The 72,089-nt window shown below is 37.3% G+C and overlaps 2 protein-coding genes across 3 annotated transcripts; one reads left to right on the top strand and one right to left on the bottom strand.

Moving 5' to 3' along the window:
• Nucleotides 1-36,887: 36,887 nt before the first annotated feature.
• On the top strand, nucleotides 36,888-57,881 carry LOC131032900 (GEM-like protein 1). 2 transcript variants are annotated; one of them, XM_059219590.1, is made up of 5 exons: nucleotides 36,888-37,010; nucleotides 37,118-37,542; nucleotides 39,367-39,468; nucleotides 43,014-43,288; nucleotides 57,365-57,881. In XM_059219590.1, exons 2-5 carry the CDS (start codon nucleotides 37,224-37,226, stop codon nucleotides 57,542-57,544), a joined length of 876 nt encoding a protein of 291 aa, XP_059075573.1. In that variant the 5' UTR covers nucleotides 36,888-37,010; nucleotides 37,118-37,223; the 3' UTR covers nucleotides 57,545-57,881. The 2 variants fall into 2 exon arrangements, with proteins under 2 accessions (XP_059075573.1, XP_057819983.1); XM_057964000.2 differs by having other exon boundaries at nucleotides 36,985-37,542.
• On the bottom strand, nucleotides 45,768-46,878 carry LOC131875407 (uncharacterized). The gene is made up of 2 exons (XM_059219589.1): nucleotides 46,402-46,878; nucleotides 45,768-46,315 (listed from the first exon to the last, which is right to left on the bottom strand). Exons 1-2 carry the CDS (start codon nucleotides 46,864-46,866, stop codon nucleotides 45,773-45,775), a joined length of 1,008 nt encoding a protein of 335 aa, XP_059075572.1. The 5' UTR covers nucleotides 46,867-46,878; the 3' UTR covers nucleotides 45,768-45,772.
• Nucleotides 57,882-72,089: the final 14,208 nt, after the last annotated feature.

Raw genomic sequence — 72,089 nt, 5'->3', positions numbered from 1 at the left:
AATGCAACACTAGGAAGGGTCCTGACCCAAAATAGGGCAGGGACAGGGGTGCCACGCCCCTATCCTGAGAGGACAAGGATGTCACGCCCCTGTCCAAGGGGGGATAGTGGTGCCACGCCCTTGTCCTACCCCTTTCTCTAGGGCAGAGTGCAGACGGGGTGATGCAAAGGCCAAGGAAGAAGTTGTTTCTGAAAGTTGAGCAATCTTTGGCCTCTGATCAGGCTAGAGGATTCGAACTCAAGTGCGTGAGGACCCCAATGCAGTAAAAAATTACTAGGGTCACAATTTTATGACATTACATTTAGCCCCCACTTTAGCGAGAGTATAAATGTACGCTAATACTGCCGGTAAAGTTCAAGGAAACAAGACTAAAAGACTTTTACCGTGTCAAGGAGGTAAGATGCGCCAAGACCCTAGTGGACTTAGGATCTTACGACTTTGATTGACAAAGTAAAAGGGAAGATCGAGAAGGGGAGAACCATGACTGCAAGTAGCAAAGTTCCCTTCACTATGAGTCATGAAAGCAAGGATACCAAAGATTACAAAGCAAAACAAAGTTCACTAAGTAATTCTAAGTATCACAAGAAGGAAAGTATGGGCAGAGTCTATGCCCCCATGTTAAAGAGATTGCACATGCCTTATCAAGTGCGATTTCTTTAAGGTACGATACACCCAAGAGAGAGAAGAAAGGGAGCACATTATCGCAAGGATTTATTCCCCAATCGAGGAATAAATCCAAGGATAATGAACACAAAACATGAGGTAGTGTCACTTTCCTTGGGGTCAGTATGTTGTATGATAACTCATGTATATCATGTATGTATATGCGCATATAATAATCATCATTCCCCAAAGAAGGACACTACCTTGGAGGAAAAAGGAAGAGAGAATGTCTTTTGAGTCAACATGAAAGAGACCAAGAAAAGATCTTAATGCTTTGCATCGTCCCCAAGTAGACATTAAGGGAACAATAAATGAACAGGGATACACATAGAATAATGGTCACAAAAGAGAAATAAATGAGAGAGAGAAAGATCTGCAGTGCTAATATTGCTAATCTAGCACGACATTCACCTCCTGATCTTGCTGATCACTATTTCGGGAAGGCGAGCAACACGCCAGAGGAGCAACATAGAGCACATTAGATGGAGCTATCACAAGGTTCAAACAAGGACTATGCTCATGTTGTAAGTCACTTTGTTCGATTCTAGGAGCTAGGATTAGGGTTGTGAAAACTCATCCAATAAATGCTTGTCCACATCAACATACTCATACTCACTGTCAGAAGCATTAGGAGTTGTATTACCATTATGAATAACATTTTCACCCATTTCTTCATCAAAGTTTAGAGAAAGAGGAGCAAGAACACGAATAGGAGTAAAACCATCACATATTTTATACAACTTATGATTTGGAGATGTAGGTTGAACATCTTGCTTAGGATAAAAGGGAATCATGTAAAATGTAGGAGTCTGAGGAGATTGAATATTTTGAGGGATAGCTTCATGAGATTGAACACGATGTCTTCATCGGTGTTCTCTCGGACAACAATTCTGTCGAGTCTTAGTGGAAGGCTGAGAAGGAGGAGGAACATTTGAAAAAGTAGGAACTTTTCTCTCCTTGATAGTGGAAGGTTTAGGTTTAGGTCTTTTTGGTTGAACAATAGAAGCATGCCTCTTCTCTCGATAAGAGAAAGGAGGTGGAATTGCACCATAGAAAGGAGGAATATTAGGTGTAGGTAGGAGACCAGGTCCATCATGAGGAGGAGGTATAGGTCTAACCTTAGGAAGAATATTGGTTCTCTTCTTAAGAGAAGGTAAAGTCATATCCATAGGGGTAGGTGGACGATCTTCCTTAGGAGGGAGATTAGTTCTATCTGTGAGGGGAAGAACCTCATCTTGAAGAATAATAGGGATCTCAAGTGTTGGGGATCTAGGTTGACTTAAGGATAATATCATATCATTCTTCCATTTTTGATAAGATTGAAAAAGAGCATCGCTCCTTGATGGAAGAGATTGAAATTGTTTAGGCCAAAAGAGATCAATAGGAACACCAGGGCTTCTTTCGGATGGACGAAATAAACTATGGTTCATGGTTATGATTTCTCCATTGTGAGGAAATTTAAGACACTTGTGGATTGGAGAAGTAATAGCCTTCATGGAAGATAGCCAAGGATAGCCCAACTTCACATGGAATTGCTCAGAAGAAGGTATGATAACAAACTCAACATCCATGGATTTAGCATGAACTTCAACAGGAAGGGTGATAGAGCCAATGGTAGGACAAGAGAAGCCATCAAATAACTTCACAACTACATTAGAAGCATCATATATTGGTTTATGCATCATAAAAAGAAAAGATACTCTTCAGTTATGACATTAACCATGCAAAAAGGATCAATCAGGGCACCACAGCAAGGGATATCCTTAACCTTTGCAACTATGTATAAAGGGCCACCGGGTGCTCTAATGGTCTCGCTAGGGTCAAATGTAATACAAGAATCCTTAGGAATATCTTGTGTCTCTACCATATTAACCAAGTTTGGAGCCATAGAGGTGAATTCTTCAAAAGAGAGAGAATTAGGCACAATCTCAATAACGTTAGAGGTATGAGATGGCAAGGGATTAGTGAAAATCTTAATATTTTGATTAGGAGGAGCTACTGATTTATTCCCTTTATCACTCACACCTACCACATATATAGTATTATTATCAATCAAGTCTTGAATCTTATTTTTCAATGCAAAACATTTCTCAGTATCATGACTAGGTTGACGATGAAATTGACAAAAAGAATTGTTATCAAAATAAGGAGATGCAAGTTTGGAAGGATCAATTTTTTTTATAGGAGGAAGTTTGATAACATTTATGTGCAACAACTGAGACATAATACTAAGTAAATATTCATTCAAAGGAGTAAATTGTCTCTCTTTGGAAAAATTTAGAAATAGAAGGCACACCTGTTGTAGTATTCAGATGGTTGTTGTTGATTGGACCATTGAACTTGATGAAGCTTTTTGTTGGTTTTAACTTCACAAATGGTTGTTGAACACTCTCCCCCTTATCACTTGGACCCATAGAAGTGGATTTCTCCATTTGACTCACAACCAGTTGATAATTGTGGAGTGTTGTGCACAACTGTGGAAAGGAAGTAAACTTAGACAAAAGAAGTTTTTCCCTGATATTTTTGCAAATTAGAAATGAAAATTCTTTGAATATCATTATCAGGTACATGAAAAGAAATTTGAGCACACATGCTTATATCTACCAATGAAATCATTCACTTTTTCTTTAACACGTTGTTTACAATGCATTAAATCATTTAGAGTGATTATAGGACCAATGTTGTTTTGAAATTGTTGGATGAAAGCATTTGCTAGTTGTTGAAAAGAAGTGATAGAATAAGAAGGAAGAGAGAAATACCATTGTAAAGCCTTATCTCTTAGTGTTCTTGTAAACAGTTTTGCAAGCAATCGTTGATCATAAGCAAAATTAGTACACAAGGTTTGAAATGTTTTGACATGCGTAAGAGGATCACCTTTTCCATTATAGAGTTCCAATTGAGGGATCTCCACATGTTCAGGTGGCACGACTTTAACAACATCGAGAGAAAGTGGGCTCGCAACATCAAAGGTGGGCACACTAAACTTGGATTGACTCATGGAAGCAATTTGTTGTTGTAAGGAAGACATTGTTTGAGAAACATTGTTAATTGTCATTTCAGTAGAAGAATTGATGTTAGACATAGGTGATTGAGAAGGTGGTGTGATGTTATTGAAAGAAGGCATGGACTGAGAATAAGGTGGTGGGACATTATGATAAGTAGGCATTGGTGATGAATGAGTAGGAAAAGAGACACTTAAAGGAGGAATAAAGTTGTTGAAGGAATTGCCCCCTTGTGTCAAACTGATTGGTTGAGGAATAATAGGAACACTTATGGAAGACATAGGTAAAGATGGAGGATTTAATGAAGAAGAGGGATTTCCCCCATGATGAATTGATGTAGGGATGACATTTTGAGTTGAAGTGGCCATGATGTTAGATGTGAAAGTAAGAATACTAGTCATAGGAGTAGTCAAAGGAATTGAAGGATTGACTTGTGTTGAAGGTTGTGAGTAACCTAGGGTTTCAACACAACTCTTGATAGGCATGGCATTAGAATAAAAAATATGTGCAATGCCACACAATATATCAATTTCATTTTTATCACTTTGAATCATGCGTTTAAGACCTTCGATTAATGGAAGAGCTTCACTATTAGGGTATTCTTGGGACATCCATTGTTGAAAGCTATCAAATTGATTGTCCAATGTGTAGCGTCCTAAAATTGTGACACTTGCAATTTTGACTGCATTTCGGTCTTCACGATGGCGATGCAACATGGAACTTGAATGGAGACCTCGAAACTTGTCCACGACATCAAAAACTGCATTTTTCCAGCACCCTGCCTAATCCCTCCTTGCACCCTGCTGTCCTGAGAGGTGGGACCAGAGCGCCCAGCACCCTGGTCCCCTAGGACCATGGCGCCCAGCGCCCTAGTCCCCTAGGACCATGGCGCCCAGCGCCCTGGTCCCTGGCCCTATTTTGGGCCCGGTCTCTTTTGGGGCTTTAGGTCTTTAAGTTTGCAAATTGGAAAATAACATTTCCTGGTCGGCCTAAGGTCGGGAAAAATTAGTCTATCAACCCTAATTGACAAGTATATAAACTACATTTTCCTCTCCCATTTGGAAAAAGATGGAAAAAGGCGGAAACGATACTCAAACATTCAAGCATTCAAGCATTCAAACATTCCTTCAAGCAATTGATCATTCTAAGTCTCCATTCAAGGCTAAGTGTTGCATTCAAGACAAGGATTCAACCATTGAAGAGGAGATCACATACAACATACAACATACAACATACAAAAACATCTACACCTTCGCATGTAAGAATACAAACATTCTTACAACAAAGTACTAGTACTTGTTTTACATTATAAACATTTACATTTCTTGGTTAATTCCAAAACCGGGGTTTGACCTAAGGGAAAACCCCTAATCCCTAACCCCCCAATCATCTTCACTTTTCTGTGTGTAGGTTGCAGGTACGCGGCTGAAATTGAAGATCTGGAATCCTTGTGCAGAGACGAACAGATCCCCCTTCGTTTCACGGATTTTTCGGAGGACCGTGTGCACGCCGGGCGCCATCGTCCTGTCAACTTTTGCTCAAATTTGCAAGACAGCGTCATCTCGACATTTTACTACTAATTCCAGGTCTGCAAATTCATCCTATATCCCTATCTCAGTTTATAAGTGAATCTTTCTCACTTTTTATGCATTCCTAGCTTAATCATTCTATCCACATTCTTTACAAAAGAGGGTAGCCTTGCTGTCTTAACCCTTGAAACTCATTTAGAATCTAATCTTGCATTGTGTGGGATTGGATCTTGTGGGTTTCAACCCCTCTTTTGAATGTAAAGTCTCCCCTAAGTGAAAACCGTCAATCCTAGTAACCTCTCTTCTCTCTCCTTGGAGTTGGAAGAGGGGAGAGCAACTAGGGTTCAATTTTCTGCTTTACACAATGTAGAAAGTTGATCTGAAGAAACCCTAGTTAAAGCTTCTTCATCATCATGGGATTCATTAATGGGGTGAATAGGCACATGATTAGGATGGGAAGCATTAACATGATTCTCATTAAAGATGTCACCCAAATTAGGCTCCATCTCCTCAATAATTAAACCTTGGGAAGCCTTAATTCTAATGCTTCGTCTAACCGAGATAGGATAGGTAGGACTAATAGTGGTAAAACTCATGCACTAGAGGGAAAACTTGAGTTTTGAATTGTGAAACAAAGCTTAGAAAATTGGTTAATGCAAAATTTAAGAAAATAATGATTACATAATTTGAACTTTGTTGGAAGAAGGGAATGACATTCGACGGTGATCTGTTGAGTTCGGGACTTAATTTTAAAATCAAGCAGACTATAATTAACCTCTTAATTTTAAAGAATTTCTTGAAATTTGAAATGTTGAATTTTGAAGGTATTTCTGATTCTAGAGGGATCAAAAAACAATAAAATCAGCCAATCTTCTGGATTTAGGCTATTAAATACAGTCATAACAGTCTCCCAAAATTTCAGGAAAAAAGAACGCACATGGTCCAACCAACTTTTTTTGAAATTTTTAGGGATGGATATTATGATGATTTTAAAGCTAACCCTGAAAAATTGGTGAATTTTACGATCTCTAGATGGGCGAAATGAAGGTGCAAATGTGAAAATAGGACCCTATTAGGGTTTTGAAAAAAAAGAGGAATTGAATTGGAATATTGAAAAGGGTCAAACCTAATGGATAGGGACACCTTGGAAAATTTTTAGAAATTTGAATGTAAATGAAATTGATTTGAAATTCACACAAAATCCAATTCATTTTAAAAATTAGGGTTTGATGACCTAACCACTTAATTTTGAAATTTGAATTTTGGGAAAAATGGAGGAAGTTGAAAATTTGAATTGTAGGATTATAGACAAATTTGAGAACAATCAAAAATTTGAAAATTAAATGGAAATCCAATTTTTGCACAAGTTCAAGATGATTTTTGAAAATTAGGGTTTTGACAAGTAACCTCTTAATTTTGGAAATTTTAATTGCAAATTGAACAAGACAATGAGGAAATTGAATTTGACAATAAAAACAATTTTCAGATCTAAGATAACCACAAGCATTTTTTACAAATCACAAGTTCAATTTTAATTAAAAACTAGGGTTTTTAATAATTTAACTGCTAAGTTTGCAGAAATTTGAAACTTGTAAATGAAAAATATGCAATTTCGTTCCAAGGAAAGCATGCAAGACATTGGGTTCACCAAAATGTAATGGTGGAAAAATGGTGAATGATAGATCAAGAAGGAAACTACCCTTTCCCTCATACAGAGATGAGAGTTTCGCTATTGATTACCCTTCAAACAATTTTCACCATGTTACATTAGGAAGAGGAGAGGATAATTCACTAGATTCAATCTCTCCACATGAAGATGGTAGATTGAATTCTGAATGAATTGGGAATGTTAAGTTGATCCCCTCTTCCTTGTTTGAAATGGAAAGGAAATTGATTGAATTATGTAGTGCAAAAGTGACAAAGAACTAATTATAACTTGAGATCACAATATGGGATGAAGTTGTGCACCTAAATCTGGCAATAATATGTTGAGACGAAGTCGCCCTGCGAATTTGAAGAAAAGTTGCCTGGACTGTGGCGGGATTGTACACGGTCCTTCGAAAAAATCCATGAAACAAAAAGGGTTTTTCCGCCTCTGCAAATGGAGCTCGAATCCAAAAGTACAGCTGTGCACCTGCAACCTACACATATAAAAGAGAGGAAAATGGGTTAGGATTGGGGGTTTGCCTTTAGGTCAAACCCCAATTTTGGAATTAACCAAGTAATGAAAGAAAGTACTTGCAAGTAGATGTAAATAAAAGACTGAATTGTAAATCACCTCAAGGGAGGTTGTAGTAGCAATGTTGATAGAAGTTTTTGTGTGGAATTATATGTTGAAATCAATCTCCTCTTCAATGGTTGAATCCTTGACTTGAATGCAACACCTAGCCTTGAAGGAAGACTTGAGAATGCTCAATGCTGGAAAAGAATGCTTGAATGCTTGATCGCTTATTCTACTTGATTCTATCCAACTTAGACCTATTCAACTTATGCAAATGAGAGGATGAATGACCCCTTAAATACATGTCAGTGGATCTGAATTTTGTCATGGGCCAACATCGGGGGAGTTTCTTGCCTAATGCACAACCAACAATGCAACACTAGGAAGGGTTCTACCCCAAAATAGGGCAGGAACAGGGGCGCCACGCCCCTATCCTAGGAGGACAAGGGAACCACGCACCTGTCCTGGGAGGACAAGGGCACCATGCCCCTGTCCAAGGGGGGATAGTAGTGCCACACCCCTATCCTACCCCTTTCTCTAGGGCAGAGTGTCGACAGGGTGATGCAGAGGCCAAGGAAGAAGTTTCTAAAAGTTGAGCAATCTCTGGTCTCCGATCAGGCTAGAGGATTCGAAATCGCATGTGTGAGGACCCTAATTGATAGTTCTGATACTTAATATAAGTATAGATCCAACAACCAACAAGATGAGAGTGGGGGGGTGAATCATACAAACTTATTCATCCATAAAAACATCAGATTCAACCTCGGTAACATATATCAGTCATATAATCAAAAACTGTCAAACATGCAAACTCAAAAGCATATGAACAATATAAACCTCATAACACTAGATTTAACATGGAAACCCAAATAGGGAAAAACCACTATGGGATTTCAGACCCACTAAGAAATATACTCTTCTAGAGTATGCTCGGTTAAAAGTCAATCCTGTTAAAGATTACAAAACACATTGCTAGATGTGAACCGGTTAAGGGATTTCCCTCGGATCTGTTAGGATCTTCACTTTGTTAGAAGTGACCTTGTCAAAGGATTTCAAACACTCAATCAGAATGTCACCTTGTTAGAGGATTTACATATAAGACTGTTAAGTCCACGCGGTTAAGAGATTTCCTGTCACTTTCACAAAATAACAGTAATACAATTTATCTGCAACTTCACATCTAAAATGCTAAAGCAGATTCCTATTTGTTCAATACAATCTAGACATAGAACTAATCTTGTCTATCTGTTGGGCATCAATACTTTGTTATTCTAACAGGTCTTCAAACTTCTGTGCTCGGTAATAACTATGTAGCATCCCTGTGCATACACTTGTCCGCATACATTGTTTATCAACAATTCCTTGTTTATAAACAATCTTCTAACTGCTTAATCTCCTTGATCACATTTCCCATGATCAATCATAGCCATCAGATCTTCAATCTTGTCCAGGTTCATTGTATCTTTCGATCTGAAAATGTTTTACCCAGCCTCAGAACTTGCACATTAATCTTGGAACTTGTGTTAGGGTAATGCGGTTCAATCTGAGTTGTAGATCTTCATGCTGACTTTCCATTGCCTTAGATTTGTTAACAAAATTTTTCTACGGCTTGCCAATCATTGATCCGCTCTAGCTCATTAGCATCTTTCATTAAATATCACATGTAAACATTTGATGCATTTTGTTATAGCTCGGTTACAACTCGGTGAATACTAAACTTTCCTCGGTAGACATTCTGTCTTCATTAACCGACTGCGATAACCTTAGGGTTTACCGACTAGGTTCCTTAGGGTTTACCGACTAGGTTCTTTGCTTGATAACATAGTATAGTATTAACCTTTACATTTTACAACATATGTATGATGTTAGAACAATCTAAAACATCAAGATCTCATCATTGTCTGACTTGGTAGAGTTGCCCATTGAATAACTTATCCCTTTATTCATCATATTCTTTCTTGTGTCTTTATCGACTTCTTTATAATCTTCATATCATATTTCTTAAGATATGGCAACATCATACTGAATTAGAAAATCAATTTCTTGACATCAATGACAAAATTAAAATATCAAGATAGTAAAACATCATTAATCAGTTATGTCCATAATCATCAACAACCTTCTCAATATCCTTGTAATATTGCCAACAATCTCCCCCTTTGGCATTGATGGCAAAACCAATTGATTTGACCTTTAAAAATTCAGATTGTTGTGATTCTGAAATGCTGAAATGCTCTCCCCCATACATCAGACTTCTCTTCTGTTTTCAATCTTTATTTCAATCTGTAGTCTTTTCTCAGTTTTCTCCCCCTAGGTAGGTCTTCTCCTTGGTCTTCTCCTTGGTCTTCTCTCCCTTTGACAAAAATGCCAAGAAGAATAGAACTAAAACATAATTTCTTGCTGTAAGAAGTTATTTCCTGCTATTGTGTATCAAGTGAGTCTCGGTCAGAGCATTTGTTTACAATTCCTATTCCCTGTATCATTTTTTGTATTATCCTAGTATTATTTCCAGTACACTTTCAGAAAAACATTCTAAAGTGTATCACTCTAGCATCGACTTATTAAAAGATATTCAATAAATTCATCGAAGTGATTCTTTCACCGATCTCGGTCAGTATGTAAAAGATAGGGGTAGAACCCCTAACTTACTTCTGAGATATTCAAAAGTGTCCTTTGCTAGTGGCTTGGTGAAGATATCAGCTATTTGTTCCTTTGTGTTAACATATTCCAACACCACTTTCTTCTCTTGAGCTTCTTCTCTATGATAATGATATTTGATAGATATGTGCTTTGTCTTAGAGTGCATAACAAGGTTCTTTGAAATATTAATGGCACTAGTATTGTCATAGAATATAGTTACTGGCTCGGTAACTTTCTCATTTATTCCTTCCAACAATTGTTTGATCCATGCAATGTTGGTACAATTAAGTGTTGTAGCAACATATTCAGCTTCGGCTATTGACTGAGAAACACATCCTTGTTTCTTGCTAAGCCAACTCACTAGTATTTCTCCTAACAAGAAAGCTCCTCCACTTGTGCTTTTTCTGTCATCAATGTTGCCTGCCTAATCAGCAACAGTATAAACTTTTAAATCAAAATCATTTCCTTTCTAATATACTAAGCCATAATCTTCAGTGCCTTTCAAGTATCTGAAAATTCTTTTGATTGTTGTCATGTGTATTTCTTTAGGATCTGCAGAGAATCTTGCAACAATACCTACTGCATGTGCTATATCTGGCCTATTGTGAACAACATATTGTAGTTTTCCAATCATGGATCGGTAGAGTGTCTCATCAACAGATGCAGATTTATCATTCTTTGATAGTTTGCAGTTTGTAGTCATAGGAGTACTTACTAGCTTTGAATCCTCCATTCCAAATTTCTTCAAGATTTCCTTTATGTATTTGGATTGAGTAATGAAAATTTCATTTTTCATTTGCAGTATCTGTAAGCCTATAAAATACTTTATCTCACCGATTAATGACATCTCAAATTCTTTGCTCATTTCATTTCTAAAGTTCTTGCATAGAGAGTCATTTCCACAAAATATAATATCATCAACAAATATGGCTGAGATTAGTATTCCATTTTCATCATTCTTCATGTACATGTTGTTGTCCTCACTTGTCCTTATAAAACCAATCTTAATCAAATAAGAGTGCAATCTTTCATACCATGCTCTAGGTGCTTGTTTCAAACCATATAAAGCTTTGTTCAATTTACATACCTGATCTTTATTATTGTCTTCAACAAATCCTTCAGGTTGTTTAATGAAAACTTCTTCTTCTAATATTCCATTCAAAAATGCAGATTTGACATCTATTTGATATACCTTGAAGTTTTTGAAAGTAGCATATGCCAACAATGTTCTAACTCCTTCAAGTGTAGCAACAGATGCAAAAGTCTCACCATAATCAATTCCTTCTTCTTGGGCATAACCTTTGCAAACCAATCTTGCTTTTTTCCGAATGACCTCACCTTTCTCATTTAGCTTGTTTTTGAAGATCCATTTTGTACCGATTACATTTTTGTCCTTCGGTCTTGGGACCAGTGTCCATGTGTCATTCTTCTTGATTTGATCAATCTCTTTAGTCATAGCATTTATCCAATCTTCACTGTTGAATGCTTCTTTCACTATTCTCGGTTCAAATTCAGATATCAAACATGTGTTCTGTCTCAGTTTGTTCCTTGTCATCACTGGATCATCCTTATCTCCTATAATCTGACTTGGTGCATGGTGTCTTTTGACATATTTGGCTAATACAGACTCGGTAGGCTCTGTATGATACTCTTCATCACTCGATAACTGGATATCTTCCTCATTTCCTTCAACATTTATCTCGGTAGGACTTCTCGGTTGCACATAGAAAAATTCATCATAGTCTTCTGGTTCTTTGGAATTCCTATCATCAGTTCTTTCTGCAAATTCATCAATTTTCACATTTGCACTTTCTATTATTTTGTTAGATGATTTGATCAGATATTTAAATGCTTTGCTTCTAGAAGAATATCCTAGAAATGTTCCTTCTTCACTTTTTTGATCAAACTTGCCATTTCTATCATCTTTATACATAGCATTTGCTTCCAAAGATCTTAAAATAACTTACATTAGGTTTCTTGCCATACCAGATTTCATAAGGTGTCTTCAAAGTACCTTTCTTCAATTGAACTCGGTTCAAGGTGTAAACAGTTGTGCTTATTGCTTCTCTCCAAAATGTTTGTGGAACCTTCTTCTCAATCATCAGTGTTCTAGCACAATCCACAATAGATCTATTTCTTCTTTTAGCTATTCCATTCTACAATGGATTTCTTGGTGCAGAGACTTGTCTTTTAATACCATGATCATTACAAAATAGGTTGAAATCATCAGATGTGAACTCTCCTCCTCTATCTGATCTAAGACATTTCAGTTGTCTTCCCATTTCATTTTCAACTCTAGCCTTGTACCACTTAAACATTTGAAAAGCTTCTAACTTTTCTTTTAAAAACATTACTGACATCATCCTTGAATAATCATCCACAAATAATATGAAATACTTATCACCATAATAACTTTGAACTTTCATAGGACCACAAAGATCAGTGTGCACAAGATCTAAAATTCCCTTAGAAGTGTATGACTTACTTGTAAAGTTGGATCTTGTCAACTTACCCATCTGGCATCCTCGACACATAGCATTCTTAGGTTTTTCAAGACTCGGTAGACCTCTTACTCTGTGCTTCTTACTTATCTTGATCAAATTATCAAAATTAACATGACAAAACCTTTTATGCCATAACCAGGTATTATCAATCTTTGCATGCAAACACTTGTTGTGAGTAGAGTCAAGGTGAAATGTATTACCTTTTGTTTGTGTCCCGGTAGCAGCTAACTTTCCATTCTTGTCATGAACTTTGAAAATTCCTTTTTGAAATTCTATTCGGTAACCTGTGTTGTTTAGCTGTGCTACACTTAACAAATTATATTTCAAACCTTCAACCCAATAAACATCATTGCATCTTGCTTTATCAAGAAGTGTTATGGATCCTTTACCTCTTACCGGACATGGTGCATCATTACCAAATCTAACATAGCCTCCATCATAATCTTCTAACATAACAAACTTGTGTTTATCTCCTGTCATATGATGTGAGCATCCACTATCTATAATCCAAGAATCATTAGTGTTTATGTGAGATATTAGGGCTTTTTCTTCATACCTTTCTTCATTTGATCCATCCTTAATAGCCACATAAACAACTTGCTCCGTATCAGTCTCATTTGATTTATCATCTTCAGATTCCTCACCAGCAATTAAGCATGTCTTTCTATCTCTTCTTCTGAAGTCTCAATGTCCTCTGTAATGATTATCTTTTTGTTTGTCATCTCGGTAATCTCTCTTTTTAGTGAAATCTTTGTTAGGACAGTTAGAAGCCATATGTCCAATCTTATCACAATTGAAACATTTCAAAGGTAGTTTTCCTTTATACTTACCTTTGCCTCTCGGTAACCTTTTGGCCAATAGTGCTTCAAATTTTTCTTGCTTTTTGATTTCTTCATACAGTTTATGTACCTCCTCCATGTTCTTCTAAAATCTTTCACTTGCTCCATAATGATCTCCTTCAGAGTACTTATACATTCTCTCATTGTAATCATTAGATTCATTCAGATGAAAAGAACTAAATGCAGATTCAATTTTATTTACCGATGACCCACTATTATCAAAATTACTTAACTCAAATGCATGTAGCTTACCAAGAGTGGCATCCAAGGAAACTAGCATATTAGGTACATACCTCAATTCATTGATTGCAGAGACTCGGATTGCATAGGTAGGTAGAAGGGTTCTTAACAACTTACTTGTCACATCCTTTTCTTCAATAGTTCCTTCTGCTCCTTTGATTTGATTTACAATCTCCTTTAGTCTTGTACTGTACTGGGTTATGTTCTCACCTTCATTCATCCTCATAGATTCAAGTTGTCCTCTTGGAATATCAACTTTTTCTCTTTGAACATGTTCATCTCCTCCATATACAGATATGAGCTTAGTCCACATTGCTTTTGCATCATTGCAGCCTTCTAGATCATTAAACTCAGAATTGATCAATGCAGATGTTATTTCAATCATTGCTTGAATGTGTTCTTGCTTTGCCTTTATCTCTTCCATAGTCAATGGGTAGGTGCTCGGTGCAACAAAATCATTCTCCAGATAGTATAAAGCATATTCTACAACTCCTGATAGATGTAGCTTCATCCTTTTCTGCCATGTAGAGAAACTTGACTTATTCAGCTTAGGTGCATCCCTCTTATACATCTTTGGATCTTTAACTCAAGTGCCTTTAAACTTTCCTTTCGGAGTCCAAAGCTCTGATACCAATTGATAGTTCTGATACTTAATATTAGTACAGATCCAACAACCAACAAGATGAGAGGGGGGGGGTGAATCATACAAACTTATTCATCCATAAAAACATCAGATTCAACCTCGGTAACATATATCAGTCATATAATCAAAAACTGTCAAACATGCAAACTCAAAAGCATATGAACAATATAAACCTCATAACACCAGATTTAACGTGGAAACCCAAATAGGGAAAAACCACTGTGGGATTTTAGACCCACTAAGAAATATACTCTTCTAGAGTATGCTTGGTTAAAAGCTAATCCTGTTAAAGATTACAAAACACATTACTAGATGTGACCCGGTTAAGGGATTTCCCTCGGATCTGTTAGGATCTTCACTTTGTTAGAAGTGACCTTGTCAAAGGATTTCAAACACTCAATCAGAATGTCACCTTGTTAGAGGATTTACATATAAGACTGTTAAGTCCACTCGGTTAAGAGATTTCCTGTCACTTTCACAAAATAATAGTAATACAATTTATCTGCAACTTCACATCTAAAATGCTAAAGCAGATTCCTATTTGTTCAATACAATCTAGACATAGAACTAATCTTGTCTATCTGCTGGGCATCAATACTCTGTTATTCTAACAGCTCTTCAAACTTCTGTGCTCGGTAATAACTATGTAGCATCCTTGTGCATACACTTGCCCACATACATTGTTTATCAACAGTTCCTTATTTATAAACAATCTTCTAACCGCTTAATCTCCTTGATCACATTTCCCATGATCAATCATAGCCATCAGATCTTCAATCTTGTCCAGGTTCATTGTATCTTTCGATCTGAAAATGTTTTACCCCACCTCGAAACTTGCACATTCATCTTGGAACTTGTGTTAGGGTAATGTGGTTCAATCTGAGCTGTAGATCTTCATGCCAAATTTCCATTGCCTTAGATTTGTTAACAAACTTTTTCTACGGCTTGCCAATCATTGATCCGCTCTAGCTCATTAGCATCTTTCATTAAATATCACATGTAAACATTTGATGCATTTTGTTATAGCTCGGTTACAACTCGGTGAATACTAAACTTTCCTCGGTAGACATTCTGTCTTCATTAACCGATTGCGATAACCTTAGGGTTTACCGACTAGGTTCCTTAGGGTTTACCGACTAGGTTCTTTGCTTGATAACATAGTATAGTATTAACCTTTACATTTTACAACATATGTATGATGTTAGAACAATCTAAAACATCAAGATCTCATCATTGTCTGACTTGGTAGAGTTGCCCATTGAATAACTTATCCCTTTATTCATCATATTCTTTCTTGTGTCTTTACCGACTTCTTTATAATCTTCATATCATATTTCTTAAGATATGGCAACATCAGACTGAATTAGAAAATCAATTTCTTGACATCAATGACAAAATTAAAATATCAAGATAGTAAAACATCATTAATCAGTTATGTCCATAATCATCAACAACCTTCTCAATATGCTTGTAAGATGGCAAATGTACTTTCAGGGCTATCAAGTGGTCTCTCGAGGCGGTTAGCAATGAGATCCTTGCCCTTTCGAGCCTTAGATGGATCATTTTCAAGAATATTCCCTCATCATTGTGGAGATTCATTCCACAACTCCTTCAGTCAGTTGGCAAGATTATTAGGGTTGATCATTTGCCCTCTTTGATCCCAAGCCTTGATGCTCAGATGCTCATTACGATTGACCCGGGTAAAGATATTCCCGACACCATCAAAATATTGATGAATGATGATCTCATTACCTGCTCCATTGAGATTCTCGAGGGGCTAAACACATGATTCCTCTATAGACACAAAGGGCATATGCATAAAAATTGCCCTATTTTGGTTAAACGTAACCCTAATCCAACTACTAAGAAAGGCCTATAGAGAAACCAAAATATGGCCTCCTCTATTGAACTGATGGAAGTGCAAGCCCCTATTTTAGACAAGCTAAATGAGTTGATTAAATCGATAGTTGAGGCCATGGCAAAGACGGTTGGCCCTCTCTTGTCTTTTGATGAAAATATGGAGTTCGGGAGCTTTAATTCTTACCCGCCTCCTCATTTTGCGCTTGAAATATCTCTGGCTCAAATGAATAATGACCTGCCCAATTCAGGAAGGATGAGGGTAAAAAATCCACAATAGTTGGCACTGGATAAATTGAAATCCCTTCCTCATCCCAAAACAATTCATTATGGGGCCTTTAATCTTACTTCTCCTCCCAACCCTAAAGGTAAACACTCATTTGTTAAATAGATGGTCCAAGATCTTGAAGGAAAATCTATTTCTGTGGATAAATTGAATAAGGATAGTGATGCCTATAAGATGACTATTGATAATAAGAATCCTAATTCTGTTGTTGTTAATTTTATTAATAAGGAAGCTAATGCTCTAGATGTTAATTCTGTTAATTCAGTAGATGTGAACTTTGTTAATAAGGATACTATTTATGTTGATAATTCTAGTAATTTTGTAGATGTGTGTAGGGGAAAAAGTGAGACTAAGTATGGAAACCTTAATCCCACTCTCATACACACTCATGGAATAGGAAAGATACTAGGGAGGTAATGCACGTCAGCTACTTCTTATGAGAAAGAGAGAGAGATGTGGATTACCTCTTTAGGTTTTCTATTCCTTTGTTGTAAATGAGAGAGAGGAATGATGCCAAATGTATTCTAACCTAGAAAGCAAGTAAGCAAGCAAACCCTAATCTGAGAATGCAGATCAAAGAAAAAATGATGCACTACTACAAAGTATAGATTAGAAGGAAAAATCAGAGGTGTACCTGTGCCTGAAATCTGAGCAGAAATGTTCGAGACCAAGGTACCATGCCATTGTCCTGATTCTGCAATTTTGGAGCTGCAACTGACATGAGGGATTCTGAGACCTGCAAAGTGTTGTTCTGCCAAGTCTTGTTGACAGAGGGCAGGACCATGGTGCCATGCCACTGTCCTAGGCAGGACCATGGCACCACGCCACTGTCCTAGGTAGGACTAGGGCACCACACCCCTATCCTTGGGGTTTTTGCCAAGATCTGCAACCCAAAACAGTCCCTATGTGCTCTTTCGATCCCAAAACTTCCAACAACACTTGGATCTAAACTTGTACCTGAAGTTGAAAAAGAGGGTTTGGGGTGGCTATATAGGGTTTTGCCTTATTCAAATCCCCATGTTGGTGATTTCCACCTCCACGAATAGCATATAATGTATTGAAAATGTGTGTGCAAGATCCTAAGAATGAAAGTAAACAATCTAGAGCAACCCTAAAGAGTAAACCCTAATTGCTTATAATTGACAAAGTGAATGCTATAAATCCACAATGCAAAGTGATCTAAAGCATGAATGTGAATCAAAATGAAGCTTATGCAAAGACATGAAACCATACCCAACTCCAAGGGAGAGGTACAAGCAAATCATTAGTCGGTGATCTCCTATTGTTCTTCTACATCTTCAAAAGCCCCCAATTGATAAAATGATGCTTGATGAATGTTTGATGAATGAATGTTGAATGTTGTTGAAGACTTCAAAGATCTACTCTTTCACTACAAAGAAGGCTCTAATGCTCCAAAAAAAATTTCTCTGATTCTTAGAAGAAGACCCCTTCAAACGAAGACAGAGAGCTCTTAAGTATGAAACCCTATATCTTAATTTCATGTTTAGGCTGACCCAGGATTTGAATTTTCTGTTGATATTTTAGGGTTAAGCATTATTATATCATAGGATTGTGCCCCCAAAATTTTGGGGAAAAAGCCACGGACCATGTGCATTCCCACCATGGTCCGACCAACTTTTCACCAAATTTTTGGGGTCATTAGATATGATGATATTAGAGCGCATCCCAATGTTACAACTGATTTTGAGATGTTTTGATATGTGAAATCGGGCCTAAACGGTCAAAATAAGACATAATTAAAGTTTATGATAAAATAATTCATTAGAGGAATAAGATGAAAAGGGGAACACTTAGGGTAAAGGGCCAACTTTATAATATGTAAAGTGATGAGACATGACCTTAGATTTAATTAAAGTAATTAATTAAATTATTAAAGGGGAATTAGAAATGCAAGATGCAAGACACACTAAGGTAGGTGCTAACCTAAGTGTGAAATTGTACCGCCCTAGCAAGGGTGTACAATTTACGACACTACATTTATCCCCCACTTTAGCGGTCATATGACACTCTGCATATGCAAGCTAAAGTATAGAAAAGTAAACACTGTTTGAAAAAAAGGATATATCCATAAGTTATCGAACGAAGCCCCCAGTGGTATCTGTAGTACACAGTTTGGAACCTCTCCCTACAAAACCACATGTTAGATCATAAAATCACCTAATTATTACTAAGGAAGGTGATAAAATTCGCTGGTAGCAATATGCCCCTCTGTTTCGACTTGATTATTAGTGAGGTGAAACAACGTATCATGTTTTCCACAACGAATTATGATAAAGATTTTGATGAAGCAAGTTCACAACAAGTCTTGATTACTTATCCAAGCACATTATGGAACAAATGCGGAGTGAGAGGGTGAACTCAAGATTCCAATGCCACTGATGGTGCAAGAATCAGAGCTTCCTAGCTCAAGATATGATAGATTGAAGAAAAAGTGCAGAAATTAGGGTTTTAACTAAAAACATAAAGTCAAAAAGTGCATAACACATAAATATGAAAGTGACACCTTCATTTGTCACTTTCTAACTTTTTGGCACTATTCACTACAGAGGAGCTCACATAGAAACCACCTTGCCTTGACGCTGACCTGAGCGACCTATAATGATAGAGATCCTACGGCAGTCCGTACTCGCCGACCGATCGCTCGATGAGGAGAGTTGACCATTTGTTGACTCCTTTTGACTTTTTCATGTTTTCAAAGCTTTTAGAAGTGATGATGTCATTGCCAAGTCCAGGTCCGATCCCTCCCTTTGGACACTTAGGGGTCCTAGGGTGTCCTAGTCCTCTTAGGGCACCATGGTCCCAGTAGGGCGCCTTGGTCCCTGTTCAGGGCGACCAATGATGACACAAGATCAGGCGATGAATGCTAGAATAGATAGAAAGAATGCATTGATTAGATGATGATAGATGATTGATTGATAGATTGCTTTGCATTTTGTAGACACTACTGTACATCCACGAGCATACCATCAGTCTCACCTTTCGGAGCCTTCGAGAGCAGATCTCGAGGCTGACAGCGGGAGAGAGGGATTTTCTACATGCAGTGGGCTTGTGGGATGTGATGACCATGTCGACCATCTAATTCCATTCTGTGATGTTGATGACACTGATGGAGAGGTGGGATGCAGACACCTCAATGTTCTCACTACATGTGGGGGAGATGACAGTCACCCTCGAGGATGTATACCGCATTTTGGGCCTTCCCATTAGAGGAGAGACCACGAGATACCAATCCAGCCAGACAAAGGAGGATTACATGAGAGAGTAGGTATATGTTGTGGGGAGAGTGATACGTAGTGAGACGAGGGGCCGCATCATGGTCAACTAGCTCGTACACCCTACTGGCGAGGTTCCATTAGTGAGGTGACTCATGATTGCGACCCTTGCATTAGTTGTGTTCCCTAATGGGGGTGACACACATATGCATGGAGGAATCATCTATGCCATATGAGCTATGGAGAGACACAAGAGAGTATACTCTTGGGGTTAGAGCATGCTTTCACATCTCTATCACAACCTTGGGGAGTATGTGTTCGGACAGTGATGCAGTCTGATGACATGCATGATACTACAGGTATGGATGTTTGAGCATATTACCCGCACTAGGCCTGGTGGAGCCCCCATAGAGCTAGTCCCAAAGCAGCCTAGGGTATATGCTTATCCTCTTACTCGTGAGTGGCGATTCGACGATCTCCTGTATTGGAGGTTGAGCTTGGATAGATTTAAAGAGGGCGTGATCATATGGAGACCCTACCTCAGGATGTCCATGTGGGCACGGATATGTAGGTAGATGTTCAGCATGCAGAGGAACCGTCTACTAGAGGGGCGGTACAACCACATAGTTATTCCCTTCTACTTTGACCGAGTTTGGCGACAGTTCGGGTTCGAGCAGTGTGTTCTTGCTAATGTGCATGTGTACATCTGACATTCATGCGTGATGTCGAGGCTAGGAGCCATTCCTAGGCCTACCAGTGATGAGATCGACATCACAGATTCGAACGGTTCAGATCAAGACATAGTGACAAATTATAGAGATGATTCTGGTGCGCACCGATGGTACATCACATGGTGGGGGAGGACATACCCTGGAGACATTTTCCCAATAGACTACCCTAGAGGGAACCCTAAACCATGGAGACAGTCAGGTGATAGAGAGGGATCCGATACATCTGAGGAGGGTTCAGATGATCAAGTTGACGACATAGAGGAGCAAGAGGCAGGAAAAGATGGAGACGATCTTGATATCGGAGAGGGAGATTGAGATGGAGATGATGAGGAGGATAGAGAGGACGAGGATGAGGAGGACGAGGATGAGGAGGAGGCAGATGAGGAGGAGGAGGAGGAGGAGTCAGATGCAGTTCCTCATCACTCAGGGGAGGATACCATAGCCCTAGATCCATCGAGTCTCCCAGTATAGGCAGAGAGGGACCCCATAAGGCGTCCTGATCCTAGTCCCCATTAGCCCACACCTACTGTACAGAGACAGTATGAGCGTGAAGAGCCTAGTGAGTCCCAGTCTCAGGCAGTCATTGTCCATGATCCCTACTGGCGAGAGAGAGATCCAGGGAAGGTGTCTTGTTGTTGATTAACATATGTATCTTTCTTGCTTTATATTTGATGATATAGAATGTTACTGATGAAATTTTTTTATCTCTATCTTGCAACTACCGTCCAGGAGTGGCGTTCTCTGATTCAGAATGCAGTGACAAACCTTATTGTGACTATGCACATTCCTAGTTCCTCACAGATAGCACATAGATCCCAAAGGAATACACGATGACACAAGGACCTTTTCTCCCCTATTCAAACAGAGGTGGATGTCCTACGAGAGAGATTACAACAGACAGAGTGTGACCTAGCAGCGTCACAGACAAAGTCAACCACATACCGAGGGAGCGTGATGGAGAGGGATCATAGGAGCTCCTTGTGGAGTCACTTGCAGTCTGTATCATGATACACCCCAATGGGGCCACCCCCACGACCAAATCAGGAGGGGGCATCTAGCCACCATCCTCCAGCTACTAATCCTAGGAGATGATATTGATGTATTGATGTATATATGAAGACACTCATGGATATGTTATTTTAATGCTTAAACAATATATGCATTGCTTAGATTAGAAGTAACATAATGAGTAATGAGCATGTATGTCTAATTTAATTTCCATGTGATTGATTTCTCAATGCTTCATGATTAAATTGATACATGTGTGATTTAATTAAATAACTAAGTATTTAATCAAATGCTACTTTGATGATGTAAAAGAAGAATGTATTAAGCATGAGAACTATATGACTAATGTGATTTAATTAACTCTAATTAAACACAACATGATATAATTCTACTTAAGACATAAGAAATTGTATAATATGCTAACATATATGAAATGCAAATCTATTCAATTTACACAAAAGAATCCAAGACAAACAATAAAGTAATGAAACATTCTTGTCAAGAATGAAGTAATGTAGACCAAACAATATAACAACACTTAATCCTACATACTTTAATGAAGACATGCTAACATATTACCTAATTTTGAAGAAAAAGATATAGAGAGAGAATAGAAAGCATACTAGGAAAAAATAGAACTAAGCATAGTATCTAAGAAGGTGCATAGCATTTATGGGTTCCTTGAGAGGTGTACCTTCCATATCTTCTATCCTGTAAGTACTTGATCCATAGACCTCCACAAAAATGTATGGTCCAAGCCAATTAGGACTGAATTTTCTCTTCTCCTCAGGTAAGGCATTCACGTTGAGTTGATTCTCGTAAAGGACTAAATCCCCTACCGAGAAGGAACGTTGAATAACCTTATCATTGTAGCTTCGTTGCAAAGTTTTATGATATGCTTGAATATGCTCGAGGGAATTTATATGCCGTTCATCAAGCATCTCAAGTTGTTGAAGTCTTTTATATCTATAGGAATCATCATCCACTATACCCCTAAGAGAGACTCTCAAAGAAGGAATCTCTAACTCCAAAGGCATAATTGCATCAACACCGTAAACAAGATTATAAGGAGTACAACCCGTAGCAACATGTTCACTTGTGCGTTAAGCCCACAAAGCATAGGTTAATTGGGTATGCCAATCCTTACCATGCTTGTTTATAGACTTTAGAAGAATTTGTTCAATTATCCTATTAGAAGACTCAGCTTGACCATTTGATTGGGGATAATAAGGTGTAGAAAATCTATGTTGAATATGGTATTTCTCGAGGAACTTCTTCACATCTTTATTTTTAAATGACGTTTCATTATCCAAAACTAAGGCGGAAGGTATCCCAAATCGAAAAATAATATTTTTCAAAATGAATTAAAAAATTACTTCAGCGGTAGTGGATCGAAGAGGAACGACTTCCACCCACATCGTAAAGTAATCAGTGGCAATTATCATGAAAGTATGTCCTTGAGATGAAGGAGGAGATATTTTACCAACAAGATCCAAACCCCATGTAGAAAAGGGCCAAGATGTTATACGTGATCGCAGTTCCTGGGCAGGAGCATGGATCAAATCACTATGTTGCTGACACTGATGACATCTTTTAACAAACACAAAGGAATCCTTCTCCATGGTTTGCCAATAGTATCCCATTTGGAGAAATCTCTAAAATAAAGATCTACGCCCAAAATTCCCCCTGCAAGCACCTGAATGTGCCTCTTCAAGAGCAATAGGGATTTCAACCTTGTTTAAGCATCAAAGGAGAAGACCATTATAACCCCTCCTATAAAGAACATTAGAAAGGATAAGGTATCTAGTAGCCAATTTGCAAATCCTAGCCCTAGTATTCTTATTTGTAGAGTTAGGAAAGGTACCGTTACTCAAATATCTCATGATATGCGACTACCATTCATCAGAATCTATAATGCAACAATATGCCACATCAGTAGGATTAACAACAATAGTTGGGGTAGTGAGGTTGTGAATGGTGAATTTAAGATCTACCAAGGGGTCGTCTAGAGACACCAAAGAGGCAACACATGCCATCGCATCAACATGTCGATTATCTTTTTGAGAAACGGGCTCCACGGTATAAGAATCAAATTTTCGCAACAAGGATAAAGCTAGATCTCTATATTGTGATAATTTGTCTTGCTTAGCTTGATAAACTCCTGTCACTTGTCTTGTGATTGATTGAGAATCTCCATAAATATGTAGGTGTTTCACATTCAATGCCAAGGCTTCTTTAATTCCAGCTATAAGAGCTTCATATTCAACAATGTTGTTAGTACATAAGAAATTGAGACTATATGATAAAGGAATAAGCTTCTTTTTAGGAGAGATTAAAACCACCCATGCCCCCGATCCTATACGACACTTAGAGCCATCAAAGTACAATTCCCAAGTCTCCTCAACCTCAATGGAAAAAATGTATTCATCAGGAAAAGACTTTGAATTAGGTAGGGAGAAGGGTGAAGGGGCATCAACTAAGTGATCAATCAATGCTTGACCCTTTATTGCCTTTTGTGAGACAAACTTAAGGTCAAACTTGGTCAACATCATAACCCACTTAGCTAAGCATCCAGAAAGATCAGTTTTGGAGAAAATATGTTTAAGAGGATCAAATTTAATGATAATATGGATCTCAGCATTCAAGAGATAATGCCTCAACTTTTGAGTTGCAAAGACTAAAGCAAGGCACTATCTTTCTATTGTAGAATATCAGACTTTGTAATCGAGTAGAGTGCGACTTATGTAATAAACCGGGAATTCTCTACCATCCTTATCACATTGTGCCAATAAGGCCGCAAGAGCTTGAGGGGAAGCAATGACATATAGAAGGAAATGCTTAGTAGGGTCAGCAGGTTGAAGAATAGGAGGATTGGCCAAATAGGTTTTTAGGTCTTCGAATGCTTAACAATAATCCTCATTCTATTGGAAAGTGATATTATTTTTAAGCAATTGTGTGAAGGAAAAGGTACGATCCACAAGTTGAGAGACGAACCTATGAATAGCTTGGACCTTTCCTTGCAAACTTTTTAGTTGATAAACATTCTTAGGAAGTGGCATGCTGACAATAACATCTATCTTCTTTGTATCCACCTCAACACCACGATGTGAAACTATGAATCCTAATAGTTTTCTACTATCAACACCAAAAACACATTTTCAGGGATTCAAATGAATGTTATACTTACGAATTCTCTCAAATATTTGATGAAGGATTTTAACATGATCTATACGAAAAAACGGATTTGGCTAAGATGTCATCAACATAATCTTCTAAAGTTTTATGCATATAATCATGGGAGATGAGAGTCATAGCACACTGATAGGTTGCGCCTGCTTTTTTCAATCCAAAAGGCATCACAATCCAACAAAACGTACCCCAAGGAGTGGTGAAAGCAGTTTTATATTGATCTTGAGGATTAATGAAGATTTGATTATATCCTGAGAAACCATCCATAAAGGATAGTAAAGCATGCCCTGCTATCAAATCCACTATCATATCGATATTCGAGAGAGGAAAGTCATCTTTTAAAGAGGCCTTGTTTAGATCTCAAAAATCTGTACACATCCTAATCTTGTTTTCAGCTTTAGCCACAACTACAATGTTTGAAATCCATGGGGAATAATTGATAGGACAAATGAAGCCAGCATCCAATAATATTTCAATCTTAGCTTTAACAAGTAATGCCACTTTAGTGTGAATCTTACGAATCTTTTGCTTCACAAGTTTAGCATCAGGAATTAGGACAATATTATGAGTGACAATCTTAGGATCTACACTAGGCATGTCAGAATATATCCAAGCAAAGATCTCAGGGAATTCATGTAACAACTCAACATATTGTTTTTGCTCTTCTTTGTCAAGACATTTCCCTATCTTGATGATTTTATCTTCAACACAAGGATCCATCTTGATATCAATGGTGTCATTTATTAGGAGATTTCTTTGTTCAGGGGTATCTCTCAATTGAGGGAATTCTTTAACTATCCCATCATTATTTCTTTCTTCCCAAAAGTAAGCTTCCACATTTAGACAATAGGGAAAACTGCGATTATGGTGATAATGAGGAAGGTTGTCATAAGCTACCAAGAATTCAGCTAAGGAATCATCAGTAGAAAAAAACATCCAAAGCAAAGACACAAGAAGGGTCACAATCAATATATTCTAGATATTTTAGCTAGAGAGAAGAAAAAATTACATTAACACTAATAGATGGTCTCTTGGAGGCTTTAGTATGCTTGAAAGGATCACAACCAAGCCCAAATTTCATATCACGAAAGTAGTTTTCCAAGGGAACCTTAATCCCTTGTTCTTGAGCACCACATCCATTTTCATTATATCCACACCTAGCTAGGATGTGAAAACTAGGACCGTAAAGGTTAGTCATTTCCGAAGAAGAAGGAGGATTTTCAAACAGTGAAGGATCAAAATCCTCTAGGCCAGAAACTAAGGGAGATGAAGTTTGAGAAGCCGCCACAAATTTATTACTCAACGACCTAGAAAAAGTAGATTATTTTTTAGGTTCTTCTTCTTCTTTCTTCTTTTCGACCTTACGTTCTCTAGGGGGAATTATGTATTCCCCTACAAAAGTAGGATTGAAATCAAGGGATCCCCAATCATCTTCTGCAAGAATTTGTTAAGGTGAGAAAGTATTCTCAATCATAGAGTCAGGCTGAGAAGACTCTTCCTCGAGAACCTTAGATCTACTTGAGGAAGCATCAGGGATCGATCTAGATATAGGAGACAGGTTTGATGAACTGGTCACACTAATTGGAGTAGAAGCTTTAGAGGAATTATCTAAGATAGTTGGGGAAGAATTGATTGAAGAGGATTTAGAACTTGATGTTTGTAAACAAGCCTAAAATCTTGTGTCACCTAACAAGGTGTATGTTGTGTTGTTGTGAATAAACTTGATTTGCCTATGCAATGTAGAGGGAACAACTTGCATGCTATGAATCCAAGGTCTCCCTAGAAACAAGTTGTACGTCAACTCTCTAAACATGACATGGATAAGAGTAGGTAAAGTAACAAGACCTACCTTAACAGGCAAGGTGATAATACCTAATGAATATTTAGCAACATTATCAAAGCCACAAATAGTGAGAGAATCAGGCTTAATAAGAGATGTATAAACATTGATCTTATGCAACAAGTTAATGCTACAAACATTAAGGCCAAAACCATTGTCAACTAATGTTCTCCTTATCGCATTATCATTTGTGATAATCACAATCATTAAGGGATCATATTGTTGTTGAATTTCACTAGAGGGCAACTCATCTTGTGTAAACACAATCTGAGCCTTAGGTGTTGTAATAGAGTGAATCAAGGAAGCCATATTATTGGATGTCACTGCAGGTGGGACATTCAATGTTTTCAAGGAATCTTGTAGCATTCCATGATGAGTAGAGGAAGTTTGAAGCAGGTCCCAAAGGGATATCTTGGCAGGAGTAGCTTTAAGTTGTTCGACAAGATCATACTCCTTACCAAGGGTTTGTGAAATGTGAAGTGCTTGAGGAAGAATGAGTTGAGGATCAGGTAGAGGAGTCAGAACAACTGGAGGAGGGTTAGGTTGCCTATTTTTTCTCATGTTATAGGTATGGGCAACTGCATTATAACTCTCCTTAGTAAGTTGTCTAGCATAGCTATAAGGACTCTTAGTGGGATTCCTTCCTTGAACCGTAATGATAGGTTTGTTTGGAGTGCTAAAGGAATCATGACTATATCCACCTTGAATCATGAAAAGAGGTTGATTAGAGGAGGTGAAGTTGGAGAAGGACAAGCACCTTGGACAACAAAAAGTGGTTTTCTATGTTCATTCACTTTGATCATGTTGATTAACCTTTTAGATGTATTGTTCTTGTTTGAAAGTTTAGGCAAAGACATAAAGTCATCAAGGGCATCATCCAATAAAGCATGGTCATATTGATTGAAAGGTTTATCTTTGGACTCAAAAGGAGACATAACATCATAGAGGGAATCATGGGAATCAACTATGTTGCCAAATCTAGTGGAGGAGTTGATAGGAATGTACCCATGAGAGGGATCATTCAACTTATCTTTCTCATCACCATGAAATGGCATAGTAACAAGGTTGATTAATTTTTGGCAAAATGAGGGTTTAGAAGGCTTAGGGTTCAAAAAAACCATCTAGAGCTTCATCTAATTCATCCTTACCAAACTCATAATCAACAAAATTGCATACACCATCAAAAGCATGAACATCTTGCAAATAAAAATCTGACATTTTGAAAAAGTGAGACTAAGTATGGAAACCGTAATCCCACTCTCATACACACTCATGGAATACGAAAGAGCCTAGGGAGGTAACACATCGACTAATTCTTATGAGAAAGAGAGAGTCGTGGATGACCTCTTTAGGTTTTCTATTCCTTTGTTGTAAATGAGAGAGAGGAATGATACAAAATGCAATCTAACCTAAAAAGCAAGTAAGCAAGCAAACCCTAATCTGAGAATGCAAATCAAAGAACAACTGATACACTGTTGCAAAGTACAGATTAGAAGGAAAAATTAGAGGTGTAACTGTGCCTAAAATCTGAGTAGAAATGTCTAGGATCAGGGTGCCACACCATTGTCCTGATTCTGCAATTTTGGAGCTGCAACTGACATGAGGGATTCTGAGACCTGCAAAGTGTTGTTCTGCCAAGTCCTGCTGACAGAGGGCAGGACCATGGTGCCATGCCACTGTCCTAGGTAGGACCAGGGCACCACGCCTCTATCCTTGGGGTTTCTTCCAAGATCTGCAAGCCAGAACGATCCCTGTGTGCTCTTCCCGTCTTGAAACTTCCAGCGATGCTCGGATCCGAACCTGTACCTGAAGCTGAGAAAGAGGGTTTGGGGTGGCTATATAGGGTTTTTCCTTAGTCAAACCCTTGTGTTGGTGATTTAAACCTCCACAAATAGCTGATAATGTACTAGAAATGTGTGTGCAATAACCTTGCGTGTGTGCAAGATCCTAAGAATGAAAGTAAACAACCTAGAGCAACCCTAAAGAGTAAGCCCTACTTGCTTATAATTGACAAAGTAAATGCTATAAATCCACAATGCAAAGTGATCTAAAGCATGAATGTGAATCAAAATGAATCTTATGTAAAGACATGAAAACAACATGAAACCATACCCAACCCCAAGGGAGAGGTACAAGCCAATCGTCAGTCGGTGATCTCCTATTGCTCTTCTACATCTTCAAAAGCCCCCAATTGATAAAATGATGCTTGATGAATGTTTGATGGATGAATGTTGAATGTTGTTGAATACTTCAAAGATCTACTCTTTCACTACAAAGAAGGCTCTAATGCTCCAAAAACCTATTCTTCGATTCTTAGAAGAAGACCCCTTCAAATGAAGAAAGAGAGCTCTTAAGTATGAAACCCTAGATCTTAATTTCATGTTTAGGCTGACCTAGGATTTGAATTTTCCGCCGATATTTTGGGGTTAAGCATTATTATATCATAGGATTGTGCTCCTGAAATTACAGGGAAAAAGCCGTGGACCATGTGCATTCCCGCCACGATCCGACCAACTTTTCACCAAATTTTTCAGGGCCGTTAGATATGATGATATTAGAGTGCATCCCAAAGTTACAACTGATTTTGAGATGTTTTGATATGTGAAATCGGGCCTAAATGGTCAAAATAAGACATAATTAGGGTTTATGATTAAATGATTCATTGGGGGAATAAGATGAAAAAGGGCACACTTAGGGTAAAGGGCCCAACTTTATAATATGTAAAGTGATGATACATGACCTCAGATTTAATTAAATGAATTAATTAAATTCTTAAAGGGAATTAGAAATGCAAGATGCAAGACACACTAAGGCGGGTGCTAACCTAAGTGTGAAATTGTACTACCCTAGCAAGGGTGTACAATTTATGACACTAGAAGATGTTATCTTAGTAAAGATGCTATCTCCGTTAATTCTTTAGATGCTAATTCTGTTAATAAGGATGCTAAACATATGGTTGTTGTCAACACCAATAATATTGACCCCCCTTACAAGAGTAGTTTTAATGAGAAAGGTTCATCATCTTTGCAAAACTCTCTCCCCATTGTTTGTGACTGAGAGGTGGAGAGTATTGAAATCATCATGGCCAAGCCCATTGTTAGTAGTCAGACATTGGTATCCCTTGAGGTTATGGTTTCTGATCAATTTGGTCGAGTCATTTCCAACCCCTTATTTGAAGATCCTGATGGGGAGCAGAGATCCTTGTCAATCGATGTAGCCAACAATGAGGAGCTCTCCCCATCTATGGAGATTGAAGATGGGGACACCCTTACCACGGACGATGAAGGTCCTTTCACTGTTGTTAAAAGAAAGAGAAGGAGGCCATTAGGCAAGAAGAAGATATCCCCTCTCCCTAAGAGAAAGAACAATAAAAGTGATGTTCCCAAATGCTTTAGTGGCTTCAAAGTTGCCAAGGATATTCCTAATTGATTTCATCCGTGATGGATCTTAAACCCATCACCTAGAACATTAGGGGTCTTGAGTACCCTTATCGAAAGCTCATTATCAAGAGATTTCTCAACCTACATAAGAACCTGGATATCTTGCTTCTATAAGAAGTTAAAGCCTCCAAATTTCTACTAGAGGTAAATCTCAGATTCATCTAGAGGGATGCTATTCATTTCATCACCAATCTTGACAAAGGAAGAGGTGGGGAAATCATTTTGATTAATAGGAAATGGTCCTCATTGATTGTAGATAATAGATCATCTCCTTGTAATAGAGCTACATGGGTGATATTGGAGAAAAATGGACACAAAACTGGCATCTACTCTATTTACGCCCTAAATGATTACAAAGACAGGATAGAACTATGGAAATGGTTGACTAGTCTCCCTAATATTCCATGGATTTTTGGAGGAGACTTTAATATGATTGAAGAAGCTAAAGATAAGGTTGGTGGGTTTAACATGGACTGGAAGTATGGTAAGAAGTTAAATACTGGGATAGGATGAAGAATAAGCTTCACCGCTTTGACCCCCTGCAGGGCAGAAAAATGGAGCTCGACCACATTTGGTACACATGGTGCAATGCCTAGCAAGGATCCAAGAGGATATATTTGAGATTGGATAGATTCTATGCAAACTCTGATGCTTTCTCTTTCAATCCGGATCCCTCTGGATGTGTGATCAAGGTTATTCCATATACCCTCTCAGACCACCATCCCATCATGGCTCGCATTTTGGTTAACTCTAGTGCCTCCCCTCTTCCCAGAAGGACTAACAACTTCTTGCTCAATGTTAGGCTTCTTGATTCTCAGGATATCCGGGATGCTTTGTTCATAGTCAAACAAATCAGTAAATGGAACTTTGGAGATCACTCTGCTATTAACAATTGGAACAAGAATGTAGAGAGTTGGAGGGCTCTTTGTTAGACTTTAGGCACCAAGTTTGTTAAGGATGGTAGGAAAGAAGAGAAAGAGATCATTGTTAGATTCCTCGTTTAGGAAGCTTTGGTTCAACAAAACCCCCACAATCCTAATTGTGCCTTGGTAACTTACTCATACTTGAGATAAACTTAGAAACATCCAACACAAGAAATCTCAAGGTGGCAAAGTCCGTGCTAGACTCAACTAGATGCAACATGGCGATAAGGGATCCAAGTTCTTCTTTAACATGCTCAAACATAAGGAGTTTAAGGACAGGATTGATAGGATCTGGGAGGATCGTGTGGAGCTAATTGATTCAAAGGATATTTAAAAGGCCTTTCTCCGGTACTATGAGAATCTCTTTACCTCAGAATGGGTCCCTTCTCGGTCTACCCCCACTCTTAGACAATGCAGAGGTCTCATTCCTAAAAAAGTCTCAGACTTAGATGTTGCTTCTCTTAGCAGGCCCCTCGACATTGAAGAGATCAAGAGGACCATTAAGAGTCTAAGTAACGACAAAGCCCTTGGTCCAGATGGGCTCCTTGCTGAATTTTATAAGGTCAATTATGATTGGACCTCTGAGGATTTACTTCAAACTTATCAAGAAGCCCTTAACACTGGAACTCTTGGTTTGGAGATCAATAAAGGGGTTATTAAACTTATTCCCAAATATGGGGATAAATCACTTGTCAAGAATTGGAGACCTATCACTCTTCTCATTGTTTCGTACAAGATCCTAGCCAAGACTCTTGCACTCATATTAGAAATTGTCCTTCCTAAGGTGGTGAGTAACACTCTAACCAATTTTATCAAGGGCAGGTACATCCTTGAGAATCTGATCACAAGATGGGAAGCTATGAATTGGGCAAAGACCACCAATCAAAAAGTGGCTATGTTTCTTATTGACTTTGAAAAGGCTTGTGATCGGGTGGAATGAAGATTTTTACTTATGATGCTTGACGCCTTAGGTTTTCCTAAATATTTTTACAAGTTGGTGGAGATACTACTTAAAGATGCTTCAACTCAAATTGATATTAATGGCTCTCGGTCGCAGAGTATTTCTCTTAGCAGATCTATCAGGCAAGGATGCCCCCTACCCCTCACACTCTTTGTGTTAGCTGCTCATGCTATGTTTTATTTACTTAGAGATGCTTCACTTTCCCCCAAAGTACAAGGCATTACCCTTCCCAACAATAAGGATTTGATCAATGTACAATTTGTAGATAACACAAATTTCTTTATGTAGTTAGTAGAAGATAACTTATGCTCCCTTCTTCACAAACTAAATATCTTTTGTGAAGCCTCAAGAGCCAAAGTTTCGGCTCCCAAATCCATGTTGTTGGGATGGGATGACACCCCTCCCAGGTGGATCTCCAAATTTGAATTCCAGTAGAGTGGTCCCTCAAAGCAAGTTAGATACTTGGGCATCCCCTTTGTGGTTAACCCCAACTTGAAGGATATGTGGTTGTGGGTTAAAGCGAAAGTGGAAAATAAGCTTAACAAATGGAACAAGATGCATCTCTCTCTTGCAAACAGAGTGCAAGTCTGCCAGAAGATCCTCTCATCCTATACTTTGTACTACTCATCCGTCTGGATGTTTTGTAATTATCAGATTAATGATATTCAAAAGAGTATTAGAAGATTCTTATGGTTTGATGGTAAAGGCAACAAGAAGTTTCAAGTGGCACTCTGTCAAATGGAGTTGGTGTTGTTTGGACAAGTGCATGGGCTGGCTAGGACTTAAGGACCTTCTTCTTTAGGGTATCTCACTTGTAGCTAAATGGATATTCCATGCTCTAGAAGGAGATGAGCCCTAGAAAATCCTTGTGAGAAATAATATTAGTCTTGCTACTCCTAAACAAGCCAAAGGATGGAAATGAATCCCCTTTGTTGACTTAATTGCTGGCAGATTCCCTGTATCCCCAACAGGATCCCTTGTTTTCAAAACTATTTGGAAAGCCTGGGAATATACTAGGCATTTGATTGCTAACAATGTGCTGGTTGACAATAACAATACGATTGCTGGAGAAAAATTATTTGGTGGAACTTATTGCATAATGACATCCAAGGATGCTCAGCTAAGGGTTGGGCACACAAAGGTATTAATACATTAAATGATATTTGATGTGATGGCACTCTTATCCCGTGGGACATTCTGCAACTCAGATATCATATCCCTAGTCCAATGGGAGGACTTATTCCATGATTAAAGCCGCACGTGATAGGTTGGACCTATCCATTCCATGTGTAGTGAGGGAGGATAGGTCCTCCTCCTACACATGGATGAATGGGCCTCCTTTGCCTAGGGCTAGCACTAAATTGATTTATAAGTCTTTACTTTTTGATGATGGTATTTTTGTGCATCTTAACACTGTTTGGAGCTTGCAGTACACTAAGGAGGATTGACAGAAGGTATTTCTTTTCCATTGGCACTCTCCTATTTTACCTAAGCTAAAATGTTTCAAATGGTTATTGATCTTACAAAAGCTTTCTATCAAAGATCTGCAAAACAACTCTTCTATTATCTTTCTATGTAGAATTCCTAAGAATATTTCTCATATATTTTTTAATTGCATCTTTTCTAGAGAAATATGGAGCATGTTTGGCATTTATTTTCAGTCTGGCATTTCTCATATTGATGTTATTCATGGTTTCTTTAAAGGAATGAGAAAATATATTAATCTTTTTTGGTCTATTCTTACTTGTGAAATTTTATGGACTATTTGGAAAAGTTACAATGAGGATAAGTTTCAGAGTAGAGGAAGGGAGCTTACTGAGCCTCTCAGGAGACTCATATACTATAATGTTGCTTCGTAGGTTTAATTGTACATCAAGATCTCAGAAGAAAAAATTGACAAACTCCTAGACAAAGGATCTGTTAGAATATAAATCTTGAAACTGTCATACAGATTCGCATGGTCAAGGCATATCAAGGAAAGTACTTCATTCTCCTTGGTACTGGACACCATAGTTAGGGAGGCCTATGACTTCAGAAGACAACAAACCTTTGTTGCTATCCCGCTGATCTTCCAGGAGGGCTAGACAATGATATGGATGGAGGGCCCTTTGGGTTGGATTTCTTGGATAAACCCCTCATGATTACTTTTTTGATAGATCCTGATGTGTCGGCTTGTAATGCACAAACTTGCTTTTTGTATAGTCTCTATTTGTATAAGACTATAGACTTGATATGTATAGTCTCTCTTTGTATAGGGATGCTTTTGTACTCATAGTCTAGGGAAAATCTCGTACTCTCATCTATTTTGTCTTGTCTAGTGCATCTATTTTCTATATTACTCTTATAGCCAGGGTGCCCTGGCTCACGAATATTCTTTTTGTATGACAATTATGTACTGCTTTACTCCTTATATTTAATACAAAAAAAATTAGCATATATCTTCAAATCCAATTCCAGCTCACCATCAAAACCTTCAATTTTACCCATTTACCATACTAAACTACTATCTATCAGACAAGTACCACCTTGCTAATATCAACTGCTAACTTAGAACTAAGACAGTCTTATAGTAGAATATAAACATTACAATTTGCTATGAAGTCCAAAAATTTTTAGACTAAAAACCTGATCAACTAGAAATTCAAGCCTTATTTGGCTTCGAAACCCAATAATATTCCTTTGAAAATTTGGTCTTCTTACCCTTGTACTTTGGTCCTCCTTCTTCTTTGGCTTATATCACCTTCTCCCTCTCTTGAATATACTATTTGATGAACCTAAAACCAATTGTTGCCTTAGTTCGTCTGTCATCTTTGTTATCTTCAAAGCTCCATATCATAAATGACTAAAGAGGAGGTGTAAAACTTGCAACTTGCACCCACCTACCTCCTTGAGCTAAAAAGCCTTCGTCTAGTCTTGTCATAGCTATGAATGCTCTAAACCCCAAACACCAATCCATTTTCACATAAGAGTCAATCACCCACCAATCTTCCTCCTTCGCTCTTAGCTCCAAACACCAGGTGAGCACCATGGATGTGATATCCACATTAGAGTAATATTTTTGCTCTGTCTTCATAAAATCATCTCCTAAAAGCATTCTTATGATTTGAATAAATATAGGGTCCTCATATTTGAAATAATTCTTTAATCATAAGTCAACGATCTCCCCCATGAAGGAGATTTGTCTTTTCCTTGATCTGAGATTGAAAGTGGTCTCCATTTTTCCTATTGTCAAAGCAACCCAAGCTATAACAAAGCAACTTTGAAGAGAGTATAGGCACTCTATCTCCCACCTCTATGCAATTTCTAATTTCTAGCGCTCTTGAAGAAAACACTTCCACACCCAAATAGAACTAAAAAATGTAGATGAAAATATAATTAAAACTCCTTTCTTCACACATTCTTACTTCGCACACACTAACTAACACCATAAACACTTAGCTTGCTCCTACCATTAAATCACATCACTTCAATCTCTCAACCGTATCTCTCATGCCTCAAATTGCAAATTTCATAAATCTAGCCACCACAATTCATCATTAGCTTCACTTTGCCCATTTCGATAAGGTATTCGCCACCTGATTTCCATCCTTCTTGACATGAGTTGTTTTAAAAGTTGAAAACTGATCTAATTTGACTCTTAAAATTTTAATACTTTTATCAAATTTTCAATGTGGTGCATCTCCCTTAGTTGTCGCCCTCCAATGTAGATTAGATCCATCGACAACTTGCTTTCCAAAATAATTGCCATTAATGCTGCACTGACTTCAACTTCATTATTGGTCCCATCCTTGAGTTTTTCCACCCCTATTGCTAGTAGATTATCTTGCTCGTCTCTGACCACACAACCTACTCTAGATGACCCCGACAAGTTTTTCTTCAAAGCCCCATCAATATTAACTCTAATCCATCCTGCATCTGGTCTAGTCCATTCAACCTCTTGTATCTTAAACGAAGATGAATTAGCCCATAAAAAGGCCCATTAATGAGCCAATTTTATTATTGTTATTTTTGGGCAAAACACAATAGCACATATAGATATTAAAATACATATAAAAATATTACATATGAAGAAATATGAGAAGATTAGAAATATGGCCAATTTTATAATTATAATTATATAATTCTTTTAATTAAATTAGGATTATATTCTTAAGAAAAATGCATATTTTCATTATAATGTTTATGTTATATTATAATTATTAATATTATTTTATTGAAGTGAGAGTTATAGTTAATATTACAAAAACATAAAATAATATATTTTTAAAATAACAATAATGCAAAATTATAATTAAGAATTACAACAAATATTTTTAAATTACAATACTATGAAGGCAAGTACTCGACGCCAAGTTTTAATTAATTCCTTTATACAGTCTAATATGTTTGAAATCCTTATACTTTATATAATGTCACACTACTCTTTAAATCAAGCACATCGTTTTGATTTTGTACTATAACTAAATATATTATTCTTTATGATATATATTACATATTAATATTATTTACAATAATTAAATATTAATAATAGATAAATTATTAAGTGCTTATTTAATAATTATATAATTATGATTATTCTATTATACAATTAATGTCTCTTGACTGTTTGATTTGTCTTCATTGACATTCCTATCATAATCTAAATGGTTAGCTACTTTGGATCTTAGTAACTTATTAAATCTAATGTTTCAAGGCTATCTAATTTTACATTAATTTATTCTATTGAAAAGAATATTTTTAGAATTGATTATAAATAACTAAATGTAATTAAATTTATGTGAATTAAAAAACTAATTTATCCCAAATTTAAATCTAAATCATCACATCTAAATGTTAGTAAAGCCAAGATTATACTTCTCTCCGTGGACTCCTAAAATTGAAATTTAAATATTTTTTGTTTTTTCTATTAATAATTTCTTAAAACAAACATGAAAATTTAACAAGATTATATACAAATTTATATTATATAATAATGATACTAGATCTATTCTTTTATACACTTTTTCATATAATGTTAAAAAATATTATTTATGTTTCTCATCAATCTCCTAGTAATAAAAACTGTCTGGGGTGGGTTGTTTCTTCTTGTCAAAATCTTCTTTTTGTGATGTCAGCCTGTACCACCTAATCCAGTTTCCTTTTTCATTATTGCTTCACAAACACTAGTCATGAATTTTCAATTCAATTCAATTCAATTCATAACTACGTACCTGAAAAAAATTGCAATATCGAAACATGACGAATACTCTAGTAAAAGAGAAGTATCCTATTCTGCCACCGTTCCCAATTATTCTACCTTTTTCCTTTTATTTCTTGTTTTGTTCTCCACAGTGGAAGAATCGAATACTCACTTTCTGTTTTCTGCCAGTTTGATCTCTACATTTATCAGGTATCGAACTGAATCCGGGAACCACACTAGATTTCAACGATCCAAACTGTTTGCTGAGACATAGTCCCCTCAAATAATACACAAAATGAGCAAGTATACGCAAACGAACACCTCTTCTGCATCATCGGGATATGAAGAGGGTAGATGGGGTACATGGGTGATGGGAACCCCTGCAAATCCAGGCATACATCCTGTAAATCAGCAGGCAGCCAACTGGGTTGCGCAAGAAGCAACTCCGTCTGCAGTACAGATCGGGAGTAGTACTACAACACAACAGCAACAATATATGCAATATTCAGGACCTCCTCATGCCGTCACAGGCACTGTTACTTATCACCAGACAACGCCTTCACAGAGCAATCCTTATGTAGCAACAACAGCAGCCCCTGGATCGAATGGAAAGAGTAAGTATTATAGGATTTCTTCTGTGAATTACTTTTTTCCAACAGAAGGAAAATGCAGTGTTTTCATATGTGTGTAACTTCTTATTCAGTTATTTGGGCTTTTCTTTTTCTCTTTTTCGCTAAAGCTATGGAGAGGAAAAAACTACATGCCGAGATGTCAACTACCTGTCAGTGTTTGCTAACTAACCTGGAAAAATATAAGTATGACGCGAATTTAAAAATAAATAAATTTAAGTATCTGCATTTCTGCATGTAGGGAAATGTCCCTTATTCGAATCCAAGAATGTTAAACAAAACTAAAAGCTAGTGCCCTCAATCATTTGTCTATCACACCTTTTCTTCTTTTTAATCATGAAAAGACACTATTGGGTGCACACAAAGGCCACTTTTTATCTGCAGAAGTCTTTCCTGATTTAGATTCTGAACTTTTACAGCTTTTAATGAAGATAAAACTTTTCTTCTTTGGGGGAGTCCTTTGATGATAACTTAAATGTGATGGAAGGAAGTGATGAGTATAAACTATCTTTCCTAATTGTTCAATCTCTTAATTGGTCACATGATCTGCTGCCATAATTCCTGTCCTCCTGATATGTTGGTATGAGATTTTGAAACTTTTTTTTTTTTTTTTCTGAATGATATTGTTTATTTGGCATTGAGTCCCTTTCGACCTAAAATTTCAGTCCTGTATTTTCCGTGTACAGTTCTATGTTTTCTAAGAAAGTCATTGCTTCTGCCTTACTATTTGTATTCAATTCCAAGCGGATTAAAAACAATAACAGAGGTTGTCCATCATCATTTCTAAAGATCCTTATGCCCTCTGATAATCCTGGAATTCCTTTCGCAGCTCCATCAAAATTGAGATTAACCAAGAAGGAAAATTGAAAATTTCTTTCACACATGTCAGCCTGGTCCCACTAAAACCATTCGTTATCGAGTAATCCTTTAAGCAATTTAAGCCAAAAAATATGTTTGGAATTTTTTCTGTGCATGTATTTGTTGATTTTTTCAGCAAATCCATATGACCAGTATGTCAGTAGTTGTTGATGTAATATATTTTTAGCTGATTTAAATTACATCTATGACCTTTTTTTTTGATCGGTTTAAATTACATAGGACTTACTCTTCAAAATAAAATGCATTAAGTTACAGTATTTTTAAGAAAATTCAGAAGATAAGGAAAGTATAAATTCTACACCATTCACTAAGATAATCACATAAACACAAAATCAATTTAATTATGACAAGACAATATTTCAGGATATAACACATTTTTTGGAATGGTAGAAACCTTCAGTAGACATAAGATCTGCAAAATGAAATGTTGAGGTGTGATCCTATTAGTTTTTTTCGTCATCAGCACTAAAACATTTTAACATCTTTATTTTTTTCATTTTTTGGTTCTTCCTTAAGGAGCCTGAGGTTTGGTCCAGACTGGTTTGGGTTAGCCAATACATTGGGGTTTCTGACCAAATATTGGACAGGTCCATCTGAATACCATAGCATAAACCTATACAAATTTGTGTCTGTCATGGACGCATACACGCCTTTTCCAACATTTTATATTCACAGAAATAGCTTCATTTGCAAGTTTCTAATTTTTTTTTAATAAACTAGTTCATCTTTCTAATTTTTTAAAATAAATTAGTTCATTGAATCCTTCCTCCACCCTTTGTTGTCCTGGATGCAGTCATTGGCAGTTGCCGTCCCTGTCTATGATGAGTTTTAGAAGGCCTACATTTGAACATTAAGATTGACTGGGAATCTTGATTTTTACTTAGTACCTGACTTTTGCTGATGCAATGAGGCTTTATTTTTTATGTGTAGGTCCCATGGACATGATTCAGAACGTTTTCAACAAATGGAGCAAGGTGTTTGACGACAAATTGAAGAATGTGGAGAATTTTGCTGGCAACATTTGGCATCATTGTAAGTCTCTCTGGTAAATCTTGTTTCAACTTTTATGTAAGGTGCTTTGTAAGGGTAGTTGAACCAGATTCCATCTTTTGCAAATTTCAGTATGTTGGCTTTCTTATGTCCAAGGCCACTTCTAGCAGTTTGTCTGATTTAGTAAGCAAATCACATTAATAAACTGAAAAGGAGATTACATTGAATTGCTGTCAAATATCCATCTGAGAAACTTCTGAGAGTGTCATTTGATTAAATGATGGCCCAGATTTACTGATAATAGAGTGGATAAAAAAATTGCAAAGCAGAATTCAAATTAATGTTCTTTGTAACATAACATGTACTGTAATTTTAATTTGTATGTTTCCTTGCTGTGCAAAGCAAGTATTATAATATCTGGCCGTCAAGTTCATAGGTAAAGGGATAAAAGCTATAGGAAGTGACTTAATGTCTTACTGAGAAAAGTGATATTATAACCATGCATAACAAAAGTACTGTTATTCTGTTCCAAATACAGAACTGAAAATCAACAAAATGATAAACTATTAGAACAAGCGTCAGTCTAGCCTATACTTATAGACGTCAGAAGTTAAGCCAACAATAGAAAAACTGTTACAAGCATGAGTCTTTGTTCAGATTTTTGACTGGCTTGTTGCTTCAGATCATCCATGCCTCCTCTGAGCCTGTATGGCTGTTCATTAATTTGCCTGACAATTGCCATGTTCCAAATTTCTCATTGTGACTATTGTGAGTGATCTGGAGATTCTCCATTTTCCATCTCTTAAAGGTCACAGTTTAGATCTCTTTATCCATTCCCTCTGGAACCCAGTCACTCTTATGAAATTGCAAAAAATATGGAAATAAGCCAAAAATAGTGGGGCCATAGTTGCTATTTCAAAGGGGCCTTGAGTTCCATAGAGATTGATAACATTTAGGACAATTTTAAACAACTATTTGCTATCTAGTTCTTTCCGTATTCTTTGTATATGTTTTCTCTATATAGTTTGTTTGCTAAATTTACAATAAAAATTAATTTGGGAGGAATTATAAATCTTCTTTTTAGAAAAAGACAGATTGCTTAGATGGTGGCATGCTGATGTTCATGGACATAGTTATTTACGTGCCATGCTGCCTTTTTCACTTTGATGTTTCAGTTAAAATCTTGGACATACTTCTGCCTATTTGGAATTTATAGCAATTTGTTTTGTCCTATTCATTTCAGATTTCTTAGCATCTTAATCATGTACTTACAGTTGCACATATTTCAGATGTTTTGGTCACAGCTTGACAAGCTATCAAATACTCTGGTTTCATAATGCAATTGATAAAAATCAACATGTGAGTTACATAATGGGTTTGTAAATAACGTTTCTTGAATGCTGTTGTCTTATATATCTTGCATCAGGACTTACATATTCATTCATTAAGTTCTGCACAAACTAGATCAAATCCAACTAAAGTAACTATTTTCAGCAAGAAGTAACCTTGTGTAGTATGGAATGTAAAGAATTCTACTAATATATATGCCATCATAATACCCTTTCATATAAGCAAGCCTTTTTGGAAAACATCCATACTTTATTATCAATACTTAATTCAAAAAAAAGAAAGTTTGAAATAGGGGAAATCAGAATTTTGTAGGACAAAATTATGGGCAATTTCAAATCCACTATTTTGGACAGACTCAGGGCTTCGTTGAGATCGAAATTTTTTTATTTTTCTTTTTTAGCTGCTTAACTTTTCAGCCCCTCTGAAAATCGACTTTTCATGATCCCAAAATTCCCCAAGATTTGAACATAAATTGGAACCTCTTTGCTGCTTCTACTGCTTCTATGGAGGGAAGAATTCCTCTTGATCCTTTGTTTGGAGATAAGCTCATTAGAGGGAGTATTACAGGCTTATTACTTAGTTAATAAAGGCTATAAATTGATCTGTGATTCCTCACCTCTTATGCCTAGATGGAGCTATATCTCACAGGAAGTGGATGTTCTTAAAATCAACTTCATTCTTTGGCTTCTGTTTGAGAATCAACTGTTAACTTGGGACAATATCTGGAGAATAAAATTTGAGGGCCCAAGTAGATGTTCATTCTTTGGCTTCTGTTTAAGAATCAACTGTTAACCTCTTTGTGCATTGCCCCTATGTCAAAGATGTCTGGAGCTTAATACTTTCTAATGCTTTCCTTGGTGTCTCTGAGCCCACTTCCTATTAGGAAGCCACTGGCAGGTTCTATCTAATTCACAGTTTGGCCCCTTCTTCATGGCCATTAAAGGTGAAGCAACTCATGCCCATATATCTGTTCTGGGGAGTCTGGAAAGCCAGAAATGATGTAATTTTTAGGAACCACTTCTCTCCTCTGCGTTCTACCGTCACAAACATTGTTGCCCTCTTAAATGAGGCTGCTTGTTAAGTTTATGCTAAGAAAATTTTCAAATCTGAACTCACTCCTCTGTTCTGCATTGGTTTCTCCCTTTTCTTTCATGGGGCTTTGAAAAGGAACCTAAGTTCTGCTGGTGGTGGGGGAGTTCTATTTCACAATGGAAAAGTCTGTGTGAAATTTATTAAACAGCTATGCTGAGGCTAAAGTGCCGTATTTGGGGCTGTCTATGGCTAAAGAAATGTGATGTGATTCACTGAAGACCTCTGAAGACTTGAAGCTTAATCTAGATGATGTTAAATATAGTCATTATAAGTCAATCAGTAATTCATATGTGGTTAAGGTTATCAAGATCCTTACAAAGCAGTTTTCTCAAATCGACTTCCAGAATTTTTACAGAATTCACAACAAAGAGGCTGTTGAGATGGCTGATGTTGGCGTGAGTCTGGATCCTGGAATGTGGCAAATTTGGCATTTTCCTAACATGTAATGGCCTCTTTTGGCATCAAGTTTTGGCTCTTGCTGTTCTCTCCCTCTGGTATTTTGGCTCTGTATTGGAATTGGTTCTCTGCTGTTTTGAAGCTGCTCTTTGCTGATTTGGAACTGCTGTTTTGCAGCTGCTCTGCTCTGCATTGCCTGATTGTTTTGAGGAATTTTTTGGTCCCCTACTGTTCTCAATGCCCATTTAAATGCCACAACAGCTATTCAGTGTTGAATCTTTCAATTATCTCTGCTCTTTGCTGCACCACCTGTTTCTCTTGAGGAATGTTTTGGTTCCCTACTGTTCTCAATGCCCCTTTAAATGCCACAACAGTGGTTCGGTGCTGGATGTTTCAATTATCTCTGCTCTTTGTAACTGAACTCTTTGTATATTCTTTATATGAATAAAACATTTTCTTTTCAAAACAAATTTGAAGATTTTTATATTAATATCTCAGTTTGTGAAATTTAGGATATGTTTTCTACTATATGAAGTTACCAGGAAAGCGGTATGGAGACAAGGACCCTATCTGTGTCCCCATACCCACATTTTCTGGTGCTTACATTTATAAACGATATGCATTGATTTGACTAGTGTAGCCATCCTGGTACCCCTATCTGTCCAGGTAGCCTTGCTATTATGAATTATTTCTATTCCTCCCATTGTTGTAATGACCTGATTGCACTTTGTTTTGTCTCTTCTGAACAGTGAGAACTGGTCCCAGTCTTACGGACACAGCCATGGGAAGAATATCGCAAGGAACCAGAGTTCTAACTGAAGGTGGGTATGAAAAGATCTATCGACAGACATTTGAGACTATCCCAGGAGAACAACTTCGGAAGTCATATGCATGCTATTTGTCAACAACTACAGGGCCTGTTATAGGAACACTATATTTGTCTACTGTGAAGCTTGCTTTTTGCAGTGACAGTCCTCTTGCATACAGTCGTTATCCTGGTCAGACAGAATGGAGTTATTATAAGGTACCATTCTGCAGTAGATAATCTCATATAGTAGTTTAAATAGGATGGTAAAACTGGGTGCAGCTGGAAATTGTAATACATTAATGGAGTGAAGTTGTAAATATCTATCGAGCTAGCAAAACAGGATAGTAAAGATGAGCAGGGCATCTAACCATTATAAGATCAATGATGAATAACTATGAAATGTAGGTTTGATGAGCTTTTTCTTTTTGGTACTTGCCCTATTTAAATATTCAAGAACATAGTCAAAGACAAAAACATTAGTATATGGAACGGGGAAAGTTATGTGGCAATATAGATTGTCTGCTGATTGTAATAACCATACTCTTAACATCATACACGGCCTTGTAGAAACAAATTACTAAAGATGCATTGTCAGCACTTCATTACATTCAGTATTATCAAGCTTTTAACTCTCTGCTTTCTAGAAAATTGTCAGCAATTATATATGTCCAGTATTAATTTCAATCCATTGTTTAGAACTTTATGATTCTGTGTTAACCTCTTTACAGTTTCCATTTCATCTTTTGATGATCATATATCTTGGTAAGAATAAGAGGACATGACTTATAAAATTAACTTATTGCTTCCAAGTTGCTGTTTTTGGAAACTAGTAAATATTATGGCTGCAGAAAGCTGCTAATTATACTATTGGCACCATGGTGGTCCTTTCTCACACTTGTATATGATATAGAAGCCCAAGGATTTCTTGAGCATGTTAGAATAATAATTCCTTATAATGTTAATGGTCAATACTGTAATTAATGTCTACAGTATCAGGTAGATAGAAGTAGGTGACATATTTAAATATCTACAGTACTTTTGTAACTTCTATATATTGTATTTTTTCTTCAGTTAATAGAATGGAAGATATTTTACCAGTTCACTTCCTGAACATGGTATCAGAGACATATGTGAGGAATTTTTTTCGAAAATTCTGTGGCCATCAATTTTTTTTCAAAATTTTCCTAAAACCCGTCAAGGGTTTTCTGTGCCTGGCTCTTGGGTCTATCCCTAACCCTAAAAACCGCGGATTTGTTTAAGAAAAAAAACGAGGGTTTTCTGTTCAAGAAAAATCGCGGGCCTGTGAAAGGGGTTTCTCTGCTCGCGTTTTCTGTGATTTTTTTTGGCGCGCGACTTTTGGTATTTTTCCTATGGCAGCACATTTTTACGGCGTGATTTTAACTATAAAATCGCGCGGCAAAATATTTCCGCGTTCTGGGTGTTTGTCGACGATGTGAATTTTTATTTCGCGATTTGTGTTGCTTCACGTTTTTTGCCCTTTGCGACCTGAAAACAAAAACAAAAAACAAAACACACACAAAAAAAGAAAGACGTTGCGATTTTCACGGTGCCCGTCTCTTTTTCGCGACCTGTAAGGGTTTCACGATTTTTTCGGTTCTGCGTTTTTTTGCGTTTTTAGCGGATTTCGTGGGTCTGCTAGGGTTTTGTGGGTGACGGTAGATTTTTTGCCGCCTAGGGTTTCACCCTTCATTTCAATTCGAATTTTTTTCAGTTGCAGAATCGTTATGGGTTTTTCGAGATTTGATCTGGGTTGGCTTCGGATTTTTCTGGGTGCATCGTTTTCCGCAAGCTTGAAAAACTCGGATTTTGCAATAACTCGGCAAGGCCAAAAAATTTTAAAAACTCGGGACTCGCCAAAACTCGGCGAAAAACTCGGCAAAACTCGGCAACTTTATCGAACATTTGAAAATACATTTTTTTTTTATATATAATTCAAAAACACACATTTACACCAAATTTGTATAACATATATGATTTCCATGATATATAAATGAAATTTTTTTGGTAATACATAGCAACAAATGCAAGTATCATAGCATAAACCAAAAACCAAGTGCAACATATGAATAAGAGTTCAATACATATCAACGTATCATAGTGACAGTCTCATAGAGTTATAGAGTCATAGACCACAAAACAAGAACCTCTGAAATTCTGATTACATATCAAGTTCAAAGTTTGGTATCAATGAAAATAAGAAATCATAAATTGCGTCTACAACTAAAGCTCAAAACAGATTGTGGCCGCTGGGTGGGTGGTGCTGAAGTAGTGGCAACATCCTCAACACTAACAGGTGCCTCTGCTGCATGATCAACCTCCTGCTCCTCCTCACGTGCTGCCACTTCTGCATCCCATTCCTCTCTTGCCCTCTCCAACTCACTCAGCTGCTCATTAGTAAGGAATGGATCCAAATCATTATCAACATCATCAAGAGAAGCAACCCATTCTGTTGCATATGGATCAATGTCATTCAAGTCAAGTGCTTCATGTGAATCTTGCCCTAGCACCTTCTTCTCATGTAATCGAATGTTGTACCGCACATAGACAAGATCATTCAAGCGTTGTTGAGTCAACCTATTGCGCTTTTTTGTGTGGATGTTCTTAAAAACACTCCAGTTGCGCTCACAACCAGAAGCACTACAAGGCTGTGATAATATGCGGATGGCAAGTTTTTGAAGATTAGGCGTTGTGGCACCATAATCTTCCCACCACAAATCTGCAAGGATACAAAATGTGATTTATAACTTGTAAAGATTTCAATAATCTTAAAGAGAGAAATAAATGGTAAAAATTAAACATATGTTTTTTTTTACCTGGTCGTAAGGTGGCTCTCCTACGTTTGCAATCAGGTGAAGAAAACAATTCCCCTAAGGCCTTCTTATAACTCTGCAACTCATCAAGTATCAGGTCTCGAAGGATCTCATCATCAACTAATCTCCGAATGCATGTGTCAAGGCCAATTCTAACCTCTGCATCTGCTCTGAAACTCGGAAAGTAAAAAAACTTGGGATTCAAGAAGTAGGCAGCAGCATGAATATGTTGGTGGAGTTGATGGTTCCACCTCCGATCAATTATGCGCCATATGGGTTCATACTTGGTCTTGTTTGACCCATACAAGTGTTGAATCGCCTCTTTGGCCTTATCCATGGCCTCATATAGATACCCCATGGAGTTATGATCCCCATCCACTATTCGTAGCACCCTCACCAACGGTTCCGACACCTAGATATAAAAAATCTAACAAAATCAGCAGATTGAAATATTAGAAAATTAAATAATAAATCATCAATTAAAGTTTCAAAACTTACATTGATGATCTCCTCCACTATCTTGGCAAAATTAGTATCAAAAATGGCAATCACAACCTTCTTTGCTTCAGGCTTTGTAGCATAAGGACTCCCCAACCATCTTTCACTCACGAACATCCGCTTCAGGTTGGGCAATGTAGCAAGTATGCTCTGCAAGGTGAGGAAATTGGTAGCAAAGCGTGTGACCCCCGACCGCACAAGATCCTTACCTTCAGTGTGCTCTCTCATAAGATTCAGGACCCATGTGTGATTGTAGATGTATTTGGTGATATTCCTTCCATCTTCAACCACTTTCTTTACCCAACTTAGTTTCCCTGTGTCCTCAAGGAGCAAGTCAAGACAATGGGCAGCACAAGGGCTCCAAAATAATGTCGGATGTCTAGCCATTAGAAGTTTGTCGGCTGCCACATATGCAGCTGCATTATCAGTCACAACTTGGATGACATTCTGCACTCCCACATCCATCACCACTTCATCCAACATGTTGCACAAGGTCTCCGCATTCTTCACTTCATTGGAGGCATCAATTGATTTTAAAAATACTAACTGTCCTCTTGAAGCAACTAGAAAGTTGATGAGTGTCCTATTCCTACCATCTGTCCATCCATCAGAAAGAATGGTGCAGCCATTCTTTTCCCAAATAGTCCTTTGCTCTTCCACTAATGCATGAGTGTTTTGGACCTCATCCTGCAATAACGGTCCACTTACCTCGTAACGGCTTGGGGATTTGAACCCCTTACCTGCCACAGTCAACGCGGTGACCAATTGGTCCCAAGATGGACTAGAAATAGCATTGAACGGAACATCGTTGTAGATAAAAAATCTAGCACACGCCACCTTGGCTTGTTGGTGAGCCTCTTTATTCCATGCAGTGCCAAGCAATCCAGGTTGTGCACCAGGAGTGTTACGTGGAATAAAGAAGTTTTCCATGTTGCTGTCCAAAGTTCCCTTTGCTCGTATCCGTGGCCCAAGGGAAGAACCAGATGTCCCCACATCTGTATGTGACCCCATGGAACTCAAATCTGCCCTTGGGGCTGCCATTGCCTCTGCTGTTCTCTTTTTTGTTGCCTTCCTTTGATCATATGCTTCAAGCGTTGCTATTGCATCTCTCGTAGCCTCTTCAGTACATTCTGTACAGCTTGTGGTATCTCGGCATTGAATTTTTGCAAGGTGATATTTGAACCTATTAATGCCACCTTTTACAATTTTTTTGCAATGGTTGCAAAAAACATCTCCTCGTTTTGGACCTGGTCTCCCATGTTTCCAACAAGGGTCTCTCTTTTTGCCACCAACTTTAACTGTAGAAGCTGAATCCATTTTCTTTCAAAAAGATGTGGAAAAGAACCTAGCAAAAGAGAGGCAACATTTAGAGATAAATAACATTGTTACCAAAAAAAATCACGAACATCCAAAAATTACAATGACTGTATAACTGTATTTTATTTACAGTCATCTATTAATAGATGACTATCTAAAATTAAAATTTTTAATTGGTTGTGTATTTTTTTAAGTTTTTAACTTCAAATTTAAATTTAAATGAAATACTTTAATACACATTGACATTACACAGTTGACAATCATTTCAAATGACTATGAGTATTTCACAATTGACTGTGTAATACACAGTCATTAATTACAATGTACATTAATGATTAATGTATTACACAGTCATCAGTCATTTGAAAATGACTATGTATTACACAGTCATTTCAAATGACCGTGTATTACACAGTCATCAGTCATTTGAAAATGACTGTGTATTACACAGTCATCAATCATTTGAAATTTTGAAATGACTGTAATGACTGTGTAATACACAGTCATTTCTCATTTGAAATGACTGTAATGACTGTGTATTACACAGTCATTTCAAATGAATGTGTATTACATAGTCATTTGAAATGACTGTGACTGTGTAATGATGACTGTGTAATACACAGTCATTTGAAAATTTGAAATGACTGTGTATTACACAGTCATTTGAAAATTGAAATGACTGTGACTGTGTAATGATGACTGTGTAATACACAGTCATTTGAATTTTGAAATGACTGTGACTGTGTAATGATGACTGTGTAATACACAGTCATTTGAAAATTTGAAATACACAGTCATTTGAAAATTGAAATGACTGTGACTGTGTAATGATGACTATGTAATACACAGTCATTTGAAAATTTGAAATGACTGTGTATTACACAGTCATTTGAAATGACTGTGACTGTGTAATACACTGTCATTTTCAAATGACTGATGACTGTGTAATACACAGTCATTTGAAATGACTGTAATTACTAATGATTGTGTATTACACAGTCATTTGAAATGACTGTGACTGTGTAATACATAGTCATTTTCAAATGACTGTGACTGTGTAATGAATCTAATGATGATTGTGTAATACACAGTCATTTGAAATGACTAAGACTGTGTATTTCAAATGACTGTGTATTACACAGTGACACAGTCATTCGATTCAAATTTAAAATGACTGTGAATTCGAAATAAAACAATACAAAAAGATACCTGGTCGCGCGTGCAAATGCAAACAATGCACAGTCATTTTGACTGTGTAATACACAGTCATTTCAAATGACTGTGTATTACACAGTCATTCGATTAAAATTTAAAATGACTATGAATTCGAAATAAAACAATACAAAAAGATCACGAATAAACAAGTAAAAACCTGGTCGCACGTGCAAATGCAAACCCTATTGGAAATCGCGTGAAGTTTTTTGCCTTCCGGAGCCGCGCGAGCCGCGAAATGGAATAAAGACTTAGGTTTTTCTTTTGCCTGCGACTTAAGTTGCGTTTTTCTCGCATTTTGTGCCGCGTTTCGGGCGGGTTTTGGCGATTAACGGCGAGTATTTGCCAAAAAAATCGCGGCGACTATATGAAAAAATCGCGCCGAGTATTTCCGCGATTAACTTGCGCGGCATTATGGATCGCGATTACTCGTGAGTTTTTTAATGGCTCGCCGAGTTTTGCAAGCTTGGTTTTCCGTGCCTTGGTTTTTGAACCCACAGATTTGACCCTTCAGTCGAAAAATTATTCTGATTACAAATTCCTTGTGGATTTTTCAAGAGCTCTTCTAGGTCTTTGTTGGATTTTTCCGAGTCAGTTGGAAATTTTACCTCGAAAACCGTGCTAGGGTTTCAGTTTTTGCCTCAGAATCTGACTTGCAGAACTTGTTTTCATTTGTTGTTTTTTCATCTCTTGGAATTCATGCCTTCACCAGTTTGACCTCGGGGTACGTGATGATATCTCTGACAAATATAATGCTCGAAAGCAGCGAAAAATTCAATGGCCGCAACTACAACACCTGGAAGCAGCGCATGCTTACGATCTTTGAGTACCAATGTCTTGATGCAGTTGTTCTGGGCACGTCTCAATGTCCAACCACTGCCGAAAAAGATCAAGACTAATGGGATGAGTGCAACCGCGATGTTGTCATGCTGATTAAGCTTTCCGTCACCGATGAACAACTACCTCAGGTATCGTCCGACAAAACAATGAAGGAGATATGGGACCATTTGAAGAGTCTCCTTGAAACCTTCGACAAGAGCAGAGCATTCTTTCTGAAGAACATGCTCTTTTTGATTATGATGGACGAAAGGACACCTCTGCAGGATCACTTGACCTAGACCAAGGATATCCGTGACCAACTTGAGGCGATTGGTCGTACCATGAAGGAAGAGGACATTGTCATCATCACACTGAAGAGTTTGCCCAAATCTTATGAGATTTCATCGAAATGCTCAATATCACTTCCATTGACGTCAATTTGAAGTTTTCCGATCTTTGTAACAAGCTTTTATAGCAAGATCAGTGGCGCCAACAGTTTTGGAAGCAGTACCAGTTCCACCTCCACCGAGCAAGCATTCTCTGCCAAATCTTTTGCTAAGAACAAAGGGAAGGTTTAATTTTCTCAGCCGAAAGGCTCTGGTTCTTCTCAAGACAGCAAGAAGAAGAAGAACGTTTAGTGTAATTATTGTCATAAGTTTGGTCACATGAAGGCCGAGTGTCGAATTCGATTGGCTTCTGAACAAAAGAAGCAGGGAGGGTCTCAACAAAAAGCAAATGTCGCCGAACGCTCTGAGCAGAAAGAATCTGCTTTCTATGCTTTTATGGTTGATTCAGGAGCTTCGCGATATTTTACTCATCATTGAAATTGGTTCACGAAATTTGAACCTTTCTCGGATTTAGTAATCTTCGAAGGAGGAGAAGAGTACACAGTTGTTGGTAAGGGCACTGTCTAGATTCACTCAGGAGGTAGACATTTAATTTTTCTTGATGTCTACTATGTTCTAGGCATGGAACATAATCGCCTCTCCGTCAGTCAGATCATGAGGCGTTCTGCTCAATTAGATGTTGTCTTCAGTTCATCCATAGCATTGTTGATAGGGAGACTCATACTACAATGGCTATGGGACTTGAGGATCATGGTTTGTATAGACTTGCTAATTCCGGCGATTCGTAAGAGCACGCTTTGGTTGCTAGGAGTACATCCATCAAAACACTTCGGCATCAACATTATGGGCACTTAAACGTGCACTCTCTCTCTCAATTATCTCGGGAGGGTTTGGTTGTTGGTCTACCTGAGATCCAACCTCAAAACCATGGAGTTTGTGGAGCTTGTCAAGCTGGGAAGCAGCATCGGACACCATTCTCGGATGGTGATTCTTGACGAGCCTCCAAGGTCCTTCAATTGGTTCACGCTAATGTATGTGGGCCAATGAACGCTCCATCTGTTATTGGTTACAAGTACTTGTTATTTGTTGATGATTTCAGTTGTAAAATGTGGGTGTATTTTTTGAAAAATAAATCAAATGTGTTCAGTACATTTCAGTAGTTTAAGGCTTTAGTTGAGAAAGAATCCGGTTCTCAGATTGTCACTCTAAGGTCAGATAATGGGGGGGAGTTTTGTTCCAATGACTTCTCTACATATTGTGCTACACATGACATTAAACACCAACTCACCACACCATACACCCCTCAGCAGAATGGTGTTGTTGAAGGTAGGAATCGCACCATTACTGAAATGGCTCGTTCTATGATAGAGCATTGCAATGTTCCTTAGAAACACTAGTCTACCTTCTTAATCGGTCACCTACACATGCTATCAAGAAGATGACTCCTGAAGAAACCTGGTCAGGACGCAAGCCTAAAGTGAGCCATTTGAAAGTCTTTGGTTCTATCGCTCATGTATGGATTCTAGACGCCAAGCGTGCTAAGTTGGATTCAAAGAGCCAAACACTTATGTTTATTGGTTACAACGATAACCACAAGGCCTACAGGTTGATTGATGTGGAGACAGATCGTCTCATTTTTAGTCGTGATGTTGTGGTTGATGAAACTACTGGTCCATTCATGCCTTTTTCTACTCCTAGTCCTGCGACTCAGTCTGTGCAGACTCCTAATGTTGGTGTTCGTCTTCCTCTTGGTTCCCATGATGGGAGGGCTTCAGAGCATTTTTGACTCTGAAGATGAGGAATCTATCGATCCAGCACCACCTAATTTGTCACAAGATTTGCATCCAGATGACTTTGTTCCGGAAACTCCAGTGGATGTTGTTCATCCAATGCCAGATGTTGGTACTTCTACCCTCAGGCCTAAATGGTGGGCCAAGACAATAGGAGATCTTCATGATGATGAGCTTCTTGAGGATAGATTGGTTCGCCACAAGAGAAAGCAACATAATACAGTCAACTTTGCACTTATGGCCAACATCCACAACATCCATGAGCCCTAGACATATTCCGAGGCTAAAGGCATTCCTGAGTGGGAAAAGGCTATGGAGACAGATTACCATAGTCTTCTGAAGAATAACACGTGGATTCTTTTTGATTTGCCTCTTGGGAAGAAACCTATCAGCTATAAATGGGTTTATAAAGTCAAATATCATGCAGATGGTACTTTGGATAAGTACAAGGCCAGATTGGTGGCTTGGGGTTTTACACAGCGGGAGGGCATTGACTATGAGGAGACTTTTGCTCCTACTGCCAAGATGAGCACTATTCCTCTTCTTCTCGCCATTGCAGCTCAGTTTGATGGAAACTTTACCAGATGGATGTTAAAAGTGCATATCTCAACGGTGAGTTGCAAGAAAAAGTTTATATGACTCAACCTCTTGGCTTCAAGGTTCCTGGTAAGGAACATCATGTTTGCTATGGCCTGAAGCAAGCCCCTCGGGCTTGGAACTTCAAGATTGATCAGTATTTGGTTGAACATGGTTTTCAGTGCAGTCCCTTTGACACTAATCTGTATGTCAAACTCTCCGCGATGATATCCTTTTTTTTGTTGTCTACGTGGATGACTTGATCATTACTGGCAATTCCGCACATTTGATTACAACCATCAAACAGGACTTGTGCCAACCTTTTAACATGACAGATTTGGGGCTTCTCCATTATTGCTTAGGTGTCGAAGTGTGGCGGATTGATGACAGTATCTTTATTTCACAGTCCAAGTATGCCCGCAGTTTGCTTGACAAGTTTCGAATGCAAGATTGTAAACTTGCTTCCACACATATGGAGAAAGGGCTGAAGTTATCAGCCAAGTTTGATTCACCTGCAGTAGATGAAACCAAATTTAGGCAACTAGTAGGCAGCCTCATCTACCTCACTGCCACTAGACCTGACATCTGTTTTGTTGTCAGCTACATCTCTTGCTTCATGACAGCCCCAAAAGCTGATCATTGGATTGCAGCGAAGCGAGTGCTGCGATATGCGAAAGGCACTTCAGACTATGGCATTCTGTATGGCAGGTGCAACGATCCAAATCTGATTGGTTATACTGACTCAGATTGGGCAGGATCAGTGGATGACAAAAAATTCACTTCTGGGCATGTATTCAGTTTGGGTATTGGTGCCGTCACTTGGAGCAGCAAGAAGCAACAGGCTGTGGGTCTTTCCTCGACCAAAGCTGAATATCGGGGAATAGTCAAGGCCGCATGTGAGGCAGTTTGGCTCCGAAGGATGCTTTCCGACATGCAGATGCCACAAGCAGGTCTTTCTCCCTTGTATATTGATAATCAAGGGTTTCTCAAACTGGCCAAAAATCCAGTCTTCCATGAACGTACCAAGCATGTCGAGCTTCATTGCCATTAAATCCGCAAGCTGGTAGAAGACGGATCAGTTCAGTTGTAGTATGTTCCGACAGCGGATCAGACTGCGGATATTCTCACCAAGTTTCTAAGCCCGGATAAGTTTGTAAAATCCAAGGGGCAACTTGGTGTTTTTGATCGATTGACCATTAAGGGAGGGTGTTAGAATAATAATTCTTTATAATGTTAATGGTCAATACTGTAATTAATGTCTACAGTATTTGGTAGATAGAAGTAGGTGACATAATTAAATATCTATAGTACTTTTGTAACTTCTATATATTGTATTTTTTCTTCAGTTAATAGAATGGAAGATATTTTACCAGTTCACTTCTTGAACAGAGCAAACTGATAAAACACTTCAGAAAATGTAACTGGCTATAGAAGAATATGGATCTGATTACCAGAAGTTGTACATGCATGGGCATTAACCTTATCTTATTGAAAGGAGGGAAAGTCCATACATCTCTTATCTTGGATGAACCTGCTGTTGGTTATCTAACAGCTGGCTATACGTGATGCATTTTTTGTGGTAGCTATTCGTTCTGAGTCATTGTGCTGGAGTTATAGGGAAACCAGGAGCTTGTTTTATGATCTCATTGGAAGGTCAATCTTATGCTCTAGGGGAAAACAAAACTTTTTAACTCCTTGATAGAATGGTAAAGCACTCTGCGGTAGAACTCCCCTGCATGTTGATGGAGGTCCTATACTTGATCCCTAGCTGGTGCATGCTTGTCAGCATGATGTAGAGAGAAAGCTAGGTGAACACAAGCTGTTTTGGGGCTTAAGGTGGGTGTGAAAAAGGTCAATCCACACTTAATGAAACATAGAACCTATAGCTCAGTGATAGACTGCCTTGGCATATCGGTTGAAGTTTCCTAGGGTTCTGTCCTAGCTGGTCAGTGCTTTTCAACATCAGAAATACACGACCATAAGCAATGCACAAGTATACACAATAGAGTGAGACAAATTAGGTAGACTATGATTGGCTTCATACAACTCTTTCAATGTATGTGTGTAGCTGTTGTATACACTGTCCCTATTGTTATATTAGTTTAACCACCAATAACCAGCACTAACATTAAATACTAATTTCACCACAACCTAGTGTTTAGCTGGTGTTTCATATTATGATCATACTAGCTTAAAGTAATGTTCACTTATAATAATATTATTGAATATTGTTGGCATTTGGTCTGTGCGCTCTAACATCCCTGTCAGACAAGCTCCAAACATTAAGCTGGAAAATAATTTATTATAATTAGATGTCTTTCAGCACCGTCTCAAAATTGCCTCAAAACAATAGTATTGATCAAACACTTATTGTTAACTGTTTCTTGACATACCTTTCTTCTCAGGATCTTTTCGAAACATGGTTGAAATGAACATATTTGGCAGGCTAACAAACTTCTAGTTTAAATCCTGGGAAGGTATACCTGTCACCTCCACACTTGCTTCAGGAAGTTAATTCCTAAAACTCAACCATCCATCCAACTTGTAGCAGGTACATCCGTCACCCTTGGATCAATTTCCTCTATCTGTCTGTTCAAAACTGGATCATTATTATGCAGTTCTCCTAGAAATAAATATATCAGAGTCACAGACTGAAATTTTCTCAAGTGCTCTGGGAATACCTGGGATTTTTGGATAACAAGCTGCTTCACTCATGCTTGATGGCAACATATGCCTATCTCAAAGAAACTTCTTCTGTCAGCCGCGAGAAACTGAATGGACCCTTTCTTCCTAAATGCAATAGACAAGATTCCTTATTGGTCATAACTGATAACAACAATCACACCACAAGTTCTTTAATATCTTTACTGTCTTTTTCTTGGATTTAAAAATCACTTTTTTTAATTGAAGAAGTTTACAAATATGGCCCCCATGTGAGCAACTGGTTACAAATGAGACTAATACATAGCTCCTTACAAGCATTAATGATACTAATAGATAGCTCCCTATGAGCACTAATGAGATCAATGCTTAGCTCCTTTCGAGCATTAACATTAGAGAACAACTTAGACATCCATACTAGAAGGCAACAATGGAATACCAAGAGTCAATTTAGAATCCACAGACATTACATTCACACTAGAGGTCAACAATGAAAGACTAAAGAGTCACAACTTATAATTCCACATTAGATGTCTTGTTGGGGATTTGAACTTGGGTCTCCACAAGTATAGCTCAATGTTTAAACCAATTGAACTCAACCCCTTGGATGATTTAAATATTGAAGAAGCCCCCCGGGCCTGAAAATTATTAAGAGTATGTTGTACAATTCTTTACTGCTCAAAGATGTCCCAATAAAAGTGAAGTTAGATATTCAAACTATATTGAAGGATCCGGGGAAAACCACAATAATGGGACATGTAACACCTTATATAAATTGACTAGCATCAGTGTTTTTTGATATATCATTTTAAAGACATGGCACTTGGAAATTTCCAACTTGGCAATGGATTCTAATCCTGAATACCAAGAAATATTAATTTTGATAGGGAAATTGGGCAAAATCCTAATGATTAGCATGTGACACAGGATTGAACTTGAACGTTTGGGTGGCAAACTCAACAAATTGTTTTAGTGATACTGGAATAAGTTTTCATAGATATGCAAGAAATGAATCCTTATGCAAAAGCGTAATCAGCCTGAGATTTAGAAGAGTGCAGCAGGTTGAATGACATAGGTGACACCAAGGTGAGGGAAGCCAAGTAATAAGAAATCATTGGTTTAACTTAGTTCATTGACAACCGAGCAGATCAGGTCATGGATTAAAGTCTAGACAACGGAGGGCAAGGTTAGGCATGGTTCTTGGGTACAAAATCCGAATGATATAGATTTAAGTTACTGGAAACTGGAAAGTCAGTGGTCTAAACTTGAACATATTATGCTTGAGATCATAAACTATAACACAGACTGCATGCTTACTGCTGTTTTATTTGAAATTGCATATACATATGTCATCAGAATTTTGGAAAACTGTCTTCCGGAGAATGCCAGAACTGCATGCCCTCCTTTCCATTTTCAACTATACCATTTACTGAAATTTGAGCTTTATCAAAACGGTACATGACATAAATAATGATTTTAACATACATCATTAATTCAAAAAATAGGCCTAGGTGCTAAACCTATTTATAAAAAGGAAATATATTAGATGAAGAACAAATTCAAAATTGAGGGGATATTACAATCTAAAATAATTCATTAAGACAAATAGTATGGAGGAGAATTCCAATGATGAAAGGAATCTCGATTGGCAGATTAGGAAGTCGCATAAAGGAAAGCATAAGTGAGGAGAAAGAAAATGGCCATTACCTTCTGTCTGAACTTGAAATGCTTCCCTAGCTTTGTGAGAAGAACTCAAAGAATATTAGAAACTCTTTAACTCTCAGTTGTTTCATTGCCTGTCCACGTATTCAAGCATTTTGTGGATGTTAATATAACTTGAAATGTCCGCCAAGGTTTCTCTAAAGAGTTACCTTGTCACATGAACATTGGGAAATCTTGTCCATTGTTTGAGGGCTGGCTCCTGTATTCAAGCATTTCATGGATGTGTTCTGTTGTTTGTGCTAGCTTTGTAACTCATGATTTTCTATCATGAAGATTAATCTTTCAAATGTGAAGATGGTAAATCTCCTTATGTGTTAATTGTGAAAGGTCTGATTTTTCCTTATGCTATAAACCTAAGTATTAATACTGCTTTTACAATCTATTTATGCTATGCGTCTTTCCATCTGTCTCAAATCATTTTCTTGTATTAAGGTGATTGTTATTTCATAGTGTACTCTGATAAATAATTCTTTTATGCACACAGATTGTCAAAAACTAATACATCATTTATGTGAATAGGTGATGGTGCCACTTAGCCACGTTAAGGCTGTTAATCCTTCTGCAAACAGGTTGAACCCTGCAGAGAAATACATTCAGATAATCACAATTGATGACCACGAGTTCTGGTTAATGGGTTTTGTTAGCCATGACAAAGCACTAAAGAACCTCCAGGAAGCAACAAGACATCAGGATTCCTAAAATTCTAGCAGATTACTGTAAAGGCATTGCACTTGCAATTTATTTTTATCTGTAAATAGCATTGCTTGTTCAGCATTTTGTCATTTACCTTATACTCTTATTCGTAGTTAAATCCATGCATATTGTGCGTAGCTTTCACACAATTTTTCTGAATGGTAAATATGAATTGAAAAGAGGACTTGTATCTGTAAATCTGTCGCCTTAGGATTGAATAGCTAACATTCAGAATACTTCTGAACTTTGGTAAAATGGTCACGCGGTCAGGAAAAAGGCAAGAAACTTTATTTGATTTGTGTAAATTATGAGACTTCATGTAATTATTTGGCATTTCTTTTCACATGCTTCCGTCATTTCAGACTGTTTTGGGAAAGTACATTTGGATATTGTTTGATAGGTATAACTTGGAGAATTAAAGTATATCTGTTATTCTGGAAGTTACTGAAATTTTATCTCCTAGATCAGAGAACGTGGCCTACATAAATTTTTTGATGTTGCACGCACAATGTTAATAAGACTTGTAATGATATGTGCCCAAAAATTGTTCGTTCATTGCTAATAACGCATTGACCATTGTGATACCTGACATTGTCCTTGATATTTTGTATGACATAGAAGTACTATAAAGTTAATTTTAAAATGTATGGAAGTGTTTTTTTCTCATTAATTGAAAAGAGTTGTCAATTTCAAGATGTTTTAAATGATAAATCTCTGAAGTGACAGGATCAGTGTTTATGTTAGTCCCAGATTATCATTGCTGCATTTTGTTACTATCGTTCTCAGAGATCTTTATGTTCTCATGCAAAATGCATTTTCACACTTTCGAGGGTATTTTGAAGAGTCGTTAATTTATTGGGTTGAAGTCTTTAGGACCGTGTTAGAATGGTATAGTACTTTACCTGATCATTCTATTCAGACTTTGACCAGTTGATGGATTTGTTTCTCCTAAAGTTTCAGGCTAACATTAGTACCAGGGTCACTATCACTGACCTCGTTGGTGCACAAAGCAAGTCCTGCACTCTGCATGAGCCTGTTATTATATTATTTTTAGTCTCTGTATCCATCGATGTAGTAGATGCACAATAGAACTAAATCATGGGCCCTTGTTCAAGGGTGACTGATATTACATAGTTTATTTGTTAAAAACAGGAATCTTTTGTGTGGCTATTCCTTGGATAGAAATAGCCCTTAAGAATTAAGGACAATTGTATGTTATAGAAAGGACAATAAAAACCAATGTTAATATATTTGTTGCAATAAATTATCATGTTTTTTTAAAGAATATTGTAATACCTCTGTTTCTATGGCTTCTGTTATTTGTATATATATATCATTTATATTAATGTATTGCAAGGTGAATTTTGTACCATAATGTAAGGAAGAAGATCTAGTAATTGCACACCCTAACTTTTTGCCTCCCAAAATCAAATGCAGTGATTTAGATTGCCTCAAATTTTTATAGCAGCTTACTTGTCAAGTTCACCATTTAAATAAAAGGTTTCATATTCACATTAGCACTCTTTTGTTGGTGTCATAAAAGATGCCCCAAAAACGCTAGACATATAGCTGTGCTTTAAGTAATGTTTTATAGTTATGTAATCGTATGATTTGTTTTTTGGATCTAATGAGCATGTTTCATACAACTTTTAATAATAATGATTGACAATAACAACCTTGAAGTCACAACTAATAGTACTATACCATAAAAAAACTGCCTTTAAATATACCAATGCTATCTCAACTATTGGAACATATTTAACTAATAGGTTGTTTTCTCTATATATGTGAAATTATTTATTTTTGTTTGGCTGTTATAATCAAGTGATAAAATTAAACATGACAATTAAAAGAGATTCAAAAGCCAAAGTGAGTGCAAGCAAATGACTACAACATATCAAGCTGCGGAATATGTGTTTGCCATTTGAGCTTCATGCAGATCATCCTCTTGAATGGATCTGATTTATAAAGGAATGGATTTGAATTGTTGGCATCCGTTCTTCAACTGTTGTTGGAATCTTCTAAGCTGTTCTTTTGTAGGGAATACTTGTGGTGTTGAACTTTGTAAACAGCAAGGTGTGTGCCAATATTTAGTTCTAATGCTTGCAATGAGGTGGCTGAATAATTATGTTGATCTCTATAAACAAGAAGATAAGTATTAATGCTTGGCTCTAAAGCCTGCAACAACGAGATAGCTTAGTATGGGCAACCATTGTGCTTCTTTTAGTTGTGGGATAAAGTTAGCAAGAGCAAAGGAGAATTTAGGGTGTAAAGTAGAAGTTTTCATTTTCAACAAACACCTATTGGTAGTGAACTTAGGTATAGAAGCCTGTGTTAAAACATGGACCAGCTAGGACTCAAACCTAGGACCTTCCATACGCTGCTGGAGTGCTCTACCATTGAGCTATTGGCCCCTCTTGGACCAGTCCATCGTCGGTTTGGGTGTGGCTTATTTCCAACACCAACACCCCCCCTTAAGCCACACCTCTCGTGTGCTTGGGGCTCCTAGCTTGGACCTGGCTTTGATACCATGTTGAGACATGGATTAGCTAGGACTTGAACCTAGGGCCTTCCATACGCTGCTGAAGTGCTCTACCACTGAGCTATTGGCCCCTCTTGGACCAGTCCATCGTCGGTTCGGGTGTGGCTTATTTCCAACACTAACACCCCCCTTTAAGCCACACCTCTTGTGTGCTTGGGGCTCCTAGCCTAGACCTGGCTCTGATACCATGTTGAGACATGGACCAGCTACCTAGGACCTTCCATATGCTGCTGGAGTGCTCTACCACTGAGTTACTTGCCCCTCTTGGACCAGTCCATCGTCGATCTGGGTGTGGCTTATTTCCAACACCAACAGCCTGTAACTCATGCTACTAATTTGAAGGGTTTTTTCATTCATTTAAGAGATGACGAGGTGCCTTGTAAGAGCTTATTATTGTTACCTTTCTCAACAATGTTCCGCAATGCTATCATTTTTGACCTTACAATTGATATTTTTTCATCACCTTTATAAATATTCATTAGGAAAGCCTTAGGGAGTCTTTGTAAGGTTAATTTTTTTGAAGTCTTCAGTGTTTGGAGGTCTTAAGTAATGTAATGAAAGCATAAATGAGTGGCAAAAGGGGACTTTAAGGTACCAAATAATATAAAGAGAGAAACAAACTCTCAAAATGCATCAATTCTCACTCCTTTTTTTTACAGGGAGGAACAAAGTTTTTTTCTTTTGAGAATTTCTAGGGTTGTAATGGCCTTGAAGAAGTCCTCTTCATTCTTCACGAGAAAACAATATTTTTCTACCTTGAAATATCACGTTGTAGGACTAAGAAGAAGATATGGCATTTTGCAAAGACTCATTTGCATCTTCCCCATGTTGCATGATTTGGGTGTTTTCTTCTCACACTCTGTTAGGTATGCCTTGAGATATGCCATATTTTGTTGAAGATTTAAGCATTGCCAAGGTATCCAAGACCGATGAATCAATTGTTGAATTAATGTTCTGAAATCTAGCAATTTTTTTTGACTCGATCATATAATATAAAAGAAGGTTCCCAAATCCTTTCTAGTTTTGAAGAGCTATTAATTCTTTATGTTTTTAGAAAGGGTTTCCTTTCATTTCGGAAGCGCCATGACAGTGAAAGAGTTTCAAGGCGCAGGGCTTAAGATTCATTTTCTTTGTTTTTTATTAAATTATTCTTTTGTAAAAAACAAGTAGATTATAGTCCTTATTTTGGTCTTCATCGGTTGAAAGATTTGCTTTCGCCTATAAAAAAAAATTGTGGTTTAGAGTATTGTGCAATGTAAATATAATATGTCTAGATGTGACTAAATGCTTTGCATCATCCTCAAATAGACCACATAAAAGCACATTTAAATTAAGAGCACATTTACGACACAACATGTCTACAACACATAGAATAAGTGAGATACAAATAGAGGAATGTTACGAACGGGTCAGTCCCATTGTTGCCTTGTGCCAATGGAGCATCAAGATTCATCCAAAGAGAGGTTAATAAAACACCAATACATACCAAGCATCACATTACATGCAAGCAAACACACGAGAATATATTGCACGAGTGAACTAGTCTAGCAAATCATTCGCCTCCCAATCTTGCTCAACGTAATTTAGAGATGGTGAAAAAGATGCAAAAGGAGCCACAACTAGTACGATAGATGAAGCTATTGCTAGTGCCAAACGAGGACCATGCTTTAATGATGAATCAATAGGAGATAAAGTTAAATCTTTCAAAAATATTGAAGATAATTCATGATTAGGGCCCCCCCACCATGCATAGCTCTGACCTATTCGCGAGGGCACGTTCGCAAAGGCCACAAAGATCTCAAAAACTTTATACATATAATCAAAATCCTTAGTATTCTCAACATTATTATCATCATCATTATTCAAATTAATCACAATAGGAGATATCATGGGAGGAGGAGATGAAGAAGAATCATTTTGCATTGATAACTTCAACCTTTGGCGAGGTGGGTCAAGATAAAGCTCCTCTCTAAAACTAGGTGAAGGTTGGGAAAACAAGACCAAATCAACATTTGACTGCTTAGGAGAAGAATAATTTTGGGAAGCAAGCTCATGAGCCTTGGCACTATGTCTTCATCGACGTTCTCTTGCACTATGGTTTTGTTTGTTTTGACTCAAAGCTTGTGAAGAAGAAGGTTGAGTATCACTCAACATTGGTTTCTTTTACAAGAAATAACACTAGATTGAGATATAAAAGATGTTGGGTATTTTTCTCTTTGTCCTTTATAGGATTTGGGAGGTTGGAACCACAACATATATTGGAGGAATCTAAGGAATAGGGAGGAGCCTAGGTCCAAGATGTGGAGCAAGAGGAACTACTTCCATGTCTATAAATGATGAAGGATCTTTAGTGAGTGTAGTCTAAGTGGACCTCAGAGGTTTACCTAAGGCATTTATTCTATTAGATTTGAACTTTTGATAGGGAGAGAAGAGGGCATATTGACAAGGTTTCAAAGGTTGAGGTTTTGGAGGCCAAAAACAATCAAGGGTGAAGTTTCCATGATAACTAAGGATGGATAAAGACTATGATTGATTGTTATAATTTGTCAATTGGGAGAGAACTTCAAACACTTATAAATGGTAGTCAATTGGAAGTGAGCCAAGGATGTCCCAAATTCACACAAAATTGATTTGAGGTAGGGATAATGGAAAAGGTAACATCTAAGCACCAACTTCGATGGGAAGGGTGATGGAACCTAAAGTGCGACAAGTGAAACCATCATGCACCTTAATCACAACATTAGATTTATCATATGCATCTTGATGAAATTGTTGTGTATAGATATGTTCTTTCATAATAACGTTTACCATACATCCTTAATCGATGAAGACTCCGTGTGAAAGATTGTCTTTAATCTTTGTAGTAACGTATAATGGTCCATAAGGTGCTTTTATGATATCTCTTGAGTCAAAGGTGATGAAAGGTTCACACTTAGGTTTGGGTTGCTCAATCAAGTTTTGATGTAGGAGCACCGAAGTAGTTCAAACCGACATTTGGATTTAATCCCGGTGAGACATCGATTTCGGTATTGGCCCGCTATTGGTATGTTCTTACTGGTTGGTTTTGTAGTGTATGGAGCAAAGATGAATCGGGTTGCGGGTGGTTTTCGTAACTTGCGAATCATTGAGCGATGTTAAATTGGGCCTTGTCCGATGTTCTCAGAGGACCGCGTGAAGTTTTATGCATTTGAAGATGTTCTTGGTGATTTGAGCCGACATGTTATCATTTACACGTTTCATCATGAACCGATTGGTCTTTGGCCGACTTGATCGAGTTGTTATTGCTTGCGGATGGTAGAAAGGGAAAGTTTAGAGATTCATTTTGGAGGATAGAGGTCGAAGGAAGAAGAGACCAAGCAAAGGTGTAGTTTCTAGAAAATTTCTGGTCAAGGGGGACTGAGGTCCGAATCAGTGCAAACTGTTACCGGAGGCCAATTTGTTGAGCAGAAGATTTGCGGATCTTAGATTTGTGTTGTATGGATTATTTTGTAATCCTGGACTGCTGTCTAGCATGTGTAGCCGCTGAAGGCTTATGTAATTCTTTAAATGATTGTAATGATGGATTTATTTGTTACCGGTTTTATCTTGTGTTGCTTCTATCGGCTTGTGTTGCTTACTGATTATATCTTGTAATTTGTTACCGGTTGTCGGTATCTTGCATGATGTTTTGTGTTGTGGGTTGCAAGGCGGGGATGTCCTTCATTGGATCTCCCTACCTTGGCTGCATCAAGTTCACAACATTGTTGGTTTCATTAGATATATCATCAATAACTATAAAGCCTCTATCATTGTGCTCAACAACATTGGTAGAATAGGAAGACAAATGAATGGTAAAGATTATAAATTTTGATTAGTAGGTGCCATAGATTTATTCCCTTTATCTTTCACACCATCCACTACTATATAATTAGAATCAACGAGGTCTTGGATTTAATGTTTCAAATAGATACATTTATCTATATCATGCTTGGGTTGACAATGGCATTGGAAAAAGGATTTTGGATCCAAAGAAGGTGCTAAGGGTTCATAAGCCTCTATAGGGGTGTCGGGAGGAACCTTCATCACATTATTATTAATCAATTAAAACATGATGCTATGCAAAGATTCAAAAAGATGAGTGCAGATAATATGCTTAAATTTTGAAGAAAAGTGAGCTACAACAAGAGTTGTCTACCACTTGAGAATCAATATGATTAGAAGAATCATTGGCATTGATCTCGATGAAGTTCTTGTTTTGTTTTCTAAAGTTTTAAAACTTTTGATGAGCACTTTCATTCCTATCAACCAGAGTCAAGGATGAAGAGGGTTCATATTGACTCACTTTAAGCTAATAATTATGAAGTGTCATGCACAATTGTGTAAAAGATGTGAATTTAGAAAACAAAAGCTTATATCTAATGTATTTTTGCAAATTATTAATAAAAATACTTTGAATATCACTTTTAGGCATAGGATAAGAATTTTTTGTATAAGTTTATATCTACCAATGAAATCAATTACTTTTCCTTAACACCTTGTTTACAATGCACTAAATCAATCAAAGTAATTTGTGGACCAATATTGTTTTGAAAATGTTGAATGAATGATTCAGCCAATTGTTGAAAAGTGTCAATTGAATAACTAGGTAAGGAGAAAAATCATTCCAAAGCTTTATATTTTATGGAATACTCTTTGATCATAATTGAAATGACAACACAAAGTGGAAAATATTTTCACATGATTGTGGGGATCACCTTGTCCATTATACTTCTCTAAATGGGGAACCTCAATGTTTTGACCATGAGGAGTATGAAGGGTATCCATGGAAAGTGCTAGTGGTAGAAAATAAAGGAATATTGGATTTAGATTGTGTTATGGTAGCCAATTGTTTTTGTAAAGATGAAAGTTTTTGAATTGATTTGTTTATGGTGGCTTCCATGGATGAATTAGATTGAGAAAGACTGGGTTGTGATATACGATTTGAAGGTGTAGTATGATAGGTAAGTGCCATATTGTGGTAGGTAGGTGGAGGAGATGGCTGAGAAACAAATGAAGGATTTGTTGAAGGTGAAATGTAATAATATTGATTGACAGAAGCCCCCCTCTCCCCAACTAATAACATTTGTAGCAATAATCATGATGGAAGATTTATATGTAGGCATATTAGGTAGAGATGTAAGAACAGGCCTAAAAATTTGAACTTGGGTTGGAGGATTGAAATGTCCAAGCATTTCAACACAACTAGCCAATTTCATAGTTTTTTTGAATCCACTATGTGAAGTATACCATGTAGCACATCCACACTATATTTATCATTTTGAATCTTGATCTCCTTCAGAATTCAATCAAGGGGATTGACTCTCCACCCAAATGCTCTTGATTTATGAATTGTTGAAGATATTCCAATTGCTTGTAAATATTCCTCAATTTCTCAATAGACACTTGAGTTGAAGAGTCATCCACATCATGAGAAGCATGAAGGGAAGGATCTCAACAATGTTAGGCATAGTAGGTGTTGGATTAAGAGAAGATGATTTGCCCAAGCTCCTAGGGAATAAGTTAACCAACTCAGGCTCAACACCCCTAGTGTTTAAACGATGGGAAGCTGTATTTCTATAACTTCTCGCTTGGATATTGAATTCAAGACAAAGGTAATGAAACTCATACACAAGGAAGGTAAATCTAATGGAATTGGTTTATGTTCTCAATGCTCTTTATATAATTGTAAATGACAATGCAAGCAATTAATAAATATGCAACTATTCCAATGAAACAAGAGATTAAACAATGCAATATAGCAACATAATGATTAATTAACTTATTAATTCAAAAAATTGACCTATAGAATTGACAAATTTCAACAATTAATGTCTCTGAATTTGAAAAGGATATGCAATTAAAGTTAGATCTGAACATCCAAATAAAAAATTATGTAAGAAATGTCAGATTCACCAAAATGTAGTGTGTGGAAATGGGTTCACTAGTCTAAACATGCAAACTAGGAAATCAAACCCATTCACATCAACATACATTAAATAAGGATCAATATGCCCAACTTCAGATCCTTGGGAGAGCTAGGCACAATGATTGATTATTCATCTTTGTTCTTTTGATATGATTGGAGAAAGGATGCAAGAACTAGATATTTTGATAAGAAACACAAAATAGTAAATCATAATAGAAACTTAGATCTAGAAATAAGATGCAAGTAGGAACCAGTCTCTAAAATTGAGGCTCAAAATTGTTTAGTCCAAGAGGTTTTTTCATCAACTCATGTGCATAGAATTTGGATTAAGATGCTCTGCAGATCTTCCTCCCAAAATTTCAACCAAAAAGTGTTAGACTATGTTGTAATTACAACATAGTCTAGGGGTTTTCACCCATTTTGAATCTAAAACTGTGTATACCTGTATGCAATTTTCGTATTTTCTATTCACTGTCTTTAGATTTATTACTTGCACACATAAAATAGGGAAAATGTATTGTGTTGTATAGGGGATTTTCCAATTCAAACCCCAAGTAGGAATTAACCTCCCTTATAACAATTATGTATAGGAAAGAGAGCTTACCCTTGCAGGGAAGAGGATGAAAACCTTAAGGAAATGTAGAATTGAAATGTTATACCTTTGCTATGAATCTCCTTACCTTCAAGTCTCATGAAAGGTTGATGTTGCTAGTTGGAAGTTCATGCATGCTTGCACTCATGGATGAAACACATAAATGTGATCATGGATACCATCTTGAATGCTTGAATGCTTGATCTCTTCTTCACCGCCTTGATGACCGATTCCTTGCTCAATTGGAATTGAATTGGAATCGAATTTCTTATTGAGAGATGTTTCAAATGAGGGGGTAAGACTTTATTTTATACTCAACCTCATGAAACATGTTGAAAATTTGAAAAAGGCGGGCATCGGGGAGCACTTTCTTGCTCAACATTTTTTGACCGTTGGAGGGTTCAAATTTGGGCCCTTTTGGTTGGACTACGCTACTAGTTTACCTAGTCTAGTGTGACTAGTCTAGGAGGAGTAGGGTGCTAGGTGCCCTAGTTTAGTCCTCCTTTGTTGGGATAGGGTCAGAGAGAAAGAAATGGTGCTGAACTTCCAACATTAGGCACTTCTTGAGTAGAATCAATGAGTCTTCAGAGCATGAAGGGAGAAACAACAAAGTGAGCCCCAAATGAGTATGAAATTATATGAGGATTCAATTATGAAACTGCACCATCAATTTGTGTGCTCATGTACCCACATCTTTATCATTATACCTACATTAGAAAATTCATTCTTTCTCACTTTTGTACTATGCTTACATGGGTATCTTTTCACATTAGGTATTTTGATGCCTCCCTTCTTTCACATTATTCCTTTATGGCCATCCTTTTCATATGGGGATTTCATCGGGCTTCCCTCTTTTACATTATTCTTGTATGACCACACTTAAAGTTTTAGGGGCTTCATCCCTTTTCTCTTTTACACTATACCTTTGTGGCCACACAATTTACACTATGGGTATCATTCCTTCACAATTTTTTTTTATGTTCTTTGTACTTAGAATCCATATTTTCATTAGGAATCTTTGCCTTACCTTCAAAATTGTGTGGTCATGCTCTTGGATGTCACATTGGAGGTATATGCCTATCATTTTATCATATGTATCCACATGGGTCTTGGCCATTGAGGGCGACATAACCATTATGCATTGTTCATGTGTTTGGGGTAACCTACCTACTGTTATTGATATCTCTAGTCCACATGTTCTTACCAAGTCTTATAATTATATAATTATATGTGTATTACATGATATACTTATTATTACTATTTTACATGATTATATTCACATTCTTATCTCTAGATTACATTTTATTTCATATATGGTTTTCCTTCAACTTGTTGCATCCTATAGATACAACCATTTGAAGGGGATATATTTTCATTAACAATTTCATATGTTGATATTTTAAGCAGTAACAAGCTCTACATATAGATATTCATCACCATGAGTAGACTTTAAATTTATATCACATGCCATGTTTTTGATTAAAAGAGCAGCGTTAACTAGGGCGCCGATCCTTAACATAGTCAGAGACTATAAAAAAGACAAAACAAACCAAGGGATCAAGCCCCTTTACAACAATCGGATAAAAAAAAAAACTAGACCCAACTCAAGGAGGGGAAGAGACACCCATGCCTTGAGAGGGAGAGGTTAGGACAAGGGGGGAATACCTCCCCTTCCACCTTTGACAAACCATAGTCTAGACGATACAATCATTAGGACCAAGAGAGAGATCAGGTGGAAGTGATTCAACAGAGTTGTGATCAGAAGTAGTTGCAGAGTGTTGCTGTAGAACCGCAAACAAGAAGTTGAGAAACAACGACAGATTGTTGCAGGGTAGGCTGTCGAAGCAGAGCAACACCAAAAGTAGGCTCAACAGTAGTAGAACAAGGCTGCTGAACAACATCGAGAAGATCAGTAGAAGGTTCAACAACAATGAGAGGCCCTTCATCATAGGAGGAAACACCATCCTCATGAGAGGAACAAGTAGTATCCAACACATTGACAATCAAATGTTCAATGGTGGCATCTTTCCACCAAGTAGCAGCACCCTTATGGCGAGGAAGAGAACAGTCTGAAGCAAGATGCCTCGTTGAGAAGCATTTTCGACAACGAAAGGGCATGCCCTCATAATCCAACAACTGAGACCAAGGCCTATCCCCAACCATAATATCAACATCCTTGGGGAGAGGCGAGGAGATGTCGATGTCGAATAACAAGCGAGCAAAGGTAGAGTGCCCCATAGAAGACGTAGCCTCATCCACCTTCAAGAAACGACCAATGGAGTTGCCAATGGCCTCGTAGCAGGAGAGTTCCCAAAAATGGAGAGGGAGATTAGGAAGGCAAACCCAAATTAGATGCACATACAATGATTCAGTAAGGGGATTAAAAGAGGTTGTCCAGGGCTTGACAGAAAGAGAGTGATCTCCCCAAGCCCACACTTTGTCCAAAACCAAGTTTCTATCCAAGGTAGAAGTAAAGGATGCAATAAAAAAACCCTTCCCACAAGGAAAGAGCTCAATGCTATGGGCAATCAGGGGTTTCCAAGAGTTACTCACCCAACGATGGGGGTCTGGAAGAGAGGGCCAGAGCCCAGAAAATTTGCACACCAAAGCATTACTCTGATAGAAGTCAATATTGTCCACAACATCCTGGCCACAAACCACCATAGGGGAAGAATTGGCACAAGGAGGGGGACGGACCCACTTAATAGTAGAATCCCTAGCCGCACAAACATAACTTATTCCACTGGAAAGAGGAGGAGGTCTGGGAGCATCCACACCTTTGCTTGCAAAAGAAGCAGCCGAAGAAGCAGCAATGTCCTTAGTAATGGAAAGACCCTACACCCCAAAGCCCACAGGAGGAGGGGGAAGGTCCGAGCCACCCAAAGCATTGTTGGGAGAGACAACGTCAATTGACACAGAGTAGGAGGGCGAGGGAAGGTCGTCAGCAACCCCCACACTAGGGAGGGGGGGGGGAATCTGCAAATGAGGGCATGTGGGTAGAGACAGTTAGAGCAACCCACACACGAAACCCGACACCAATAGCAAAAGCATAGATCAAACATTGCGAAGTGTGAGAGCCATTGCAGGGGAGTGGGAGAGACATTTCAATTTTTTACATATATCACTTGCCATGTTATGTGCTTCACATGCAATGTTTTCTCAATGCGATCGAGTTAAACACAATAATATCATTTTCTGGAAACTTGATTTTTTTTTCTCTCTCTCCTCATTTTTTATTTTCCCATTCCTTTAGATTATTAAGTAAGGTTCTATTTTTCATCCAATTTTTTTTTCAAGAAAAAAATACTCATCAAATAATTTTCCTTTATTTTGTAGGTTGTCATGAATAAACACAAGCCAAATGAAACAGTTAGATTATCACATCTTGCAGGCCCTAGGTTACTTTATATGGAACCTAAGTAACATTATTTGATGTTTGAATATTTAATTTAGATGCATGTTGGTAAGTCCCACATACTTTTAGATGCATGGTTATTTAAGGATTTTCATACCCTCAAAGTGGGTGTAAAATGTTATGATAAAAATTGCATACCATGTCATTTCCCATTTAATTTTGTGACCATTTACAAAAATGCCCTCATAGATGTACATATTAACAAATTATATAATCTTTTGTGAACTTGGACTCTTTCCCCTAGCCTTTTCCTATCCTTATCCACAATAATTCCCATATTTTAGGCCCTATCATATCCTCATTTGCACATATCGTAATACTCTTATTTGATTTCTAAAGTAACATCACAAAGTTATGTCATACTTTAGGCTAGATTTTTAGTTGCACTTAAATTTGAGTATGTCTAAATAAAAGTTTGTTTTGGTCAATAATATAGTTTGGTTGGAATAATGCTCAAGCTGAAATAGATTTAGTGTTTCAATAAAATTTTCAACTAATTTTTTCCTAAATACATATGTTACATTACTTTGATACTCACAAAGAGAAATGTTTCAATACTACATAGTTAAAGATATGGCGTTTGGTCAAAGATTTTTATGAATCAAGGTGAAGGTGTTAAGAGGCCTTCCAATGAGGAAAAAATAGAAATTGGGTCCCTTCTATTAAAAATAAAGTTGGGATTTAGCAACTTGTGGTGGATCAATTAGCTTCAAAAGAAAGAAAGTTGGGTGGGTTGGAGGCAATAGTTGTACTAGATGGATGGAGAGAGTTTTAATTTATATAAGCATTCTTAACTCCGAATCAAGTTGGATATGAAAGGGCTTGTCTGAATTTATGGGTTGCATTCCTTCACCACTTGTACCAGTAGTAGGGGTCCATAGTTTAGTTCACTAACCAAGGGTTGAAAGGTTTATACTGTGGATGACTATAGGTTTATATTGTGGATGGCTATAGGGCAGGAAGTGAGTATCAATGAGAAGAAGTAGAGAAAATCATAATAGTACTAGGGAGAGGTGGAGTGAATTGAATTGTATCTCTAATGAACTATCCAACCAAAATATTTGCATCTAGATGTTATATCTTTTAGGTTTGGAAAAAGATATCAATGTTGATGACATTGTTGTAACAAGGAATACAATGATAAAGATAGTAATTGACGTTGGTCAATCTATGGGGATAAGAAACATATTTGATTTCACTCAATCAATTTCTTGTGCTATTATGCAAGTTTATTGGCTTTATGTTTTAAATGAGGATTTTGAGCACCTTGATGACTAGGAAGAAATTCACATTAATCGTGTTATAGATTTCTCCAGATCATCATGCAAAACTAGAAGAAGCTCTTTAAGTGCATGGAGAATATTGATAAGGTCCTACGTGTCAATTTCCATGAAGTTAATAGGATGAAGAATGTTAGTTTCTATGAAGGGAATACTACCATGTCAAACTAGGCAACTCCTAACTTTTAAAGCAAATAATTTCTTTGATCTACATGCTTGAATATTACATGTATAAAGTTTGCTATAGGTAGTAACCCCTTGCATTTTAATGGTAACTTGGGTATATTCCTTATACTATGATGCGAATGTAGAATTTTGGTTATGAATATAAAAGGTTAGTTTTTGAATGGCAAGGTGGTAGGATAGGTTGCATCAATGAGATGGATCTAGTGAAATTTGTGTTACTAAAATTTGAAAGGGATTTGTGTGTTGTTAACAAATATTTGGTAACTTGCATTGACATTATTAATTAGTAATTATAGTTTGAAAGATATTTTTGTATTTGTTGACAAGGATTTGGTTTTGTAAAATTTGAACCTCAAATGTTGTTGGAACCATAAAGACCATGCTCATGTTTTGGTAAGTTTATTTATCTTTATATCTTTATTTTTAACTTTGTGTTAGTATTTGTTTTATTATTCTGTGTTTTATATTACTTATTTTTTATTTTTATGCATTTTATTTTATAATAAAATATTTATTATTTTTATTTGATTTTAGTTATTTATTTAAATATATAAATTGATCATAAATAATAAATAAAATTAATTATTATTTA

The sequence above is a fragment of the Cryptomeria japonica genome, chromosome 4 (assembly GCF_030272615.1).
Source record: "Cryptomeria japonica chromosome 4, Sugi_1.0, whole genome shotgun sequence".
In the NCBI taxonomy this organism is placed as follows: domain Eukaryota; kingdom Viridiplantae; phylum Streptophyta; class Pinopsida; order Cupressales; family Cupressaceae; genus Cryptomeria; species Cryptomeria japonica.
This window is presented reverse-complemented; position numbering and strand designations above follow the sequence as displayed.

Bases quoted from the DNA above. Each gene is read 5' to 3' on its own strand.
- LOC131032900 (XM_059219590.1), top strand. From the start codon at position 37,224: ATGAGCAAGTATACGCAAACGAACACCTCTTCTGCATCATCGGGATAT. The intron at 37,543-39,366 runs GTAAGTATTATA...TTTTATGTGTAG, and splicing joins CCCTGGATCGAATGGAAAGA to GTCCCATGGACATGATTCAG. The intron at 43,289-57,364 runs GTACCATTCTGC...TTATGTGAATAG, and splicing joins CAGAATGGAGTTATTATAAG to GTGATGGTGCCACTTAGCCA.
- LOC131875407 (XM_059219589.1), bottom strand. From the start codon at position 46,866: ATGGATGTGGGAGTGCAGAATGTCATCCAAGTTGTGACTGATAATGCA. The intron at 46,316-46,401 runs GTAAGTTTTGAA...TTTTATATCTAG, and splicing joins TAGTGGAGGAGATCATCAAT to GTGTCGGAACCGTTGGTGAG.